General features: G+C 38.5%; 3 protein-coding genes across 3 annotated transcripts; 1 reads left to right on the forward strand and 2 right to left on the reverse strand.

Moving 5' to 3' along the window:
- Positions 1-7575: 7575 nt before the first annotated feature.
- On the reverse strand, positions 7576-14418 carry insig2 (insulin induced gene 2). Its single transcript, XM_053627196.1, has 6 exons — positions 14256-14418; positions 12406-12721; positions 11905-12029; positions 10423-10589; positions 10197-10296; positions 7576-10069 (listed from the first exon to the last, which is right to left on the reverse strand). Exons 2-6 carry the CDS (start codon positions 12644-12646, stop codon positions 10028-10030), a joined length of 675 nt encoding a protein of 224 aa, XP_053483171.1. The 5' UTR covers positions 12647-12721; positions 14256-14418; the 3' UTR covers positions 7576-10027.
- A 159-nt stretch (positions 14419-14577) lies between these two features.
- On the forward strand, positions 14578-31855 carry ccdc93 (coiled-coil domain containing 93). The gene is made up of 23 exons (XM_053627198.1): positions 14578-14813; positions 16930-17043; positions 17134-17228; positions 17766-17877; positions 19092-19190; positions 20249-20305; positions 24055-24155; positions 24851-24887; positions 25030-25128; positions 25602-25652; positions 25785-25871; positions 26873-26986; positions 27103-27165; positions 27384-27457; positions 27629-27710; positions 27814-27888; positions 28218-28289; positions 28367-28475; positions 28615-28697; positions 30055-30092; positions 30468-30552; positions 30655-30768; positions 31433-31855. The coding sequence occupies exons 1-23, from the start codon at positions 14730-14732 to the stop codon at positions 31487-31489; spliced, it is 1902 nt and encodes a 633-aa protein (XP_053483173.1). The 5' UTR covers positions 14578-14729; the 3' UTR covers positions 31490-31855.
- Positions 31856-31987: 132 nt separating this feature from the next.
- Positions 31988-42536, reverse strand: ddx18 (DEAD (Asp-Glu-Ala-Asp) box polypeptide 18). The gene is made up of 14 exons (XM_053627197.1): positions 42378-42536; positions 41724-41918; positions 41124-41300; positions 40883-41018; positions 40604-40704; positions 39477-39676; positions 38206-38320; positions 37921-38060; positions 35996-36157; positions 34226-34378; positions 34020-34133; positions 33854-33910; positions 33562-33739; positions 31988-32440 (listed from the first exon to the last, which is right to left on the reverse strand). The coding sequence occupies exons 1-14, from the start codon at positions 42481-42483 to the stop codon at positions 32295-32297; spliced, it is 1980 nt and encodes a 659-aa protein (XP_053483172.1). The 5' UTR covers positions 42484-42536; the 3' UTR covers positions 31988-32294.
- Between the last annotated feature and the right edge of the window lie 11166 nt (positions 42537-53702).

Genomic DNA, 53702 nt, shown 5'->3' on the forward strand with positions numbered 1-53702 from the left:
ATTAGTGAAGGGCACTGTAGCTCAGCATCTCTAAATACACTCACATTCCAGAGAGACTGAGATCTAACACTTACAGACCACCAAGCAGACCTAGAAGAGGTTTATTTCCCTATCAGGAATACACACACTGAATTACAGTTTATTTTAACATCCCATTCATGCAGATTGTAAGATCTATGTTCCCTGAATTGTCTGGGTTCATGTGGTTGGTGAGCTCCTGGTGTAACCTTTGACTCTGGACGGGTGGCTGTAGCACCGTTTAAAACCAGTTATTTGACCCCACTTATGCTCTTTGAACCCAAAGCCACAGACACCTGCACAGCAACAGCACTGACTTATGCACCAGCTCAATATGGAACCAGTATTGTAGAGTTTGAAAAATATCCATACAGAATGCAGTGAGCCTGTGAGAACAAATTTGCATGTAAATGTGTTTAGTTAATTATGTGTTCAATTTATGTAGTGCCTTTCTAACACCCAAGGTCACTTTACAAAGTATGTAACAAATGTATGTTGGATACTGCTAGCAATCTGTTGCCAGAGGATCCGAGGGTTTAGGATCGCATGTAGGGGTAGAGAAGCTCAAAAGAAAATGCCGGAACAAAACCGTCAACTTGCAAATTATTGTAAAGAAGCTTATATTGAACGTGGACCGGGACAGGTAACCAGTGTAACTGATACAACATTGGTGTGATATGAGCAGGTCACCTAGTGTGTGTTGAGATTTTATTGAAGTTTGTCCAGAGTTTTAGAGTGTGGACCAATACAGAGAAGCATTATAACATGAGAGCTAATGAAAGCACAAGTAAATGTTTTAGCATTGTTAATTTTTAGGAAACAGTGAAGAAAGGTGAGTAAATATCTGTTCCGAGCAGAAGCTCTGAACTCGGGGCTGGCCAAGGCTCTGTACATGGGAAAAACAAATGAAGTAGACCACTAATATCTGGCTAATCAGAACAAGGATTTGATAAATCTCCCATACTGAACTTGCACTAAAACTGCTGACTATAATTTATGGCATAGCTGGGATTAAAGCATGAATTTTAGTGGTAAGGCTTATGCTTCTGCACTACAGCAGTTTTTATCCTGTGTACATTTGGGAAATGATGGCAACGCAGTGGTGCACCAGGTAGCATTGCTGCCTCACTGCTTCAGGATTCCTGGTTAAATCCTGAGCTGTAGCTACTGTCTGTGCAGCTCTCTGTGCACTTTCTCCCAGTATCTGTGTGAGTTTCCTCTGGATTCTCTGGTTTCCCTTCCCACCCTGGATTATGGTTTACCCATGCATTGGCTAGTTTAAATTGCCGCTAGGTGTGAGTGTGTGTATGCATGGTGTCCAGTGATGGACTATTGTTTCACCTGGGATGTATTCCTGCTACAGGCCCACTGTTCCCAGAATAGGCTCTGGATTCACTGCAGACTGACTAGGATAATATGGTTAGTGAAGATGAATGATGACGTTCAGGAAATAATCTTTTAGTGCATTTCGAATAAAAATGACTACATGCACACATTATGCAAGAACATTCCTTACACTTTGAGTATATATACAACACACACACACACACACACACACACACACACACACACACACACACACACACACACACACATATGCATGTCACACTAATCATGCCCCTGCACAGGCACCAGTACACCTGCAACCCCACCCCTCTTCCGGGTGAAGGGAGAGATAGAGAGCCCTATGGGTTTGATGTGTGTGTGAGAGTGTGATGGGGCTGTAAGCTTTGACTGACAGAATCTAACCAGCCTCTAAAACTATACTTTAAATGCCTCCTACTGAGCGAGATTAATGATGATTGCTGCTATTTGAGCTTAGTAGCTGGAGTGTTCTGGCATGGGCTAGCTATTGGCATGAGTGTGTGCTTCAAAAGTGGATGAAGAGGACCAAGCCCTGAGGCAAGACTGAATAAACACAAGCAGAAAAATGGTGAGTCACAAAACACACACACACACACACACACACACACACACACACACACACACACACACAGAACAGAGCAGGGAGAGTGGGGGATGTTGAATCGGACACCACACAAGTTTAATCTATCTCACATCTTCCTCTCTCCTTTCCAAGAAATGTACCAACCTTTAACAAAGGTATGCTAAAGTAATTAGTAAAATATGATAAAAAACAACTGATACATACATACAAAAAAATATATATATATATAGGTTTATGGCTCTGTTTGATTATTTTAAAATTCATTTAAATAATTATTGTTTTCCTATTGCTTATAGTTTACCCTTTTATATAAAAATGATATTTAAATATTCTATTTAGAATTAAAGGTGCTATATAAATATATCAATTTCAGTGTGTATTTTTTCAATTTCAGTTGTTACATTAAAAATGAATATTGAATTGATGTTTGTTATAAAACCTTATTTAATGCTTAAGTACTAAGCAGCACATTCAGGATCACAATAGCAGAGTAATTGATTTTCAGAGCGCATACATGCTGCAAGTGACACTCCCAAGAGACAGCCCTATAAATTACTGCAGCTGTGTGTGTGGTGTGTTGGGTCTGAAATTGGCATCAGCACACCAAATACACCAATGCGCCCACACACACACACACACACACACACACACACACACACAAGCACACACACACACACAGAGAGAGAGAGAGAGAGAGAGAGAGAGAGAGAGAGAGAGAGATTCATAAAAATCATAAATATCCGAGGAATATCCGAATATAAAATAAAATCATCTAAAAGTCAGTAAAAAGCCAGCTTGATCTGTTTCCATCCAAAGACTGTGCTGAAAATAGATTCAGAATGCAAAGAGGACCTACAGGTTACATTCCCTTTTTTAAAAAAAAAAAAAAAAAAAAGAAGATTTTTTTTTTGTTATTGTTTACTGACTGATACAGTATATATGCAATTGTGTATGTATGTATGTATAGTATATTGAACTTGGCTTGAGGAAATAAAGGTAAGCATGATCTTGACTCTTGAGGTGGAGCAGCCTCTGTGATTTTATTCTTTCAAGGTTGAAAAACAAATGAGACCAGTCAAGTGCTCTCTGAAAAATCTACCTGAAAGTGTGTGTCTGAAGAGATATGAGCCGTTAGTTTACAGCTGCAAAAGCAGTGACCTCAACAGAGAAACACTTCATCATATTCTTTCACACACTGCAGTGTGTGTGTGTGTGTGTGTGTGTGTGTGTGTGTGTGTGTGTGTGTGTGTGTGTGTGTGTGTTCCCATGGGAGCTGTACTGCACTGGTGGTAAATGCTGTTTTTCACAGTTGTAAAGTGCATTCTTACTGACTCTTTAGTAAATCAGAAACAGAGCTTAGTGTTGAACTGCAGTCACCCCGTACGTGTAAAGAAAGAAAGAAAGAAAGAAAGAAAGAAAGAAAGAATAAACAAACAAACAAACACACAAACAAACAAACAAACGAATAAATAATAGTCATGAATGAAAGAAAGAATAAATAAACAAAGAAAGAAAGAAAGAATAAATACATTCAAGAAAGAAAGAAAGAAAGAAAGAAAGAAAGAAATGCATTCATAACGAAAGAAAGAAAGAAAGAAAGAAAGAAAGGAAAGAAAAGAAAAGAAAGAGTTCAGACAATTCTATAATTCTAGAATGTGTACAGAGAGAGAGAGAGAGAGAGAGAGAGAGAGAGAGAGAATGTTATAGTTTAGGGAGCAGCGCACTCTGCTGGCGTGATATAAATGTGCATTAAATAAACTGAAAATCAATCGTGTTGATTTTTCTTTTTTTTTTTTTTCTTGCTCCGCATTTCCTACATACATATTGCAGTCTGAGCACAGCTAGAAATATCCTTTAATATGCTTCTGGACATTATAAAAGCATTTTCTTTATAAATATATTTTAAAAAGGCAAAAAAAAAAAAAAAGCAAAAGCAAAACGTCCAACACACGCACAGTACAACTGTGCGACTGGCATTGCGTTCGAGATGTTTGCGTATTCCCATGGAAATCATACCACTGAGCCTGGAACTGGGGGACTGAATATGACAGCTACTACTCAAATGCTCATTTACTCAACTTGTGTCAACTTCTATCACTTTTATGATATAAGCAGTATTGTTGTATTCCAGGAGAAACCTGTTAGGGGATCAGTGGCCCTTCTTTATCTCCAGTCTAGCAGGTGTGTTAAACAGTGAAGATAGGAAGCGCTCTGCTGGCCCATGTGACTGCTTTTGGAGCGGAGCGCGCGCGTAACGGCCCGTCTGTGTGCTGTATCCATCACCGTAAACAAGCTCACACACTTCTGTCTCCAATCCAGCGCATGGTGCGGTGCCTTCTAGGGTTGTTCACTCTCACCATACGCTTTCTCTTGTAATGGATAGTGTCAGAGGAAGCGCAATAAGAGATACTATTGATTTGAACCTAGCCCGTGTTCAGCCACGTGGCGCGGAAAATGAGGCATCCTGTCAATCACGGCGTGCTCCTGGAGCGACTGCTGCCTCTGCGCATGCAGAGAAAGAAAACAGAAAAGAAAGCGGATTTGCAAGGGGTGGATGTGTTCTACACAGTGTTATGTGTATAGCTCCATTCTTCCATCGTTGCTACACAATTACGCAATTCATCTACACAACCAGGTCATAGAGATCTGCTCTACATCTGAAGTTTGTGTAGAACATTGCTGTTAGAATAGCAAATAGGATTCATGGGCATGATGTATGTCACATAGAAGCGTTTGAACAGTCCCAGGGAGGGGCTTTTTTATTAGACCATTGTTAGATGGTAATTGATTGCCCACTGGGGAATATTTAATTCACAACCTCTATTACTATTTTGTGTAAGATCAACAGATCTTTTAAGCTACTTTTAAACCAGTAAGTGCTTGAGTGCTGACTGCTAGAGAAAGATACATTCCTTTAAACCATTTTATTGTACCATAACAAAATATCCATCCATCCATCCATCCATCCGCAGCAGCTGTGGCTCAGGTGGTAGAGTGGGTTGTCCACTAATTGTAGGGTTGGTGGTTCGATTCCCGGCCCACATGACTCTGCATGGTGAAGTGTCCTTGGGCAAGACACTAACCCCCAAGTTGCTCCCGATGGCAAGCGCCTTACATGGCAGCTCTGCTACCACTGGTGTGTAAGTGTGTGTGTGAATGAGAACCAGTGTAAAGCGCTTTGTAGAACCGCTGACCATCGATATACCATAAATGCAGACCATTTACCATCCATCCATTTTCTGTACCATTTATCCTACACAGGGTTGTGGGGAGCCTGGAGCCTATCACAGGGGACTCAGGGTAAAAGGCGGGGGACATCCTGGACAGGGTGCCAACACATCACAGGGCACAATCATGCACATACTCACACAACCACTATTCACACATTCAAATTCACACACTAAGGACAGTTTACAGAGCATGTCTTTGGACTGTTGGACTGGGGGAGGAATTAAACCCCCAACCCCAGAGGTTCAAGGCAAACGTACTAACCAATAAGCCACCATGCCCTCCTATAACAAGATATAAATGTGGTTAGAACATTTTCAGTTTTACTAGAGGAAATAGCACTTGTAGTAAAAATGAAAAAATGTGCCATTTGATCCCAGTAAGTCGTAATTAACTCCATCAGATAGACCCTGTGTGTCTATGTTGTGTGTAGATTTAATGGATCTAGAAAGTAATGTACAGTCTGATGTAATAGGCTACAAGGCTAATTGTGGTGTAAATTTATGCTCATAATGATAAATGTGGAAGCTTGAGTGAATACTATTTTATTACCAAAATACAACATAGCCTACATGTGATAAAGAAAGAACAGTAAATACATCTCACAGAAGCAAACTGGATGTTAGACGTTTACCCCCAAATATTCTGGGCTCTAAGAACAAACATTTTACCCACTACAGAAATGACCTATTTGCGGACTTGTTCTTGAAATCAGTGAGCCAGATGCATTGTATGTCACTGACGTATCCCCCTGAATTACATGCACATGTTTAAAGCAACATGGGAAGGTTATTATCTGCAAGATCATGGGAACAGTGGGCACAAATACAGTGGGGAAGTGGGAAGATGTTTTTTAACCTTTGAACAGGAAAAAGTATGAGGTTGATGAATGATCACTGTTACACAGAATTCTGTTGAATACTAACCTTCCCACATTGAACCAGATCGCAGACAAAGATCCTCATAAAGTGGGATTTCATCATCCAGATCGATATAAATAATAGGACATACTGTACAGCAGTGCTTGAAAGTTTGTGAACTCTTTAGAATTTTCAATATATCTGCATAAATAGGACCTTAAAAAAAAAAAAAAAAACATCAGATTTTCACACAAGTCCTAAAAGTAGACAAAGGGAACCCAGTTAAACAAACAAGACAAAAATATTTTACTTAGTCATTTATATATTAAGGAAAATGATCCAATATTACATATCTGTGAGTGGCTAAAGTTTGTGAACCTCTAGAATTAGCAGTTAATTTGAAGATGAAATTAGAGTCAGGTGTTTTCAATCAATGGGATGACAATCAGGTGTGAGTGAGCGCTCTGTTTTATTTAAAGAACATGGATCTGACAAAGTCTGATCTTCACAACACATGTTTGTGGAAGTGCATCATGGCACAAACAAAGGAGCTTGCTGAGGATTTTGATATTGACGCGCATCAGGATAGAAAAGGTTACAAAATCATCTCTAAAGACTTTAGACTCCACTAATCCACAGTCAGGAAGATCGTGTACAAATTGAGGAAATTCAAGTCCACTGTTACCCTCTCCAGGAGTGGCCAACCAACAAAGATCACTACAAGTGCAAAATGTGTAATAGTCCACAAGGTCACAAAGTAACCTAGGGTAACTTCTAAGCAACTAAATACCTCTCTTGCATTGGCTAATGTTTTAGGTCATATTTATGCAGATACATAGAAAATTCACAAACTTTCAAGCACCACTGTACTAAACAGGAGACTTAATGAATTAATGAAATGGCGTCTTGCTTGCATATTAATTGGAGTACTGGCACTACATCTTTAGTGGTTTTCTAAAAGTAATACAGCTACATTATTACAAATAAGCAGGTTTCTCCAAGACCGAGCAGTTGATTATTCTTTTGGTGATTCTATGTTAATCTGACATTCATTTAAAGGTTTAGAGGACAACCTAACATTAGTCAGGTGACCTCACGTTCTCTGTTTTTGTGCAGGGTTCCTCACAGTGTGTGGGTCCTAGTTCTGAATAAAGCAGAATGCATGTAAGTGCATGAGTATGTTCGCACCCAGTCAGCTCCATAAATCGTCTCGGATAATTCTCCGTAACGACCTGCATTTGTTCAGATGCTGTGTAAGAATGCAGACCACACACAGACAGAAGGTTAACTAGATTACACACACACATGCTGTAATCAATTACACAGGCTTGCATTTAACATTATTAGCAGATAACTGTACATTTCAGGCAATTAACCCACTTTTTTGAAAATGGCAGATATGAGATTTAGTTAACAAAATGCACTCCCACGTTGTTTTTTTCGCATGTTGTTGACATATGCGCACACAGACATATGCAGGTATAACAAACATATGCAAACACAAAGATCCCAAACAGAGAATGCAGTTTAAAATATCTTTTATTTAATAATGGAATCTTTTACAATCAAATGTTGAAATGTGAAAGATTTCAAAACAATAATCTGACAATACACCTTTTTTATGCATGTTTTACATTTGCTCATTTTCTGGCACATGAGAGAAATGTAAAAGTTTTAACTGCCACCTATAAACTGAGTCAATACAGCTTTCTTTACTGTATTTTTCAGAGCACACTGGTTCACGTCTCGGTGTACTAAGTTTAGTCCTGAACAGTCACCGTTAACAGTCATTTAATTGTTAGTAAAAACTGTAATCTTCCCTGAAACGTCAATTGTATATATATAAAAAGTATTTAATATAATTACTCACTACAGGTCATACTCTATTTTCCTGTAAAACATTTATCTTAAAACAGGTAATGTGACAAGATATCATTCACAAATACATACTGAATTAAACAAACATTCATAAAAAAAAGAATTTTCCCCTTTTATTCTGCTCATACTTTCAACTCCATTTTGTACAATGCTAATGAAATACAGTGAAATCCAAACATGAAAGCTCCAACACTTTACTCTCTGCTCGGTTGTAGAGGTAAATAATGAGAGTGAACATAGCAGATGATCCTATGTTCCCTTTAAAAGCCTTGAATAGAAAAATTATATTAAGGCTGAGGCAAAAATTGGGGGTAATATCAGAATTTAACTGAAAACATTATTTCCCTTACCAATGCTTCGGTCTATATGACTATATGAGAAACAGGAAGATGGATGACGGCTGTGTGTGTGTGTGTGTGTGTGAGAGAGAGAGAGAGAGACTAAACAGGACACAGTTGAGGATCATGGGAGCGCTGAGGTAAAGCTTAATCATTAAATGACACCAATGTGTAGGTTAATACACACCTGGTTTAACACTGCTTATGGAACATTATGCTCCTGCTCTCTTGCACAACATGTTATCATGTCACCTGTGTGCTAGTAAGTGTGGAGAGCAGTAATCATAAACACACACAGTAAACCGTATTGCGATTGCACTGCTTGCCTCCACAGCACAGAAATTAATTCCTCCACAGCACAGAAATTAATTCCTAGTCTGATCATCACTGCTGCCATTTTTATTTATTTAATTCAAAATTAACTTTGGACACCATTGTAGCTACCATGTACCCTAGTTAACTTCAACACACAGTGCTGTACAAAAGTCTTAGGCACCCTATTTAGTAAAAAAAAAAACATCTTACATTTCCAAACATTACTTTTCCAACAAAAAAAGTAAATGTTACAGTAAAAGTCAGTAAAGAAAGCAAAAGCTCACATAACAGACCACTTTTCCAAAAAAAATTAAATAAAATGGCGGATTCCTCCTCAAGATTGTGGACCATTTCAAAATTGACATGGTAGAGAAATGTTAGAGAAATGGTAGAAATGGTAGAGAAATGACTTTAGGGGTTGCGATACCAATTTTCAGACATTGCGGACTTATGGGGCGGAGGAAAAATCACAGATTTTGGGCGTGGCCTGTAGCGCAACCTATAGGCTCATGTGTGTCAGTTGTGGTGTGGGAGTTACTCATGGCCTGTAGTATCAATGTGCCAAATTTCACAACCATTCAGATCTTGAGTTATTGGGCACTTTAGGGCGATAAGGAGGAGAAGAAGATGCAGAACACTAACACTAAACAATAGGTTTCCTCTTAATGGAGGAATCCTAAAAATATAATGAAGGCTGCTGGGTTTTGCATGCAAAAAAAAGCAAAAGAACTGTGGCAGACTTTCCAAGATGCTCAGTAAAACTTATAAGCCAATTTCCTTATAAATCTGCACAAACTGTACTTTTTTTTTTTTTAAGCAAAGAGGTGTCGTACCAAATCTTGACTTTGTTTAGTATCTTACCATTTACTGCTCTTTATAGTATTTTCTTTTTGTAGAAATGCTTTAATTCCCTTAAAGGCATCTTTGCTATACAGCATTTCTTTCAATATCCCTAAGACCTTTGCACAGTACTGTATATGTGTATGTTAAGGATTCTATTTCTGTACTTTGTCCTCTGTATACACTATATTTTCTATCTGTATTTCTTATTTATGCCTAGAAAAACACTGTCTGGCAGCACCCTCTGAGAGAATCGGTTTGTATGAGTAAGAGCCAAAAGCATAGCTCATGAGTTAATATTCCCGAAAGAACAGCCGCGTCTGAGTCACTTTGGCACGTCATATCCAACAGAGATGCATATGCAAGTTAAAGAAAACACTTTGCATTGTTTGAGATGTTTCAATCGACCAATCCCAGTTTCAGCTTTTTTTTAAGTTTCAGAGAGGCTGTACTGGCAGCCAATGAGAATGCACCAAGCTCCAAACTGTCCTGCCCTATAAACGCAGACAACGCTTGTCCTGTATCTGCTATAAGAGAGCACCTCTTTAACTGTAAAAGTGAATGCAGGTTCCCTCATTTTTGCATCCATGGTATAAGATGTTTTAGTCCTGATGAATCTTTTCTTGAACAACTTTACACTCATACTGGAAAGAAGACCTCAGTATTAGTGCAATTTCAGACTAAATTAATTTTGTTATAAACTGACAATAACTGTTATGAGAACTTTATTAAACACAAGTATAGAGCAGGTAATCGTGTGTGTGTACTTACAAGAGCAAGTTGTCGTCCTATATTTCCCATGGTTATCACACCAGCAAAGAAGATGCAAGGCAGCCAGGATCGTATGTACAGGAAGTCAGGAGATGTATACCTGCATGTATATACACACACAGAGAAAACAATGCAGGTATGCACCTTCCAAAAGTTCACTTTCTAACTGACAAACTTTGTTTTGTTTTTTTAATGTAATTACTGAATTTGAAAGAAAGAAACTCACTGAAACACTCCATTGTACACCAGTAGCTGTGTAGTGAGGGTCGCGAGAAATGCAATGGCAACTCCCAGGCCGAAGCCACTGCGTGACCTGTCAAATGTCCACCACAACCCCACTGAGAGTGCAGCCAGGGTCAGAGACAGCTGCACATTATTTGCAAAGTCCACTTTCTGACAGCCAGAAAATTAAAGAAGACACACCAGAAACACTGGTTATATATTTATATACATAAGCACTGGGTGAACCTCATGAGTCAATCAGATATCAATTCATAGTGCCAAGATGTAATCATAATTTAAAGTCCCCATGAACTCAAAATAGACATTTTGTGGCTTTTAGTATGAATATGTTAACCTTAAGGTTATCTATAAGCCTGATGTGCTCCAAAACAATGACAACATTGGCATTCAGAAGATATGTGCATTCAAAATGTACAGTCTCTCTCTACCACCGATACAGATCAACAAGCTTGATGACATCATTCTGCACTTCAGCTTCTCATCAGATTTTCTGCCCAATCAAATGCTCTCTAGAATCTGAAGTGTCTCGCCCCCAACATTATAAAAATCACCTTTCCAAAGTTGCCGTTGTTGAGTGAGAGAAATCGTATCAGCAAGCATCAGTCATAAATGGCTGTTTGAACACAGGCGTTTTCTAACTGTAATTTGGTTGAGAAGGAAATAGCTTGAATTACATCTTAGCCCAGGCTATGAGGTAAGCTGAACACTATTGGCTGTTTAAAAAGGGGGAGGAACCACTGGATATGTCCCAACACGACTTCCTGTTTCGGTGGAAATTACAGCAACACATCGAATTACACTTCAAGACACTTCACCGGGATGCAGTCATCATGCATCTTGATGCTTTTAAAACATAATATATTCATCCATCCTGCTGTGCTTATTGTATTTCCCCAGAGTAAATATTTTGCATTAAAAATCTTCAATTAAAAAAAATAAGCCATTGTAAATGTCCAGTAATGATGTTTGTGTAAGAATTATGCGACATATACAAATCGATTATTTTTTACCATCACTAACCGACACAAAATATGTGTATAGTATCGTGAACTGTATTCACTTAAGATCCCCATGACTCATGTCTCTGCTGGACAGTATTGGAATTATAGCCTATACACTAACAATTCTCTGGTGGGCTGAATACTATACTTACTCACAGAAAAAACAGACACTGTACATTTTAGAGTACAAATGGAATTTCTCACTGAAGTGGTATTCTCAAGAGAACGTTTCTTGCATTTAGAACGTACAATATCTTTCAAAGAAGAATGCAGTGTACCTTTAAGGCTAATTTAAGCCGCATTGCTGGACCTTTATGGTCACTACTGTGTCATTCAGGGGACATTTACGTTGTCTGTATGTTCAGAAACACAAATGAACCTGTAGCATGCATTTTATTTTTTATGAGTTTTGTATGTAAAGAACAAGCAATGTGAGGGAGTTCATTGTGGTGAGAGAAGGATACAGCACTGGCGTGATTAATGCCAACAAAGACTGCCACACAGCGCATCACACTGGACCACTCGCGCTTCAGCTTATGGGGCTCCCCAAAACGCTTGTCTATACAGGGATACAGCAGCCCTATCAGAGCTGACAGAGAAAGAGACAAATAAAGAGACAGAGACGCAGAGGGGGACAGTATGAGATACACACAGCGCGAGAGAGAGAGAGAGAGAGAGAGAGAGAGAGAGAGAGAGAGAGAAAGTGAGGGAGAGAGAGGGAGAGAGATTAATAAAATTGTTCAGTATATATGGGTTCCTTTTAACATTGCATTCCTTTCCAGTGTGGTGGTTTTAAAAAGCTTTACATTAAATGAACAACAGAAGGTGACACTGAATTTAGACATGTAATCTCCTAATAATAAATGTATCAGCAGGTGCCATTCGTGTCATTGTATCCACAAACAAGGTAACAGACAGCCTCACAATAGTAAGGTAAACCATCCCGTCTTGACAGCGTGTGTTACCTGATGCTGTTCCACAGCAGGGTGGTACCCACCACGCTGAAGAAAAGATGCTACTGATGACATCAGGAGGGAAGAGAGTGACATTACGCTGCACCTGCAGCAGGTTTAGCACCAGCGCTAGGAACACACCCACGCCGAACAGCATGGCCCCCCGGATCAGCAGATTAGTTGTGCGGTTTGTTATCATGCTTATGTAGGGACCCTGTCGGGATGTCATACTACCACCGGTGACCTCTGCCATGGCGGCAGTGACCGAGCAGACCCCAGACAATCCACCACTCCTGTACTACCAGCGTCAACTGTTTTCACACCACACCTGCAAGACACATATTAATGTTGGCATAGGAATAGGTAGTAATGAACAAATTGATTGTGTGGCCTTTTTTTTTTTTAAGAAACCAGTTACAACTGGACAATTAAAACAATTAAAGGGATAGTTCACCCAAAAATTTTATTGTGTCATCACTTACTCACCCTCACATATCATTCTAACCCCATAAGTTCATCTTTGGAACACAAATGAAGATATTTTAAAACCTGGAATATTTCTATCCCTCCATTTACAGTCCAAGTAACCAACACTTTCAAGCTTCAAAAAGTTCATAAAGGCATCGTAAAAGTAATCCATGTGTGAATGCTTTATGTGCTTCCAGATCTCGTTGTATCACAAAAGCGGATGTTCTCACGAGTGTCCTTTACTGTACACAAATTGAGTCACATAAAACAAGCTTTGTAACAAAGATGTCTGCAGATTCTGACATAGAGGAGGACGTGAATTTTTCCCTCGCATGCATCATGGTTCTCTTGTGAAGGTGCGTCAGGGATCTATGCGGAAGTGAAGATATTTTGTGAATAAAGACATCATTTTATTTTCTTAGGCACACAAATCATTTGTATCATTTCATAAAACTGGGATTCACCCACTGAAGTCATATGGATTACTTTTACGATGCCTTTATGAACTTTTTGGTTACTGGACTGTAAATGGAGGGAGAGAAATTTCTCAGGTTTCATTAAAAATATCTTCAATTGTGTTCTGAAGATAAACGACAGTCTTATGGGTTTTGAACGACATGAGGGTGAGTAACTGATGACAGAATTTTCATTTTTGTGTGAACTATCCCTTTAATGAGATTTATTTTACAGAAATAGCATGATATGAAACGTTGTTGTTTTCACTGCTCGCTCAATTATTTGGGTCAATGAACTGTGCCAAATATTAGGTTAAACATTTAATCAGGAATGATCAGCAACTCCCAAAGCGTTCAGGTGAAAATCAAAGCTCTACTTTATATGAACAAGACTACTGAGCTCTTATTAAACCCAGCCATCTGCGTCGTTGATCACTGCTTATTTAAATGCTTTAATAGATTTGACATTTTATTTAAATGGGCAAAAACTCCTACAGGTCTACAGCTGTTAGAATCAGCCAGTTTGCTTAAATCAGAGAGCAGGTAGAGGCGATTAGAGAAGTTTCTATACAGGTGTGTGAATATTAAAGCGACCAGCTCAGAAGTCCGACAGGTCATATCATCATCATCATCATCATCATCATCATCATGAGGCCCATCACCAAACTGCACATGCTAGCTATCTATATTAGCCACCTCACGTTATGTTTAGGATATTTATATTAAACTGAAGATATTTCAAGGTAACACACACAGATACAGATTTTAACGTAGCCGCAAATGACCTCAGACTATATAATAATAAAAATAAATGATAATAATGATACTAGAATATTATCGCAACTGTTTAACTTTAACTAGGCTACTCTGTAGTTACCATGTAGCTTAGTCCACAATAACACTAACTAACGACATGAAAAGAAAATCAAAATCACCCACCATTTTTTAACTGCTCTCTAATTAAAGAAGGCAATCCAGTATCCAAAAGATCCAGTATGTTGTAAACGGATAGCTTGCGAAGGTCAGTTTTTATTTACAATTTTCCACAGTGTCAAGGCTGCGTATATCGGTTTGTTCAGCTCACTTCCGCCCCCGCTGCTCTGCTATTGGCTGAAATTAGCGACCAATCATAGTCATTGTAGGTGACGTCATTGTTTGTTATTTCCTGTAGTTTAATATCAATGATAATTTGCACTTACAAATAATTTTGAGTCGTTGATTTTTGTTCTGTTTTGTAGAAATTAGCTTCAATATGTTTTATGGGACAAGAGAAGGAAATAAGAAATTAAATGGATCAGTAAAGATATGATCTCGCATAAGCAGACGTGTGAGTTAACATTTGGTTAAAATGTAATGAATAGAGCAAGCAGCAGGGCGAGCAGTGCAGGCGTCACGTGACATCGCGTACCCAATATGGCGGCCTCCTCTGTCTTCCAGAGAGTGAGAACAGGCTCTAAAATCGGCGCTCAGTATGACCAAGAGGGAAATATCATTCAGGTATGCGTAAATTAGAATGTGTTTTAAATAAAATAACGAGAAGATCTAATAAACGTTTCTGTGCGCGTGTTGGCCGTCACATCTAATGTTATTGCTAGCGGAGTAGCATAGCTAGCCTTCTGGTATTAGTTAACGGTGCAGTTAACTAGTTATCTAGCTAGGTAAAAAAAATCAAAATGCTATTAATCACCTACAAGTGCCAGTTGTCCGAAATTTTATTAGGAGTTTTATTTAACATAACAGTTTTGCAAACAATCCCTGCAGGTATCCAAAAAAAGGAGATTTGATTAACACGCCCTCATCATGTGACTCCTGAAACCAGCTGATCATTACAGGGCGTTTAAACGTCCAGTTCTTTTTAAATGATCCATACTCAGTCCTGTTACAATGTAAGTGTCAGGCTTTAGTTCTTTTTGTGTTCACAATACAAGTAGACTCTAAAAGGATCTCTTTCTGGAAATTTTAGCACTGATGAGATCTCAGATCACTTGTGCACACCACAACGCCTTTAGTCAAGTCAAGTGGGTTTTTATTGTTATTCCTCTGTATAGCTTGTATACCTTGGAACAAAATGTTTCTCCAGAACCATGGTGCAACAGAACATTATGCAAGACTACATAAAGTGCACATGCACAACAGTGTGAGATGATTGCAGGACAATAAATATACAGAACATGTCAATACACAGAACATGAGCTGTAAAGTGTAAACTACTGGAGTGGTAGCAGTTTAGTGTTCCATTAAGTGTCTGATGCATCTTTATGTGCAATGGTACTAAGTTATAGTGGGTTAAGTGATTGACTAGCCAGCTAGGAGGCAGCAGGGTGTTGAGTAATCTGACTGCCTCAGGGAAGAAACTGTTGTGGAGTCTGCTGGTGGTGGCACAGATCTTCCTGTACCTTCTGCCAGATAGCAGGAGGGTGAATAGTGTGTGAGAGGGATCATCTGCAGTGCTGGTGGTTGTATGAGGTGTCGATGGTGGGTAGAGAGACCCAGATCTTTTTTTCCCCAATTCCAAAAAAGTTGGGATGCTGTGTAAAATGTAAATAAAAACCGAACGGAATGATTTTTATAAATGTCATAAACCCATGTTATTCACAATAGAACATAGAAAACACATCAAATGTTGAGATGTTCTTTTTTGTAACACTTACTTTTCCAGCCTTTTGTTGAGACGTGTTGTGGCCATCAAATTCAAAATTAAAATATTTTTTTCTTAAAATGGTACATTTCCTCAGTTTAAACATTTGCTATGTTTCTATGTTCTATTGTGAATAACATATGGGGTTATGTGATTTGCAAATCATTGTATTCTGTTTCTATTTACATTTTATAGTGTTTCAACTTTTTTGGATTTGGGGTTATACCATAGTGTGTCATTGAAAATGGTTGCTTACATAATACTATCATGCTATTATTTGGATAACGATTTGCAAAATGGATTTGATGTGAAATATCAGATGCATTTTTAATGCTGCTGAACCATCAAAATCAACTCCTGCTTCATGCCGTAGAGCTACTGACCGTACTACTGGCTGATGAGTGGTTGAGGTAGACAAAATACATGCATACAGTACATATAATGCACACATACTGAATACTAATAGTATTATAAGGTAACTATTGTTTCTGTCACTGACATAATACTATTATTACTGTTGCCTAACGACTTAAGCTCTTTAGCATAATTGCTATTACCACAGTGGCTCTATTAGCTTATCTGTGATGCTGCTACCTAACACTGCTGACCTGCTTGTGGGACCACATGACCCCACAGAAAGCCTTTTGAGTTGTTTTTCTGTTTAGTGACAGGTAACTGGAGCTACGTATGTGGAGGAACTTTAAAGTTCTATATTTATAAAGCAAAATGTGAAGTGGACCACAAAATGAACCACAAACGAACCGCACTCAGACCACCTCTGAATATGGTCTGTGTATGTTTTGCTTGTGGGTCATTTTAGAGGGGTCTGATTTCATTTTTTGTGTTCACATATGCACAAAAAAAATGCTGAGTCATCAATCTGAGACCACTTGGAGCACTGAAATGGCCCAAGTGTGAAAACACCCAGAGGTAAAAATCAGAGGGTTCATTTGTATTGTTGTTGATGTGGTACAGGTGGAGACACGTGAAGATGAGGAGCAAAGCATCAAGCTGGCAGAAATCCTGGAGCTGTTACTGGCTGCTGGATATTTCAGAGCACGCATCAAGGGCCTCTCACCATTTGATAAGGTGCAGTCACATCTTTAAAGTAAACTGACTCGAACTCTCTCCACCTTAAACATGTACTGAGACATGAACCTCTTTTAATTATTCTCACAGGTGGTTGGAGGCATGACATGGTGTATCACAACATGCAGCTTTGACGTAGATGTCGATCTGCTCTTTCAGGAAAATTCCACCATAGGACAGAAGATGTAAGTTGCAAAGCGATACACTGACAATGTTCAAAATGTATGAGAAATAACATTTGAGGTCCAGACAGGAAGTCAGTGTGTGTGTGAGACCAACATGCTTGTGCAGTGCATAGCACCTTTTTGAAAATAGTCATCACACATCTTCTCAAAAAATTTCAACCTCTGATTGTGATCAACCCACTTCCATTTAACTGTAGAACATGCACACGTACCATTACTCATTGTATAAAAAAATTAGCACTGAATGTTTCTTTGGAAAACATTAACCCATTTAAATATTTATATTATCATACATCAACAAATATACCATACTGATATACAAAGAAGTTATTATTATTAGACACTATTTTAAATTTTTGTGCCAATATCCATTAACATGTCTAATTTACATGCAGTTTTTGATCAGAAGTATGTGCTCAAGGTCTTGAGTCAGTATTGTTGTCAGTATGACACTGAGCTCCAGCAGAACATTCTCCTGTGATGGTCACATAGGCCTAACTGTATGAGCCGCTTCATATTCTTGCTGTTTTCTTTCAGAGCTCTGACGGAGAAGATCGTTTCTGTGCTACCCAGGATGAAGTGTCCTCATAGGCTAGAGCCACATCAAATCCAAGGCCTTGATTTTATCCACATCTTTCCTGTCATACAGGTGAACTCGGAAGGCTTTTTATGAGCTGTAATGTTTAAGCTCCTTAAAGACCCAATGTTATATGGTTTGCATTAGAGATGCACCGATGTGTCGGCCAATAATCGGTATCGGCCGATAAAGGCAATTTTTCACGTTTAAAAACGTCCGATGATCAGGGCCGATTATATCCTGTCAATCAAAAGAGGGCGAGAAAAAACACATCGAATTCATGCTGTGTGTAAAGATGTCGTCTCTTGTGTGGAATTACTTTGAATTGGGTGACAATGACGACAAAACTGCAGTTTGTAAGCTCTGCACTGCTAAAATTTTACATCGCATTTTACTACAGCACAGTAGAGCAGAAGCAGTGCGTATTTTTTTTGCCGTGCATCTTAACGAATGAGTGCTTTTATACCGGACGCTGCAGCGGTGAAGCGGGAGTTTCAGCGTCGAGTTTAATTTTTTTTTTTTTGGTCGCGCTGAATTAAAGCTCCAGTACACCGTTGAAATATTTAAATGAAGATGACTTGACAAAAAAAGGTATATATTGTACAGAAAAATATATTTGCAGAGTAGTATGTTTCATATCCAGTCAATGTTAATGAGTTAATATCATCAAGAAAAAGTTTATATTATATATTACCAGTTTGATGTTCAGTGATTGAGTAGAAATGCTTTTGTTTGTGGTGAGTGAGTGTGAGACTATCAGGAGGTTTTTTAGATTTCAGTCACTTAATTCTGTTAATATGAATTAATAACATTCAATAAGTTAAGAAATCTTACTTTAATCTTCAGAATTTAGTTCATGTGTTAATGTTAATGTGAGTAATGTGTTTTCTGTTTATAAGACCAGTTACTGTGAAACAACTTGTTGAAATGGAGAGAAGAAAGTTTTTATTTGCATTTCCTTCAGAATTGTGGAATTAATTATTATAAATTTAAAAGAAGGCATAAAAGGCAGAACCACCAAACTATCAGTTATTGGTATCAGCTGATATCTCGTAATAATCACTATCTGTATCGGCTGAGAAATTTAGTATCGGTGCATCTCTAGTTTGCATGTTGTAGCCAGTTATTATGTGATGTTGCATAAGCAAAGATCTTCCCAGTACTCTATTATTAATAATTATTTTACTTTTTAATAATATTTTTTATGACCGTGGTGTATGAACACATCAGTAACACAGTATTGTTGATCATGCAAAAGACTGAGTGTTTCTACCTCTCTGCTGCAGTGGCTGGTGAAGAGAGCGATAGAGACTCGGGAGGAAATGGGAGACTATGTGCGTGCCTACTCCATCTCTCAGTTCCAGAAAACGCACACCTTTCCTGAGGTGAGAGTGCATTAAAATCCACAGCGCTGTTGAATTGTGGAATCTGTTTAGAAGTTGTTCAGTAATTTTCCAGAACATCATGCTCTACCAGTAGTGCCAGCTGAAGGTCCATTTCCAGAACCTTCACACTAACTGTTCCTCAGTGGTGGAATGAACTTGCGACCTCAATCCGGACCGCAGAATCTGTCACTATTTTCAAAAAACAGCTAAAGATCCACCTCTTCCGTGAACACCTAACTAACCCCTAAAACGCTAACCCTCACATTATTTTAAAAAATAATAATAATAATTCTCTGGCTCTTACACCTCTACTCTGTGCACTTTGCTTCTTCTAGAACTCAATTATAGATCTTGTATGGTAGCACTACTTGTATTGTTCTCTGCTTGATATATCGCTTTGCTTGTATTTCCTCATTTGTAAGTCGCTTTGGATAAAAGCGTCTGCTAAATGAATACATGTAAATGTAACTAATTAAAATCACAAGCTATTATTAATATGTTCATTCTAATATGTTGTTTCTGTAGTATCAGTTAATTTATAGGGACTTCTGTGGTGGATGCTCCACATAATCTAATAAACAGATATGTGATCATTATAAATTATAATTATTGATGTGATTTAGTTTCTCCCATGAAAGAGTTGTCAGGACAGAAGACTTTGCATTTTCTGGTTTCTCAGTGACATGAAAAGCTGCATTTTTTTTTTTTTTAACTTTAAGAAATTGAACAAAAGAGGCTTGAGAGGGAATCACTGTTAATAGTTGCTGTAATGTAAGTTTCAACGACGGCCCATAACATTAAATGTGATATAAACAGTTAAATAGTTCTTTAATAAATAAATAAATAAATAACACTTCAGGATATGCCTCCCCTTTTTGCACCATGCCACCTCTCTCTCTTTGATTATTTTTCTATAGCCTTGTCATGTTTTATTCCTTACATACTTAGTAAAAATCCGACTGCACAGAGCTTTACATTTAGCTATCAGAATGACTCGCTTTTGATGATCAGATCACTGATTTGAACTTTATTTGTATCCTGAATGAATATTTTTGCAGGATGAAGAGTTTGAGCAGAGGAAACAAAAAGCAGTAAGAACAGTACTGGATGTGTCTGTGAGTATCTCATTAATAATAATAATAATAATAATAATAATAAACTTTATTTTATAAAGCGCCTTTAAAGCAGCTTCTCAAAGCGCTGTACATAAAATCACAGTCCACAGAAAAATAAAACAAATAAAAGTTAATAAGAACAAAAACAACAACATTAATAATAAAAATAATTATAAAACAATCTAAAAAGACATCAGCAGTCGAATGCAAGTTTAAAAAAGTGTGTCTTGAGAAGAGCTTTAAAAATGCCAAAAGTCTGGGCTTCCCTGAGTTCAGGAGGAAGAGAGTTCCAAAGTGAAGGAGCATAGACAGAAAAAGCCCCGTCACCCATAGATTTTAGGTGTGTTTGTGGAACAGTTAACAGATTACACTGTGAGGAGCGCAGTCTGCGATTTGGGGTGTAAGGGATTAATAAACCAGATAAGTATTGCGGAGCCAATCCATGTAATGCCTTGTATGTCAACATCATGATCTTGAAATCGACAGGGGAGCCAGTGTAAGGACTTCAAAACTGGAGTAATATGGTCACATTTCCTGGTTCCCGTCAGGATCCGGGCGGCAGAGTTCTGAACATATTGCAGTTTGTTTATTGCGGTTTTAGAAACTCCGGCTAAAACGGCATTACAGTAATCCAGCCGTGTGACAACAAATGAATTAATCAACTTTTCAGCGACAGATAAGTTTAGCATTGGGCGTAGTCTGGCTATATTTCTGAGATGAAAAAAGGATGCCTTCACAGTGCCCTGAACAAAAAAATCAAAAGTGAGGCTGGGGTCAAAAATTACACCAAGGTTCCTCATCTTACTTTGGGTCTCTAAAACAGAGCCATCAACAAACAGAGACAGTGGAGCCGCTTTGCGAATTTGATGACTGGAACCTATAAGCATGACCTCAGTTTTCCCGCTGTTCAGGCACAGAAAGTTATTGTTCATCCATGTTTTTATCTCAGAAATACAGTCAGAAAGATAACAAGCATCAATGTTTTCACCAGATTTAGAGTGAATGTAGATTTGGGTATCGTCGGCATAAAAGTGATAATGGAGGCCAAGCGATTGCAGCAGATGCCCAAGTGGAGATAGATAAATATTGAAGAGTAGAGGGCCTAGAACTGAACCCTGAGGAACACCAGTGAGCACCGAGCAAGTGTCAGACCTAAAGCCACACATAGAAATAAACTGGGAACGGTCACTAAAATAGGATTTAAACCAGTTTAAAACTGTCCCGGACACACCAAAAACACTTTCAAGGCGGGTAAGTAAAAGACCATGATCCACAGTATCGAGGGCGGCTCTAAGGTCAAGAAGAATAAGAAGTGAGGTAGCTCCAGAATCAGAGGCCATCAACAAGTCATTGGTGACTTTGACCAACGCCATTTCAGTGCTGTGAAATTTACGAAAACCTGACTGAAGGGGTTCAAAGAGGTTATTGGTTGTAAGATGAGTACAGAGTTGAGAGGCAACAACACGCTCAAGTATTTTTGCCAAAAACGGAAGATTTGAGATGGGACGAAAATTGTTAAAATCATCCACAGAAACATTTTCTCTCTTTGGTACAGGTGTAACAGCAGCAGTCTTTAGTACTGCTGGAACGACCCCAGTCTCCAGTGATTCATTTATAATGCTGAGGATAGTAGGGCACCACACAGCGAAGCACAATTTGAATAAATTCGTAGGAATTGGATCCAGCAAGCAAGTGGTAGATTTCATGCTGGATACCTCCCTTGTGAGAGCCTCAGAATTAAGCAGTGAGAAATGAGTGAAAGAAGCACCAGTGAACCCAGATGGACGAAGGAGTGAAGTGGCACAGTCAGGGTTAACAGGAATTTCTTTGCGAACATTAACAATCTTAGAATTAAAAAACTGTAAAAAAAAAAAAAAAAAAAAAAAAAGAATCACAGAGCTGCTGAGAAACAGGCAAAGTGGTAGTAGCATTAACTTGAAGCAATCTGTTTATGGTTTGGAACAAGTGTCTGGGATTATTTTGATTATTTACAATAGCCTGAGAGAAGTAAGAGGATCTTTCAGTCTCCAGTAGTGCACGATAATCCCCCAGAAGATCCTTCCACGCTTGATAGTAGACATTCAGTCCAGTAAGGCGCCATTTTCGCTCCATTTTCCGACATACAGCCTTTCTAGAGCGCAGATTGTCATTATACCAGGGAGCAGAGCGGGTGAATGTGACCTTACGTGACCTTAGAGGAGCAAAAGTGTCAAGATTAGCAGCAAGAGTGAAATTTAGCTGCAGAACTTTCTCCTCCAGAGATGAGGGATGAAGATCGCTTAGGATGGAAACCACAGAATTGGAGAAAGCTGTGTGATCGATAGACTTCCACTTCCGGAAGGTTACTGTTCGGATGGTAGGCTCACTTGAATGATACAGTTCGAGGTTAAAAAAGACAGTTGAATGATCAGACAGTCCAACGTCAATAGATGAAAACTGCGATACAAATGAGCCATTAGCAATCACAAGATCCAGCGTATGACCCTTGTTATGAGTCGGGTCAGTTACAAACTGTGTGAAGTTAAAACAATCAGTTAGCGACAGAAATTCCTTAGCCGCCACAGAGTCACTACAGTCCACATGAATGTTAAAATCTCCCACAATTACAATTCTGTCAAACTTCATACTCAACATCGATAGGAAGTCCGCAAACTCTGACATAAAAGCTGCATGTGTCTTAGTCTTAGGTGGTTTATAGACTGTAGCGATGATGGTGGATATAGGAGCAGAAATACTCAAGACCAGGCATTCAAATGATGAAAACTGGGGAACAGACACAGCGCTTGTGTTGAACTTCAGGTTGTAAACCACAATAATGCCTCCGCCTCTGCCAGATAGCCTCGGGAGATCTAAAACTCCAAAGCCCGCTGGAGTGATCTGGTTAAACAGGAGCCCATCATTTTCTTTATGCCAGGTTTCAGTTAAGTCCAGCTTTTTATCTGTAAGAAAATCCGACAAAAGCAGCGCTTTGTTATTCATTATGTCTGTTCTGTATAGACAGTGGCATTCAGATAGATTCTTTAGTTGTAACTTTTGACACTGAGAATTTTATTGGATGACACATTTTCTGTAATATCACTGTGGTTACTGAAGGTTGGCCGATAGTGGATTTTACCGATAACTAAGTTGGGCGGTACCTGCCGATAACCGATTAATCAACCGAGAGTTTTTAAAATTGATACTGAATGAAAACATAACACTCATAGTAAAATATTGCTGAACTTAAAAATACAAAAATAAACAGTACTGACTGTACCGTGAAAATCCACTATACTTTTTAAATGAAATAAATCTCTAAATATTAATATATAAACTATTAATAATCCCTTTATAGTCCCTTCTCAGCTGCTCCTGCAACGGTCGCACCTGGGGAAAACTATCAGTATGGATTTTTGCTGATAACCGATAGTTCCAGCCAAGGTTAATGGTGCCGATTAATCTGCAAAACCAGTCAATCGGTCAACCTCTAATGGTTACATTATTTAATGACTATGATTTATGTAGTCTTAATTTTTTATGTCCTTAACTCTTGCATATAACCCAGGCTTTCTTGCTTGGATCCATGCATTGAAAAGCCACTTCCAGAGATTTTTATTTTTTCATGCTGCACATGCCTGTGACATTGTTCCTGTGACTGTGACAGTTCCTGTAACATTGTCTAATTTTTTTTGTACTTTAATCACTAACTCTGCTGAGACATTTCAAATGTCTGGTATAAGAGGCATAATCGTGTGTGTCTGCGTGTGCAGGGAGTGTATGCTCCCCAGAGGCGGTATAAGAGGCAGGCTGATGCAGGAGAACTGCTGGATGAAGAGTCCAGGGTTCATTCCACCCTGCTTGAGTATGGCAGGTAACAGACATGCACACACTACTGAAGTATTATAGGTATGTACAGACACACAAACGTAAATATGTTTATATTATATCTATATCTCCTGTAGTATATCAGGTGCCACACAGACAGTCTGTCGTGTCCTTCTCCTATTCCACTTATTTTACGTGTGGCTCATCTTTTTCTCATTATTCAATTCATCTCTCTGCACTTGTCAGTTATTCTTCCTTTATGTAATGATCAACTTTATGCCAGTCTTTTTAAAAGCATTATTTAAAAAGTAACACAAAGTAATTCTCAGTAATTAGCACCACTTTAAGTCTTTTTCTCTGTATTGCACCTGTGCTGTTTAAACCCTTCCATAGATCTGACCTTTTCACTTCACATCACCTTCTCTTCACCCTCTTCTTTCCTCTTCTTTATTCATCCCATCAGTTCATGCTTAACCATTTCCCTCTACATGCAGTAAGTACCTGTGTGTTTAGTCAGAAGATTTCCAGTCCTTAGAGAACCACAGTCCCTTTAGTTTTTGCCCTTTTTGGCATGCAGCTTTTTACTTGAATGAAATGTATTTTGGACAGAGCAGCATGAAATATGTGTTTTTACATGTAAAGTGTCTAAACTGCACTACAATGACTGTTTAAACGTTAACAGCTTTCATGTTAAATAAAATACTGATCTGAAATCCAGGGCTTTCTTCCTTTTCTTGACAGGCGTTATGGATTTAGCAAGCAGTCTAAACAGGACAAAGTGAGTATTATATTTCACACTTTGCTGCACAGTCTTGATTTTCTGTGCAGTGAAAGGTCTTTACACCAGTTAAATATAACTAAATTGGCTGTGCTGTGTTGAATGAAACAGTGGTGTTTAATGTGCTGCTGTGTTTTTGCAGGCTGAAGAGAAGAAGCTGCTATTGGCTCAGGGAGGTCAGAGTCTGCCCCCTGGCATGACTGAAGTTTCAGAGGAAGAGGATCTACAAGCAGCAGAAGAGGTCTGTTACATACCTAAACTGTGATGTGTTTATATTTCTACTTGTATCGGCCTTCATGAGCAAAAATTAACAACACTGATGCAGTATATTGAGCTTAAAAAATGACTTTTTCTGCAGAGCACTCCTGTCCAAAATTATTCACACCCCTACAGGGCTTGATAATTGACTCCAAATTGCTAAGAGCCTAAGTTTATTTGAAATACTTTATTAACTTATTACAGCATTTCCCACAGACAGGTAGCTAAGAAATAAAATGTTAGAGTGGAAATGGCTGCTATTTTATATGTGATTGAGTTAAATGAAATTATATTCAGCCTTTGAGACTGGTTAAATTCTGTAATTTGGGCACTCTCGAGGAGATAATGATTGCAGACATCTGTGTTCATCAACATGGTGAAGCATTGCAGCTGTAGAGCTCTATGACGTTTATTGTTAAGTTCCAGACCTCATATGTTTAACTTTTCTCTCTCCAGCTCAGAATCAAAGCTCTCATGACTGGTATGGCTGCCATGGCAACAGAGGAGGTACAGTAAGAGCCATACATCCTTAGATCCTTTCACCCTCATGTAAAAGCATGATCAGTGTAATTCTTATATTATACATGTGATGTGAGATGTGAGCTTGCTTTGTGTGTGTGTGTGTGTGTGTGTGTGTAGGGAAGGCTGACAGCTAACACAGTGGGGCAGATTGTGGGGCTGCAGTCTGAGGAAATAAAGCAGATTGCTTTTGAGTATGCTGAAAAGGTGAGTAGCCTGATCATTATACTCCCAAATAACTTTGTGATAATATTTTGGAAAATGATGTTGGAAAGTGTTGGTTAATACCAGTACCAAGTATTTTGTAGACATGAGTTGTATTTTTAAAGCTATTCTTTTTAAATGAATTCAGAATTCTGTATTTATAGTTATATTCTACTATCTAGACTACTCTTAATGACCCTACCACTGGTTATCTTTTGTGGCTTGTACAGTTGAGGTCGTAAGTTTACATACGTTTACACCTATCATCCTGTTCTAAAGTTTATATCCCTTTGGCTCTTATTGTAGTGTGGTGCCTTCTTGAGCATCAGTGAATGTTTGTACCTTATGTTGTAGTTGTGTACGAGTCCCTCAGTTGCCCTCAGTGTGAAAAGATGGATCTCAGCATCACATAGCCGCTGTTAGAAAGGGGTCACATATGTAGAAGATGCTGGAAAGGCAAATAATGTGCAGGACCTGGAGGATTTTTTTAACCACTCAGGACAAACAAGGGACTCACAAAACATGAAAACATTGATCGTTGATCATCCAGGTAACAACACAAAGTATTAAGAAGCAAGCGTGTGTAAACTTTTGAACTGGTTCATTTGTGTAAATTCAGCTATTATTGTGTCTTATGGACTATATGTAAACATCTGTTATGGGAAATAGCAGTTTTTAAATAGCATTAAAAAAAATAGCCTTTTTTAAAAAATTGTTAACATATTGCAGATTCTTCAACGCGTATGTAAACTTGTGACCTCAACTGTATCTGTACGTGCATGTTCTCTAGCCAAATGAGTCTCCAGGTAGTCAGACTGAAATCTGATCACTGTATCACATATGTATGTATATTAATATCCCTTTTGTGGTTCTGAGGTTTCCAGAGCGATGATTCATTTTGAATGGATGTTTGGTGCATTTAGAACTACATTTTATGTGGATAATCCTGTTTGATACTCAAGACGTGTAAAATGATCAGGGTCAATGAGCATGTGATTCTGCAGGCAGAACGCTCTGCCGAGGATCGTACAGAACGGTATGGCCCTGTGCAGCAGCATCGCCGCATGGTTACATCACTTAACAAACAGATCCAGCAGAAGACCAAAGAACTAGAGGAGGTAAGACTTGCACATACACTGAAGAATCTCTCTCTCTCTCTCTCTCTCATATGAACATGGATGTACAGCTTGAGGTTCTGTCTGTTCTTCAGTTAGTTTCATGCCTTTGGTTTTAGATGCAGGCCAAGCAGCAGGATATAAGAACAGCATGTGAAGAGGCCAAGAGCAAATTAACTGAGGTAACACACTTGCATAAGATAAACTCAGCACACATTATTTTTCCTAACATGTTTATTACTCTGAACAAATGCATACCACGACCTGCATTATTATATTTAGGAGAGAGGCAGAAGGTGAGAATGCATACTGCTTATTCTAAGTGTGTGTAAGGGGAATACTGATTATAATGGTAATTAATCGTGTGTGTGTGTGTGTGTGTGTGTGTGTGTGTGTGTAGGCCACTGAGCTGGGTGAGCAGTTGGAGAAAGAGCTCGGTTCTTTGGCAGATGTGGAGGCTCAAGCTGACTCTGGGTAGGATTTCTTTCTTTCTTTAATTGTTTATTTTTAATTTCACATTTTACAGAAGTACAGTAGTGTTCTTAGTTTTAAACAGCTGAGGAGGAATGATAGTCTTTAATTTTTGCCAGATTTTTACCTTCTGCTGTATCTGATCTAGTGAACTAATGCAGTTTTTCCCTGCAGCTTGCTCGAGAAGCTGCGCGCTCTTGTGGCCATGAACGAGAATCTTAAACAGCAGGAGCAGGGGTTCCGCACACATTGCCGCGTACGTTATATCAACTGGCTCATTTATGTTCTGTTTATTTCTCAATGACAGTCGGGGCGGTTTTGAGAGTCAGTACAATAATTGTGCTCCTCTGCATCTGCAGGAGGAGATGGCACGGCTGCAGCAGAGTATTGAGAACCTAAAGATAGAATTTGGAGATGAAGCTGATAATCAGAAGGTCATTTAAGCACGCTTTCATCGAAACACACACACACGCTGTTCTGGATGCATTTGAAGGCTGTACATTTTTTTGCAAAAAGTACATGTTATATAAAGTAATTAAACTCCTGCTCCTCTGTAGTTACATAATGGTGTCTAGAGAAAGAAAATCAATAGAGTAAGGGAAAGAAGTTAATAATTATGTTGACATAGCATACAAATTATTCTCAGGCTGTATAAAAATGTACTGTATAGTGATCCATGTATACGTTCACATTTTTCTCAAAATGTTTGTCACGCACACTTGCATCCTTCTTTTGCACCGTCCCTGTCTCTCGTGGGTTTTAGGAAAGAAGTCGATTGATAGATCAGCAGTACAGCACAGACCGGGAGAAGCTGCAGAAGATCCGTCTTCTGATGGTGAGATTGGAGAATTAGCATTTACTCTGCAGACTGAAGGAGAGTTTCCTTTCATTTATTGGTGTTGTCCCCTGCAGGCCCGGAGAAACCGGGAGATCGCCATTCTGCAGCGGAAGATTGATGAGGTTCCCAGCAGAGCTGAGCTTACACAGTACCAGAAACGCTTCATTGAACTCTACAGCCAAGGTGTGTGGGTGTGCTCGTGTTAGTGTTCCTTGACGATTATTTGCTACACTCATTAGCTACACCATGAGAATCACATGCAGTTATTGACCCTCTTTGGTGAACTACATTCAGATATTAAGGACGTTTTCTCTCCATACAGTTTCTGCGACACACAAAGAAACCAAACAGTTCTTCACTCTCTATAATACTCTGGATGATAAGAAGGTCTACCTGGAGAAGGAGGTACAATAGACTTGTTTTATGAGTTTTTGAAATCTTATTGTTTTAATAGCAATACCTTTTGATAGCAATACCTAATCACAGTCCCAGGAAACCTAACAACCTCACATCAGTGTGATCAGCAAATTCAATCATTTTATCACATTTACAGTTGAGGTCATAAGTTTACGTACACCTTGCAGAATCTGCGAAATGTTAATAATTTAAAAATGAAATAAGAGGGATCATAAAAACTGCCCTGAATGAGCTATTTCACATAACAGATGTTTACATATAGTCCACAAGACACAATAATAAGTGAATTTACACACGCTTGATTATTAATACTGTGTGTCGTTACCTGGATGATTCACGTCTGTTATGTTTTGTGATAGTTGTTCATGAGTCCCTTGTTTGTCCTGAGCAGTTAAACTGCCCACTGTTCTTCAGAAAAATCCTCCAGGTCCTGCACATTCTTTGCTTTTCCATCATCTTCTGCATATTTGATCCCTTTTCAACAGTGGCTATGTGATGCTGAGATCCATCTTTTCACACTGAGGACAACTGAGGGACTTGTACAAATAATAATTTACACTGCTCACCCTGTTAAAAAGTTTACACTCCCCTGGCAAATTATGTGCAGGAAATGGAGGATTTTATTTGAAGAACAGTGGACAGTTTAACTGCTCAGGACAAACAAGGGACTCATGAACAACTATCACAAAACATAACAACAGACGTGAATCATCCAGGTAACGACGCAGTATTAATAATAAAGCGTATGTAAACTTTTGAACTGGTTCATTTGTGTAATTTCGGTTATTATTGTGCTGATGGGTTGCCAAAGTGGTCAAGTTTCCAGTGCAAAACACTTAAAGGTGCATTACGTAAGATTAATTGTTTGGGGCAGTGATGGCTCAGTGGTTGAAGGTGCTGGGTTACTGATAGGAAGGTCAGGAGTTCAAGCCCCAGCACTGCCAAGCTACCACTGTTGGGCCCTTGGGCAAGGCCCTTAACCCTCAATTGCTCAGTTGTATAAATAAGATACATGTAAGTCACTCATAAGGGCGTCTGCAAAAAATGCCATAAATAAATGTCTTGTGGACTATATGCAAACATCTGAATAAGCTATTTCAAATAACAGAGCAGTACTAAATAAAAAATAACAAAATGTAATTTTTATGATTCCTCATTTCTTTTTTTTTTTATCCAAATTATTCTGATTTTTCAGATTCTGCATGGTGTGTGCAAACATGACATCAACTGTATGTCTTGTTTTTATCATTCAAACTTTGCTGAATGACCAAAATTGTGTTTCCTGGGATGTTTTTAGTGGAATTTCTTTGACCTTAGCTGTGCCTGACCCTGCATTTCTTCTCAGGTGAATTTGCTCAATTCCATCCATGATAACTTCCAACAGTGAGTGTCATGTCCATATTACTAATCATTATGGAGTAGGGCAGCAGTCTCAACTATATGATTCTGACACATGCCATCATGCCAGCACTTTGAGAAGCTGCTTTTAAAGGCGTTTTATAAAATAAAGTTTATTGTTGTTGTTGTTGTTGTTATTATTATTACTACTCAAACAGTCGTTAGACATTAGTATATAACAAAGTTATCAAATGAAAAGACTGATAGATGACCATTTTACTTGCTGCTGATAATGTGAGAAGAACATTGTGCATAGATGTTTGATTTCAGTTCATTTATAATACAATAAAAAGTTATGTTAGTATCTCTGGGTCCCCCTGTAGATTTCTGATCAGTGTATCTGTGTGTGTGTGTTTTCAGGGCTATGGCATCTTCAGGGACTAAAGAGCAGTTCCTCAGGCAGATGGAGCAGATAGTGGAAGGAATTAAACAGAGTCGAATAAAGGTTGATGAGAAAAAAGTTTAATACTTCTGTAGATATGTATGTATTAAAATCTGGTTAACTTGACTTATTGTTTAATAATACGTTTCCTTTACCCTTGTGTAGATGGAGAAGAAGAAACAAGAAAATAAGATGAGGAGAGACCAGCTGAATGATGAGTATCTGGAACTGCTGGACAAACAGAGACTCTACTTTAAGACTGTGAAAGACTTTAAAGAGGTAAGAACACTACACTGTTTGGCAGTGAAATTCACTCTACACCAGGCCCCTCATTTATCAACACTGCATAAAGTTAGAAACCTGTTCTTGTGCATAAAACTGAGAATTGTCATGTACACACAACTATAAATCATGAAATGTCCTTGGGCAGCTAATACGCACAAGTGTAAAGTAATGAAGCTTAATACAAATTGCATGTAACCACCATGTTATAGATTTAAATCGAGACATGCTCATAAAAACTACATAGTATGTAAACACAGGTGTTGATAATGTCATGCAAAAACAGGCAAAGAAAAAAAGTTTTCTGAAGCAGATAGTTTTGCAGAATGTACAAATCGGGAATTGAACAGTAATTGTGTTTAAAACCAAATTGCGGTGATGTTTAAGATATTTTTTTTTAAAAATAGCCGACACACAACTATGACTCAATGTTGTACCTCAAAGGCATCATTAAACTTTTTACTTTGTGTCATTTTTCACTGCTAGGCATTCATTCCTTTTGATCAACACCACGCCTTTCAGTGAATAGTTTGTACAAAGAATTTATGCAGATTTTTTTTTCAGCGCATTTATTAAAAGGAACTCCATTAGTATGCAGTAATAGAGAATAATTAAACTTAAATGCTTTTGTGAGAACATCTGCTTTGCTTCTGTTCTGTAGGAGTGCCGTAAGAATGAGATGCTGCTGTCCAAGCTGAGAGCAAAGGGAGCATCCTGAAAGTTTTACACATTTATTTTTCTCTATGTTCAAACTGTGGATGTGTAAGTTCACTGTTCCATACACAAACTAATATTCCAGTGGGAGCGAAGATAACAGCATGCAATTGACTGGGCCCAAAACTAGATTTGTAGTATATAACATGCATACATGTTGATATGTAGCCCATTTGTGGAGTTTTGCCTTCTTTTTTTGTGTCAAAATACTATTGAACCAATCCCTAACAGAGGTCTATTACAATGCCAAGCATACTTGCACATGTGCACTTCCCCAATGTAAACTGTGTTTAAATCAACAACTCTAGTGGACTCTTTCTACCCCATTTTTTGTAATATTTACACAATTAAATAAACCATCATGCCTTTATCATTTTCTTAAACTGTCAGTCTATTGCAGACATTCATATAGACTGAACAGCTGCTACAGTTACTGAAGCATAACTTGTATAAAATTACTTTATAAAAAGAAACATGTAGGCTTTTATAACAAAGGATCTTGGGGGTTCTTGAGTATTTCTTTAATTAAGCCATCAGTTCAACAGTAAAAAGAGGACAGTCAGGAATATAGTCATATACAGATTAAAGGAGGTTCATACAAATCTAGCATTACAGATTCTCCACACAGTTACGTGGAAAGGAAATAGACCTAAATTCAGTTTTCCAATACCTTCTTGGAATACACATACAAAATACGCAGACAAGTATGTGCATAAATAACCACAAGCAACAACATCTGTTCCCATGTATCTTGAGGCATTAAGAACTTTAGGAAATTAAAAAGGCATTTAAGGGGAAAAACGTCAAACTCAGCGGGAGAACTGTCTGCGGTCTCCCCTGCCCTTGTTAACATGTTTGAAGATCTTTGACTTATGCACATGCTTTGATTTTTGGTATCCAAAGCCTCCACCTCCTCCCCTCCTCTGCAGCTTTACACCTTTACTGCTGTGAACATCTGAGAGGGAGCACATTAAGGAATTGCAGACCATTCCAACAACAAAAATACTTAAAGCAAAATAACTGTCATCAGTTACTCACCCTCATGTCGTTCCACACCCATAAGACTTTCGTTTGTCTTTGGAACACAAAGGAAGACATTTTTTATGAAACCTGGGAGATTTCTGTCCCTCCATTTACAGCCCATGTTACTAAAAAGTTGATAAAGGCATCGTAAAAGTAATCCATGTGACTCCAGTGGTTTAATCCCAATTTTATGAAAACAATACAAATGCTTTGTGTGTCCAAAAAAACCTAAAATTAAGTCTTTATTCACAAAATATGTTCTGGAGAGAACCACGACACATGTGAGCACTGCACTGTTTACAACAGAGGAAGAGGGTCGCTTTACACAAACCGAGTCACATAGAACAATGTTTAGTACAAAGATGTCTGCAGATTAACATAGAGAAGGATGTGCATTTCTGGTCCGCTCTCAAACAAAACCATTGGAGCCAGATGGATTACTTTTTCAATGTCTTTATGAACTTCTCTGAGCTTGAAAGTTTTGGGTACGTGGACTGTGAATTGAGGGACAGAAATGTCCCAGGTTTCATTAAAAATGTCTTCAGTGTTCTGAAGATGAACGAAAGTCTCATGGCTTTGACCTACATGATTGTGAGTAATTGATGACAATTTCATTTTAGGGTGAACTACTGCTTTAATTCTAAGAAACATTAAAATATTCACTTGCCATTTAGAAAACTGAACAGTGTCAAATCGATTGTGTAACTATTATAGGATTGTTACCGCACATAACTTTGTAAAGTGCTCACGCTGAGAACACACACATGCAGCACTGTAAAAAGATGACAGCCAAATGATGGATGAAGAGGAACATGACTCTTTCTGCATTGACTTGTCCCATCATGCACCAACATGGTTACTGAAACTATATCAGCTCACTAGTGACCCATAATCTCTTTCTCCTTGTAAAACTGTTAATAAAATACACAGCATCTTTATGACTTTCATCATTTCACATTGGTGCAAGTCTAGAGTCATTCAAGTTCTGTGTTTTATGAAAAACATAGTTTGTGATGAGAAAACGCACATAAGAGCAAAATATTGAAAGGATACTGAGGTCAACATAAGGTGGTACTTTGAAGCCAAAGGACAGCGCCACCTGTGGGAGGTTTAGTGTCTGTACATCGTAGATCTGTTTGAGGGAATGGGAATCGTATGCCCTCACGTACGACTTGTATGCCTCCTGAGCTGATTTATGCAGGTAGTAATTCTTCTCAATCAGCTTCTCCAACTGACACACACACAGGAACATTAGCAATCTGCTGTTAGTAATCTTGATACTAGATGGGATCCGTTTAATAGATGCTTTAAATGCTTTACTTGGAGTGAAACTATACAGACTCACCTGTGCTTGAATATCTGAGATCTTACTCCAAGAGAAATCAAACTCACTCAATGGGACCTTGAAGGAAAATAAATAAATAAATAAATAACCCATGCATCTGAAGTAGCTGCTGTCCTCACCATTCACAGATCTCTAAATAAATTACATCTAAAGGTTATTACACTACCTTGGCCTGTTTAAGGAACCGCAGGAAGCCGAGCTCTTCGGGTCGGAGGATAAGGAGGGCGTGGCCTCTGCCATTAATACCTCGAGCAGTTCGACCCACACGGTGGATGTATTCCTGACCAAATGAATTAACAATGGCAAATTAGCTTATTATGCATGTACAAAATATCCGAACAAAAACATAACTGATTGCCTTTAGCGTTATACCTTAGGGTCATCTGGCGGGTCGTACTGGACGATCCAGTCCACCTCGGGTATATCGAGTCCTCTTGCAGCAACATCAGTGCAGAGCAAGATGCCAGAGTCTGCATTACAGAACTGGAAAAATGTGGTGGTTCTCTTCGTTTGCTTCTGCTTGCCCTGTAAATCCACAAAAGAACATTTATACACTCATTTTGTTGACACTTTTATCCAATACAACTGAGCAGTTGAGGTAAAGGGTCTCGCATAGCCTAGGAAGGTAAGATTTCTGATTATATATATTTATATATACACACACACAGTCAAGTACATATGTATTTGGACAGTGACAATTTTCGGAATTTTGCCTCTATACACCACCCCAATGGATCTGAAATGAAGCAATCAAGATGTGATACAAATGCCGACTTTAAGCTTTAATTTAAGGTGTTTAACAAAAATACTGCATTACCCATTTAGGAATTACAGCCATTTAATTCTCAAGAGCTCTAAAGTAATTGGACACTTGACTGATAAGCAGTTTCGTGGCCAGGTGTGGCCTGCTTCCTCATTATTGCATAACAAATTAAAGAAATAAAAGATCTGGAGTTGATTCCAAGTGTTGCATTTGCATTTAATAGCTGTTCCTAGGAACTCTCGTGATCCAAAGCATACCACATCATTTGTCAAACATGGTGGAGGGAGTGTTACGGCATGGGCATGTGTGGCTACCAACAGAACTGGGTCACTGGTGTTTATTGATGATGTGACTGCGGACAGAAGTAGCAGGATGAATTCGGAAGTGTATAGAGCTATACTTTCTCGCTCAGACTCGGTCAAATGCTACAAAAGAGATAGGATGGTGCTCCACGGTACAGATGGATAATGACCTAAAACATACTGTGAAAGCAACCAAAGAGTTCCTTAAGGCAAAGTAATGGAATGTTTTTAAATGGTCAAGTCAGTCACCTGACCTCAATCCCACTTGAGAATGCTTTTCACTTATTGAAGGCAAAACTGAAGGCAGAAAGACCCACAAACAGGCAGCCTCTGAGCATCTCAAAGGAGGAAACTCAGCATTTGGTGATGTCCATGGGTTCAAGACTTCAGGCAATCACTGACTGCAAATGAGTTGCATCAGAGTATCTCTGCATTTAAAATTATTAGTTTGTCCAATTACTTTATGCAAAAAATGGATGCAATTCTGTTTCCTCTAATTGCTCACCGATTGCAAACACACCTTTACATAGAGGTATACAGGGTAATATCTGGTAATAAGTGTTTAAATCCATACTCTAGTATTTAGATAAATATATGTATTTATTTATACATTTAATGTAACTAAAACACCACCCATGTTGGCTGACAAGTCACCAAACTTATTTAAATAAATGCTACTACTAATACACATTTATGTAGCGCCTCTCTCACATGACAGGTTGCTTCACAATTTAAAATGTAAATTGTTCCCAACACTGCATGACCCAGTCATAAACTACAAGCTTAACACATGCACACAATGCCACAAGTAAAATGAAAATATCTACAACAGAGAGGCCCTCGAGGCAAGTACAACTCCAGCAGAGGATGTAGAAAGAGGGCCGTGTTTAGAGCAGTGGCAGCTCAGTGGTTAAGGTTTTGAGATACTGATCAGAGGGATGCTGAGTTGTCACTGCTGGGTCCTTAAGCAAGGCCCTTAACCCTGGTTAAGGTTGTATCCCGTGGCTTTTGATAAAAGCGTAAAGTAATGCTTTATGTGCAGCTTTTTAGGTGTATGTGATCTGCAAAACAACTCACATGGATGGCCATAACAGGCAGGTCGATATAGTTGAGCAATTCATAGTGATACTTCACAGACATGCAGGAGGAGAAGAACACCATCAGCTTCTTCTTGCGGTTCTTCTTCAGGAATGTAAAAAGCAGCAGGAAGCGCTTCTCTGATGGGCATACAACATAGCCCTGAGGCAAAATACACAGTTTACCACACAGTCCAAAAAACAAACAATCCAAATACATGGCGTTATAAACACACAAAAAAGGCAACATGCAGACTTTTACCAAAACCTCCATGAAAACAGCAAGAAACTTAAACATGCTTAAACATGTATTGATTGGTATCAGAATGGCAGAAATATTTGGATTTATAAGCAGCCAGATGACTGTATAAAGTTCTTTCATAGTCCAGTCCATATTATGTTACACCAGGGCCGTCGCTTTACCCCAGGAAATTTTCCTGATAAATCACTGTACGATGAAGTAGAGCTTTCCTATTCATTGAATGTTATCCTTTGAATTATTTCAAACATGAAGACTGATTGTAACGTCAGCTGAAGCGAAAATATCCTGCGCATCGTCTTCAATCATATACCCCGCCCCCTTCCTGTGCTCCTCCTCCCTTCACTTTTCCCCCATGAAGACAGTAGGCGTGTTCGATTTTGGCTGAGGCTGGACATAACCGATTGGCAAGTTGCTGCTCGCGGTCGGGAGAGGAGTTGAAAACTAGGTTCGTTTTCATTTTAAAACGAAAACACACTAATGTAAACGGGGCCTAAAAAAACGCGTGCTTATCTCTTCTAATGCCCCTGGACGCCCCTAGAGATTTTGAAGTACTTTTTGTTAAGTCAGGAGACGTATTGTGTGTGCTCTCTCTCTCTCACACAGGTCGCGCCGCCCTAATTAAACGTGCTGACGTGGTGCATGGGGATTGGAGAGGAGAAGATTGTGCGTCTTTTGAAAAGGAGGAAGAACGTTATGTCGGCAGGAATGCGGCTGTGTGGTGTGTCTGTGATTGCTTTGGTACGATTGAGTAGCAAATGTTTCCTTGGTGTTTGAGTGAAATCGCTGGCTTGTTGTATGGTGTACGAGTGAAAGAAGCGAGTGGTAGGATATAGTGTTGTCCCATTCCCCTGTCTTGTCTTATGTTGTGGCCGAGTGTACGCCCTATTTGTAAATATACCTTCTATTGTACATATTTCTTTTCTAACTAACACGAAAGCTGTAGGGGTTGGGTGCCATTTATTTTTGGATCCATCTTTTGTTCACTGTTTTTGACTCAGTTAAGGGAGTCAGATTAGACTCTGTATTTTCTTTTGAAATACCTTTTTTTTTTGTTAGGTTATGGAAATTGATACGGGGCAAGATAGTTACTGTTCTGTTTATTATTTTGGCCTTGCCCAGCCCTGAAGACATCTGCTTTCAGAGTGGATGTGTTTGTTTTGGATTGTTTTTCTTTCTTGCAATCATTAAATTTGTAAGATATCGAAGACTTGAAAGACACGTGTGTCAACCTCATTATTTCGGATTATGATTTTTGTTTATACTTTTTATGTTACACATCGACCCTAGACCGGGGTCGTAACATTTTGTACAGTAATGATCAAACTCTAGCAACGCCCGTGTTACACATTATAACAAACTGTCTTCTATACTTGTGCGATACATTATTGATGTCATTGTCCTTAAATGATATTGCACCGCCATGATATCCAGTGACATATACTCCAATTATATTATATCACCAGTCCCACCAACCTGTATGGAGCTCTGCAACTTTACTTGTACTGGTGTACGCAATGATATCACTCAAAAATATGCCACAAGTGCAGCCTCAGTAAAAAGGCAGATAAGCCACATATGAATCTGGAATGATCTGCACTCTCTAGTCGTCTGTATGCTCTGGATGGTCTGGATGGATCATCGTTTATCATGATAAGCTAGTTTACCTGTTCCAGTCCTTCCACAGTGGCTGTATCCTTGTTATCGTCCACTCCCACATACAGAGGCTCTTTCTTCAGAGAGATTCGTGCCAGATCCTCCACTTTCCTCGTCTGTGTAGCTGAGAACAGCATGGTCTGTCTCTTCTCTAAGCAATGGAAGTTACAGAATCAGAAATTAACTCGATGGTAATGTCAAGTTCAATCAATGGTCAAGTTTAGTGACACCAATTACAGGCTACCTTTTTTTAACTGAAATGCCAAAATCTATTATCTAAAGCAAGAGGCTCTTACTTGGCAGCAGTTTGATGATCTGTTTAAGTTCTTCCTCAAATCCAACCTCAAGAATTCTATCCGCTTCATCAATAATCAGACACTGCAGGTTTTTATACATGAAGCTGGGAGTGTTCTACAGCGAGAAACAGAGAGGAAGACACAGGCTTTGGAATTTATACAAGACCAGACCATGTATTCTCTGGACCTCTGGGTTTCCATTCTTTATATTTATTATAAGGCAGCAGTTCTCAACCCAGGGGGCGTGGAGAGATCGGAAGGGGAGCACAAATTGTTTTTTAAAAACAAAAACAAAACACAGACAGGGTATCATTTGGGTACTCTGTGTATTTCATTGCTTTTCAAATAGAATGTGCATTAATGAAAAACCCCACATTCCCTCTCCCTCTGCATTTTCTTTTTTCTGGGGAGAGGCGGAGCTTAACTTGCCTTTTATCTGGCTGTCAGTGCAGATCAGTGTTGCCAACTTAGCGACTTTTCAGACCTCTTTAGTGACTTTTGCCAAAAAAAAAAAAAAAAAAAAAAAAGGGTGCCTAGTGACTTTTTGGACAAACCTTAGCAACTTTCCAAATGTCGCCAGTACTGTCCTGCAAGCACGAGGTCTTGCTTTCCCACTGCACTCACACCTCTCTCTGCATCTGCTCTGTTCAGTGAGAGGCTGAGAGCTGGATATTTAACAATGTGATGGATAACGAGACGCGCCCTTCATCCCAATTTACATTAGTCGCATGCGAATGTTTTTAGACGCAAGACGAACGGAACGCAACATGTTTTACATGTAAAATGGACCACGTTGTTACAGCCTAGTTCTCTCATTCAAAGTAGTTATAGTGTTCAGAAACATTTCTGATCATTCATGTTCCATACCTGTCCGTTATATAGTTTTATAAAAGGCATAGAAGTTATTTTAAAAATTCATAAACGTTATGAAAAAAAAAAAAGTACAAAAACACAAAAGCAAAAAAAATCTATCCATCTATGAAAAACTAATCTAATTATAGATTAGATAATATATAGATAGATTTTATATAGAATAGATAATCATTATACCTGGTCTCCTCAAATATTGGGTGGGAGGGTGGGGGGCATGCCACATGATAGTGGAGGCTTGGGGGGGGCTTCAGTTACAAAAGGTTGAGAACCTCTGCTATAAGGTATTCACGTGAAGTGCAAAATTTCTGATGACGTTGAGATGTTATAAATACTGGTGCAACATCTAAAGTGGTAAATTTGGAAACATGTTAAGAACGAGGTTAAAACACTGCTCTAACCTGTAGATGGTCGAGCAGTCTCCCAGGGGTGGCTACCAGGATGTTGACTCCATTGGCCAGCTTCTGGGCTTCAGCTGAGCGGTTACTGCCCCCCATAATAAGGCCATATGTGTGCACATGATGAGTGATCAACTCCTTCAGTACACCGTATGTCTGCATGGCCAACTCACGTGTTGGGGACAAAATCACCACTCCAGTACCTACGGGGGGGGGAGTGAGAGAGAGAGAGGAACATTACAAGACACTTTCACTTGGGGCCAATTTCAGAGCCAGCGACAGTTCGTACAAGATTTCAGGGAGGTTTTTGTGATTGTTGCGGCCAAAAACGCTTGATTTTGCTGTGGCTTTTTTTCTTCTAAATTTACGACACAATTTGTAGAGTTTCTTGTGCTTTTTTCTCTGCAGAAAACTACTTGAATTGGCAAAATTGTAATGGCACGTCTTTCACAGTGATGTTTGCTGGTAAATGAGACCTTTTAGTTGTACTCCTATTCGACACATATAAATCAAAGTGGGCTTTGGCTGAATGTGTGTTGTGATGACGTCACACGATGTGTCTTGGCCCAAATCTGCAATAGAAAAATTCAAGCTCCTCCGAATATTGTGGAGTTTACATGATTTTGCATTAATTTCTGCAAGCACAAAATCCTGGAGAGACCTCAGTAAAGAAAACTCTAAAGCATCTGGAAAGCTATCTGGAAGGGCACCAACCCCTTGCGATGCAGCAGCGCTTTAGTCCTTTAGTCTGTCCAGATGTCTCACCTCCTCATCAACACTGCTGAATGCTAACTAAAAGGAGTTGACTGCTGGCCATGTCCCCCAATTCAGAGCATCCTGTAACTGCACTGCAACTTTCTGATTCCAGTGGGGGTTTTTTTCCACTAATTGTACACTGCATCACGTATTCTTCTGTATTTAGGTGGCAACAGGAAAATCTGGCCTTTATTCCCTGTGTTTGATTATACTATTAAATGCCACTGTAACTGTTCTAGTGATGTCCCTTGTGATGTCAATCGCTACCTTGTGACAGGAATACAGCTCCAACCATCTAATTAGCACCAGAATCACTAAGCACATACAATGAGTTTTAGAGTGAACTTTTCCTTGAAGTGTTTGTGTGTACTCACCATTTCTGGGCATGAACTTGAGTTTATAGATGAGTTCAATGGCAGGAATGAGGAAGGCCAGAGTTTTCCCACTGCCAGTTTTAGCAGCTGCAAGAACGTCTCTGTAGAGAAACAAACTGTTTAATGAGATACCTGTGCTTTCCCACATCACCTCATAAGATTGGGGGGGGATACTTCTGTAATTACAGCACAGCTTGTCAATTAGTTATCAGGAGAACCATGAGGAAAATTAGTCTAATCTTTTTGTAATTAAGATTTGATGCAGTGGTGTAAGCTCACCTTCCCTCCAGTAGGGGGCGTATGGTTTTGTGCTGAATCTCAGTCATGTTCTCGAAGCCCATCTCTTTAACACCTTTGAGTGTGTTCTCACTCACAAGCTCTACCAGTGATGCAAACGACTGATCCTCAAACGCTCCTGAGGAAAAGAAAAAAGCATAAACACATACACACCAGACTGCAAAACACTGACAGACAAACAAACAAACATCTTCCACACTAACTAAAGGTGGTTCTTCCTCACCTGTCAGTCCAGATGGAAGCTCTGGTCCATCACACTCCTCATCGTCCTCCTCATCTCCTTTCTCACCAACAACTTCTTCATCCTTAAATACCTCTCTTGCACTCTCCTGTTCCTCTTCTCCCTCAGAGAGCCCAGCCCCATCACCCTCACTGTTCTCGTGTTTGGCCTTTTTCACAGCTAGAAAATAAATTATTCATCACTTACCAATGAACATATTCCACTAATACCTGAACCGCATTTTATTTTCAACGTAGGAGCTTAAGGCACGGCATCTACTCCGTTTTCTGTTTGACTGATTGTTTTTGAGTTACAGTAGTAACACAGACATGAGTGTGTGTGGATTATTTCCGCAAAACAAGAGGGTCCAATAACAGGTGTTATTTTGCTTGTACTACTGGGATTATGGGGGTGGGGGACACTGCAATTTAAATTATGAGCACATTAAAGTGTTTTTTGACCTTGGATGCATATAAATCTATTACACGAGACCTTTAAAACAAAATTAGGCACTTTTCAAAACCACAATAGGAGCACTTTAATGCGCTCCTAGCCGTGTATCATCATTACAGGCTCTATTCTGTGATCTTAAGGAAAACTGACACATGTTGGTGGGCTCTCCTGCTTCATTTAGTTTCCGCTTCTTCTTTTTCTTCTTCTTGGTGCTGTTTTGTGTGCCGCTGTCCTCCTGAGTGGATTCTCTCTTCTGATTTCCATCTGCCATCTCCTGCTCTGTGTCTGCAGCTGGAGTCTCTTCAGTCGCATCTGGATCCACATCCTCAATGATTACTTTAGACGCTATTCGAGAACCAGAAAACACAGCAGTTCAACTGACAGTAAAGTTCGATCACATGACATTTTACAGGATTATCTCTCATTCCGCTGCATTCAGGTGAAAAACCCCCTCAGAAAACAAATACCAACAGAAACTAACAAGGTTAGAATATTTAACACGTCTGGTCACACTACTAGCTTAACTAAGAACTAGCTAGATTCCACTTAAACGGTGGAGTAGCTTGGCTGGGTTAGTTAGCAACCCACACTAATTAACTTGTCACGTTAAGCAAATTTGGGGTCAAAAACGGTTTAAAACGCGATAGCTCGATGACCTATGGTCACCAAATCTCCAACTCCGCAAAAATAACGAAACTCTTCGCTTATGTATCCAGGCTAACAAGCTTTCTATGCTAGCTTAGCTAACCATACATACAAACTCAACATAAACCTCAAGCTCAAATAAATCAACGCAAACATTACCATTTTCTTCTTCTTCCCTTTGCTTCTGTCTAAGCTTGCGTTCTTTATTCTTTTCATTTCTTTTCTGAATTTTCTTCCGAAGAAGCTTCATCTGAAGATCGGCCATGTCTGCACAGAGACACACACGTGTGTGAGTGACTGGGGTCCTTCAGTAAACACTCCTACTGTTCTGTTTTTCCCCCACCCGTATTCCAACGACATATGTGACCTCGTAATGCCTGAGTGAAAAGAAATCAGGACCCCCCCCCCGCGCCTGAATGAAATGTGTGGGGCACCACGTCTACTTTTTTTTTTTTTTTTTTACCCCCAAAGTTATTTCTTATGCGATGTTTTATATCCACTTTTGTAAAATGCTTCTAAAGTAATATGTAAGACCCAAACAGCATTACAGAACAAATACAGGTCTCATTATCTGAAAATAAGACAAAACAGTTCAGGGATTTATTTCATAGTCGTTAATAGTCGTTTGTCTATAACTAGTACTTGTCTATAACTATAACTAGACATACAATTTAGTTCTTTTAACTATCCAGTAACTAGTAACCTTGCTGGGGGGAAAGCAATAGAAACCATCACAGAAATTCTAGTGGTTTCCACTACAAATATCATTACAAACCATCAGATAACCATTAAAACCATTACCACAGTACCATTATAGGTCCTTTAAAGGTATTCACTAGACATAACATGCCACCAATACGCTAGAGATCCACAGAGTCCATTACAGTTTCCATTAAAAGCAATAATTCCCATTATAACCATTAAAACCATTACAAATTCTATGATGGTTTCTATTGTTTTTGTTTGCTTGTTTGTTTGTTTTCAGCAGGGAGGAGAGTGTTCAGTGATGCTCCCTCTAGCGTTTAACAGTGATGTTTGTGCTGCACATGGTTGCCAGGGTTGCCAGGGTTGCATTTTTATTGGGTTAGTTTTGGAATAAGGTTGTAGACTAGACTGGGGGACTGGTTTAAAAATCAGGTAAGTACAGACAATGTATCTATAATGTACAGCTATTTCTGTTTTAGTATATATTGTAAAGAGTGCACAAGGGGAGCGGGGATTTTGGAATGGATAATGTCCATACTGAGCAATGATAAAAGGCATTGCAGATACTGCTAATAAGAAATGTGAGTGCACCACTGTGAACTTGTTCCCCATACAAAGAGTGAAAAAAAGAAGAAAAAACAAATGCGCCTGCCAAACCTTTGGGATAGGTTGTTATGTAAGTTTTTAAGATGTAATGTTGCTGAGACCTGGCAACCCACTTGTGTCTGCGGTGCAAATACAGCGCTGTCCGTTTAGATACATGCTTTGGTGTAGAGCAATATTATTGAAATGCATCAGCCACATAAAGCACATACATACAGTATACTGTCTGTCTGTCTGTTTTAGAATTACCTTGAATTTTTATGTTTCATTTCCAAATAAAACATTCTTGGGGTTGAGACAGGTGCCTTATAAATAACATTATTATTATTATTATTGTTATTATTATTATTATTATTATTATTATTATTATTATTATTATTGTTGTTGTTGTTGTTGTTATAATTATTATTATTACAAAACCACTTATGGCTCATGGCACTTATGTCTGCCTCATGCATAGATTAGCTTCCATTCCAAAGTAAGTAATTTAGTGAGTTTATCCAAAATTAGTTTTGTTGTTGTTGTTGTTGTTTGTTTGTTGTTGTATTTTACGGGAATAACAACCACATGGTGGCAACATTTCACAATTCACCCATGTGGTGGCCTGGGAAAACACTTCAAGTAGTAAAATTAGGATATTTTCTACTATACATAGTTCTGAAATCTACATGTTTACCTGAATTCGATGTATGTTTCTCTTTTTCATATATCTCAATCACAGTTAAAAAAAAAATCTTGCACTGCAAAATTGAAAGCAAAAACGGAGAAAATCACATTTTATGTACATGTGATCAAAAACAAATAAAAAAATGTATAATTGATCTGTTTTTATTATGTTTTTACAGGTTAAAAATACAAGGCATTTAGTCATATGTGATATATTAAGATTTTTTATGTTTCAGTTAGTGAATTGCATGGATTATATTCCCCCATCCCCCCCCCCTTCTCTCTCTTTCTCTCTCTCTCTCTCACTCTCTCTTACTCTCAAGAGCCCTCTCACATAAAGGAGGACCCCTCCAAGGACAGAGATATTTGTTTAAGTAAAAGGAGGAGGTGGACTGGAAAATGTGTTACCTAAGCAGATGGGAAAAACAGCTATCTAAAAGTGGTGGCTTTCAGGCTGCTTATTCAGGCAGGTAGAAGCACTGTGCTGTGATATGGACCCCATTAAAGTTATTTATACTTTGAGCTCTGCCTTTAATCCTGTGCTCTGAGAGCCTCTGAAGGTCCATAGGTTTTATGCTCGCCATATGCTTAGACAGCTTTGAGAAAGCTTTGAGTTTTGTCCTTGCAGGAGAAGGTGTAGTATAGGTCTTATTCATAATCATTTCAGTCATGTTTAATGAGTGATTCATATCATATCAAATGTTTAAACTGAGAAGATGTATCATTTTAAGAAAAAAATAAGGTAATTTTGAATTTGATGGCCATGTCTCAAACATGTCTCAAAAAAGTTGGATTGGGGCAAAAAAGGCTGGAAAAGTAAGTGTTACTAAAATGAAACAGCTGAAAGTCTTCTACAGCGTCTACAATTTGTGGAACAATTTCATCTACATTTCCTGATATCATCAAAAGATTCCAAGAATCTGGAGAAATCTCTGTGCACAAGGGACAAGGGTGAAAATGAATATTGCATGATCTTTGGGTTCTCAGGTGGCACTGCATTAAAAACAAATGTTTCTGTAATGGAAATCAATGCATGGGCTCAGAAACACCTCCAGAACTCATTGTCTGTGAACACAGTTCACCGTGCCACCCACAAGTTAAAGCTCTGTCATGCAAAGAAGAAGCCATATGTGAACATGATCGCAGAAAACAGATGGCAGATGAACAGAAACGTAGCCGTCTTCTCTGGGCCAAAGTTCATTTAAAATGGACTGAGGCAAAGTGAAAAACTGTTCTGTGGTCAGATGAATCCATCCATCCATCCATGTTCTATACCACTTATACTGCTGGGTTGTGGGGAACCTGGAGCCTATCCCAAGGAGCATGGGGCACAAGAGAGGTGACACCCTGGACGGGGTGCCAATCCATCACAGGGCACAATCACATACACATTCACATACACTACGGAAACTTTGGACATGCCAATCAGCCTACCATGCATGTCTTTGGATTGGGGGAGGAAACCAGAGTACCCAGAGGAAACTCCCACAGCATGGGGAGAACATGCAAACGCAGGGCCGTGGTGGGAATCAAACCCCCCAACTCTGGAGGTGTGAGGTGAACATGCTAACCACTATGCCACCATGCGCCCAGTCTGACGAATCGAAATTTTAAATTCTTTTTGTAAACCATGGACGCCACGTCCTCTGAACTAAAGAGTACTAAAGAGGAGAGGGACCATCTGGCTTTTTATCAGTGCTCAGTTCAAAAGCCTGTATCTCTGATGGTATGGAGGTGCATTAGTGCCTATGGAATTGGCAGCTTGCACATCTGGAAAGGCACCATGAATGCTGAAACGTTTTAGACAGGTTTTAGAGCAACATACATATACTTCCATCCAGATTCCATCCCATCTTTACTTTTGAGAGACTCTGCCTCTCTAAGATACTGTTTTTTTATACCCAATCATGTTACTGACCTGTTGCCAATTAACCTAATTAGTTGCAAAATGTTCCTCCAGCGGTTTCTTTTTAGTAACGCTTACTTTTCCAGCCTTTTGTTGCCCCCATCCCAACTTTTTTAAGACATGTTGTGCCATCAAATTAAAAAATACCTTATTTTTTCCCTCAGTTTAAACATTTGATATGTTTTCTATGTTCTATTGTGAATAGTATATGGGTTTATGAGATTTGCAAATCATTGCATTCTTTTTTTTATTTACATTTTACACAGTGTCCCAACTTTTTTTGGAATTGTGGTTGTAATATACAGTTGTCAGAGAAAATTAAATAGAAAATTAAAGAATGGTGTTTTTAAAAACAGATTATCTACATCACCAATATAGTGTACAAAACATAAGGCTGGTAAGACAAACTGTGGTAAGCTAATGCAGATTTAAATGTGAATCTAAATGGTTTTAAAATTGCATATATAAGTATATATTAAAAGTATATGTTCATGTATAATTTATTGTCAACTTTAAAATGTGAAACATTTGTAAATTATGTTCTCCTTCCTTTTTTGGGGGAGTATATATTGTCTATTATAGTTGTTTCATCCTTGACAACATCCTTGAGAACATCCTTGAGACATACAACCAATACAGTGCAGATATTTTCCTCCAGCAAGATATGCACTTAAAAGCATTGTGGCAGTTTTCAGCATCGTTTTGGCTGCCAGAGTACATAGTGACTGCATTTTCAATCAAAAAAGACCCTTTAAGACAGTTATGTTTATATAAAATTCTTCTGATATCATTTGTGAGGTTTAGTAATTGCAACATGTTCAAGCCCCAAGTTTAGAGCCAAGTGCTGAACAAGCCACAGCAAGACCATTTCTTTTTATATAAAGAGGTGATTGAAGGGTCATCTTTCAGGATGATCACTAAAAACATGGCTAAAATATGCTGGAATCTGTCATGTGGGCCCAATAGTATTGATATCTTTCCTGAACCTCTTGCTGATGTTAATTTAAGAGATGCTATTTATAGTCTTGAAACACAATTCTGTTTCCTTACTCATGTATCTTTGAATTGCCGGAAGAGTTCGACCAAGGTAGCAAAGATCGTTTACCTCTTTGCATAAAATAAAGACCAAAGTTTTCCTTGTGGTGAACTCTCAGAAAATACCAACCATGATGTGAAGATCTCTTGAAGTAGAAATTGATATTCTGTAGCTGGAAAGAGAAACTGATCATGGAAAATCAATCACAGAAGAACCTCTATATCACCAGATGAAAGACATAGGTGCAAATTAAAACCTTGAAAAGATCGGCTCAAGCAGGAAAGACAGATTAAAATGACAAATTTCAGAAACCTGATTAAACAAACCAAGCACTGCATATATAACACAAATAAAGAATGCTTTCAGAAATGCTTTGTCAACCTTTGACAACATTAAAAGAGTCTTCTTTCTTACAGACAGGGGTCACAAAAACTTGTCAGAGCTTCAACACAAATGCACCCAGTGTGAACAAAAGAAAAACTGGGACAGCATAGACCAAGAGCTTGCTGACCGCTCTCATGACATAAAGCATTATACAACAGAAATGGGACAGACTTATGAGGTTGCCTCATTTGTTCCTTCAAGATCTGAAAAAAGTAATAATTTTCTTAGTTTAATAGCTAAGCTGCTATTTCCTGGGTTTCCCATTCAATTATATCATTGCAACATATAAGATATCCCAGAGAATTGTCTGAGTGATGTTTTCTAAGTCCATAAGATGGATGTATGTCAAGTCTATACTAATGATTAAAAAAAAACATTGTCCAATGTCAAGTGGGTCATACAAAAAACTGTGTACTGACTAATAACACATCAACATTTATGTGAAAAGTACTTTCAGCTACCAAAAAAGGTGGATTCAACTACAAAATAGATGACCAGACTGCAATTCTGCAACTTCAAATTGTGGTTTTACCACAAAGTGCCTTGCATAAGTATTCACCCCCTTGTAACATGTTTATAGTGTTACAATCCAGAACTGAAATTAAGTAAATTGGGATTATAAGGCAAATGGTTAGCTTGTTAATGAAGAATGACATTCAGTCCCCTCTGAAGCTATTGGAAAGGCAACCAATTCAATTGTTTTTGCTGTAGACCGAATACATTTGGGTTTGAGCTCAAGAGTTTAGAATTTCAGCTTTTATTTCCTTCCATTTATATGTAAATGTGTTAAATGACATAGAACTCATTTTGTATTAGACCACCCAACTTGTAGGCTAGCAAAAACATTGGAACATATGACGGATAGGTGTTTCTTGTTACCCAGGTGCATCCTGTTAGATCGATTGTTTAAACAATAAATAGCTCTGAACTCTTGGTTTTATCCTTCAGTTTCACCTGTGAAGACTGCATCTGTTGTTAAAAAGGATAAGCCAACATGAAGATCAGAGAAAAAAAGCAAGCCATTTTCAAGCTGAGAAAAGAGGGAAAATCAATCAGAGGCATGGCACAAGCATTGGGAATACTCGATACAACAATTTGGAATGGAAAGAAAGAAAGCACTGGTTTACTGAGCAACAGACACCGAATGGATCGGCCAAGGAAAACAACAACAGCTGATGACAGAAACATTGTGAGAGCTGTGAAGATAACACACAAAAAAAAAAAAAAACAGTCAGTGACATTACCAACAACCTCTACAGGGCAGGGGTGAAGGTAACACAATGCACTGTTCAAAGAAGACTTTGAGAGCAGAAATATAGAGGCCATACAAGATGCAAAACACTCATCAATATTAAGAATCAGAAGCCAGGTTGGAATTCACAAAGAAATACAGAGATGAGCCACAAAAGTTCTGGAACCAAGATTAACCTCTACCAAAGTGATGGAAAGACCAAAGTGTGTTGAAAGAAAGGATCTGCTCATCATCCAAAAACATATAAGCTCAGCTGTGAAACATGGTGGAGGTAGTGTTATGGCTTGGCCTTCATGGCTGCTTCTGGACCAGGCTCACGAATCTTTATTGATGATGTAACTCATGATGGTAGCAGCAGAATGAATTCAGAAGTTTCAGGAACATTTTGTCTGCCAATTTACAGACAAATAAATCCAAATTAATCAGGAGGAACTTTATCATGCAGCAGTACAATGACCCAAAACACACTGCCAACTCGGCAAAGGACTTTATCAGGGGGTAAGTGGAAGGTTCTAGACTGGCCATGTCAGTCACCAGACCTTAACCTAATTGAGCATGTAATCTACCTCCTATAGAGGAAACTGAAGGGAGAGACATCCAAAACAAACAACTGAAAGAGGCTGTGGTAAAAGCATTACAAAAGAAGAATGTCAATGAGTCGCAGGCTTGATACAGTTATTACAAGCAAGGAATATGCAACCAAGTATCAAGTCATTTACTTTAAGACCTATCTCTTCCTATCCTTAAAGAATGTCTTTAGTGTATGGCACAACAAATGAATTGGCCTTGCCATTCCAATAGTTTCAGAGGGGACTGTATCAATAGTACATTTTGTAATTAGCCTAGTTTATGGCCCTGAGTTTATTACTCTATTTTGCTCCTTCATGGAATAACAGATACTAGTTGTTTTTTTCCAATATTTCAATTCAATTACAGTCCACAAGACGGTAAGTCTTACATTCTTACATTCTAAATGTATTTGGTGGACCAATTTAAAACCTTTTTATTCGGCTAGTGGACCTTGTATTTGACACCCCTGCTTTTACCATTCCCTCAGAAGGACAAACCAAAGAATTCTTTGTGTGCTAGATGTACCTTTTTTCTCTAAAGGTATCAACAGTATAGCAATGCAGAACTCCACAAAGATTAAGGGTGTATAGCATGTAGCAGCTCGAGTTATTTATTTATTCATTTATTGATAAAGGTAGCACACTTGGGCAATTTTTTGCCTGGGGCCCCATAGATTTTTTTTTATGCAGTACACTCACATCATTGAATGCTTCTGCAAAGATGTATTTGTAAAAAATTATAAGATATACATCTTCATTGAAAGATCAAGAAAGCGTGGTGAAAATGCACTTCTTTTGTCATCCTTTGCCCAGAAATGCACATGGTCGAGTCATTTCATTTCAATATGCATGAACACTTTGGAGGGGGCCCTCTATCAGCACACACGCTATTGCAGTCTATTCATCAAAAGGCTCTGCGTATGTTTGGATGGCTCGAAAAGATTTGCAACTACACCACAATTATTTCCCAGTCATAAATATTGTAGATGGCCCAGCACGGGAGCAAAGTAAATAGACTGAGCACAATCATGTGGTCTGAGACAGAAACAAGCTGCACATTAATCACATTCATGAAGATTGGTATTTTATATTTGTGTCTCTGCAGAGGCATATTGCATTGTAAGAAACATGAGACAAGTCTGTAAAATAAATGGGAATGTGGCACATGAGACACAAATAAAGGGACCCAGGTCAGTTTCGGTGCTAATGTGTCTGTATGTGCTGATGTGGGGAGGGATGTTCAAGTCACACCCCTTGAACCACACATCTCAGCTTTTTAGACTGGCTGCTGGCAGGTGAAACCAACAACATGCAGAAAATTTGATGCACTCTCATAAAACTGTCGATCAGTTTAACGTTGGCCGAAGGGCTGCAATCACTCCTGGTTCCACACTCGCTGTGTAGAATCCTAACTGTACATATAAGTTAAATGAATATATGACAAAATCTCTCTCTCTCTCTCTCTCTCTCTCTCTCTCTCTCTCTCTCTCTCTCAATCACTTTTACTTTATTTAATGACCTCATACCAGTAGCAGCATCAGTACGAATTTCTGTTTGCCTCAGTGCTTGTACACTGTAAAAAAAAAAAAACTGCTGTAAAAATACAGGCAATGTCATACAGTACAATACTGTTATATCAATAAATAGTTTAATTATGTAAATTTACAGCTAATGATCCATAAATTAAGCACTTACAGTAAATATACAGTATTTAAAAATAAACCTGTTTGTTCATGAAAATACGGTCTGGCACTGTAAAAAGAAGCACATAAGGGAGTGGTAGTCTTCAATGCGAATCCTAATTTCTCTACAGAAAGTGAAATTACTTCAACTCTCCTCTTACAGTCGACATATACTTTGAGTGCTAAAAAAGGACACTGTTCAAGGTCAGATAATTTCTTTTTATGTTATTTTATTATGTTGCACTCAACTTGTAAAACCGCTTTTCTCGCAAGATTTTTTTGACTGTGCAATTTGACGTGAATCACGTGTTGCAGACACAGTTCTCAACAGTTGAGGCATTTCACTAATCAGTGTTCTCCAAACTCTGATTATAACGATGAATTCTTCACTTGGTTAAAGAAGTAATATTTTGAAATTAGTTTGGTTTTCTTTTATAGGAACCCTAAACTTGATTTACATGTATTTCTGAATCAACACGTCATGAAACTCGTAGTGATGTTAACGTCATGTATTCTTGCAAACTTTGTGCACACACATGCAGTATCATCCGTGCATTTGTTAGGCACGTGCGAATTCATATGCATGTTTTTCTTGACTTACTGATTGTATTTATGCTGATATTCAGTTTGAGTCAGCGTCAGCCAATTTGACAATGCCTAATGTCAATTAGGCATTGTGAAATGCCTAATTGACACACAAAAAACCCTCAAATGTCTAATTAACACACAAAAAAACCTGTGTTTTAATAAATGGTAAATGATGTACCATAATCTATTTCTCCTTTATTTTCTCTCAATCTAGTGAAAAATCTGTTGGATTTGATATGTTTGTTTATAATATATACAACCCCAATACCGAAAAAGTTGTGACAGTTTGGAAAATGCAAAAAAAAAAAAAAAAAAAAAAATTGAAAATTCAGCTCACCCTGTACTATATTGAAAACAGATTATTAAGACTTTATTTGATGTTTTGTGAATTTAATTTATATTTAAAATATGCACTCATTTCAAATCTGATGACTGCAACACACTCCAAACAAGTTGTGACAGTTGACAGTTTACCACTGTGTAACATTACCTTTTCTTTTAATAACAGTTATTAAGAGTTTGGGCGCTGTGTGAAGACACCAGTTGGTTTAAGTTTAGCAAGCAGAATTTTCCCCCATTCATCCATTATGCATTTCTTTAGCTGTGCAACTGTACAGGGCCTTCGTTGCCTTGTGCACTTCATAACGCACCACACATTCTCAATGGGAGACAGGTCAGGACTGCAGGCAGGCCATGCTTGCACCCGCACTCTCTGCTTATGCAACCGACAAACGCTGGCTATTGGACCTGATGCTGATAACAGCTTGGATGTTCCTTTTTGTCTTTCGCCCGGAGAACACGACGGCTCTTTTGTCCAAAAACTATTTGAAATGTTGAATCGTCGGATCACAAAACATGATTCCACTGTGTTACCGTCCATCTCAGATGAGACCGAGCCCAGAAAAGTCGGCGGTGCTTCTGGACAGTGCTGAGGGATCTGAGATCATGTGCATTCAGAATTGGTTTTTGGTCTTGCCCTTTACAAATCGAGATTTGACTGGATTCCTTGAGTCTTTTCATTATATTGTGCACTGTAGAAGGTGAAATGCCTAAAATCCTACCGATTTGTCTTTGGGGAATGTTGTTCTCAAAATGTTGATTAGTCGCTGATGCATCTGTTGGCAGATTGGTGAGCCTCGACCCATCCTTGAAGGACTAGACCTTTTTTGAAGGCTCCTTATATAATATGATTAGACGATTGCTTCACCTGTTTCACATCACCTTCTTATTTCAACTTGTCACATCGCTATTAGTTCTAAATTGCCCCTGTCCCAACTTTTTTGGAACATGTTGCATACATCAATTTAAAAATAAACATTTATCTTCAAAAATCTATGCAGTTGATTATGTCAAACATCAAATACCTTGTCTTTATACGTTTTTTAGTTTAAATCCAAGTCAAAGTACATTTCTAATTCACTCCTCTTTGGTTTTTATGACATTTTCCATACTGTCCCAACTTTTTTAGAATTGGGGTTGTACTACATATACTAGAGATGTAAATAAATAAAGTGTATTTGTATTATAACAGTTGTTATATTGTTGAATTATAGCTGGAACCATTGTTGCAAGTACTTTACCGTGAAGTTACAGTACAACTGTAAAATTGAAAACAGTATTTAAATGTAGAATTACAGTAAATGGCTGGAACCATTGCTGCCAGTACTCCAACCAATTTCTCAGGCTGTTAAAATGTTACATAATAATATAGACAAACTCTGACCATCTGTTTGCTTTTTGAGATAATAGGGAGCAGTGTAATTTGTGTACACTTGTTTCACAATCATATTTGATTGTGCTTTATATTTTAATATGTGCTGTCATATTTGATCAACTTTAATGAATAAGGATGAATTTTACTTGTTTTGTGAAGCATTTTAAAAATCACATAATTATGCTGTTATTTTAACGATGTCATTATCTAATGACAACCTGGGATGGACTGGCATTTAATCTAGGTCGTGTTGCTGCCTTGCACACAGGGTTAGACTCTGTATCCACCATGACCCTGACCAGAATAAAGCACTTACTGAAGCTGAATGAATGAATGAATGAATATCAGTCAGCATGAATGCAGCAGATGTGCAAATACC

The sequence above is a fragment of the Ictalurus furcatus genome, chromosome 6, assembly GCF_023375685.1.
Source record: "Ictalurus furcatus strain D&B chromosome 6, Billie_1.0, whole genome shotgun sequence".
Taxonomy (NCBI): domain Eukaryota; kingdom Metazoa; phylum Chordata; class Actinopteri; order Siluriformes; family Ictaluridae; genus Ictalurus; species Ictalurus furcatus.

Excerpts from the sequence above, each read along its gene's own strand:
- ccdc93 (XM_053627198.1), top strand. The coding sequence starts at position 14,730 with ATGGCGGCCTCCTCTGTCTTCCAGAGAGTGAGAACAGGCTCTAAAATC. Across the intron at positions 24,888-25,029 it reads AGCAGTCTAAACAGGACAAA|GCTGAAGAGAAGAAGCTGCT; the intron begins GTGAGTATTATA and ends GTGTTTTTGCAG. Across the intron at positions 27,889-28,217 it reads ATGAAGCTGATAATCAGAAG|GAAAGAAGTCGATTGATAGA; the intron begins GTCATTTAAGCA and ends CGTGGGTTTTAG.
- ddx18 (XM_053627197.1), bottom strand. The coding sequence starts at position 42,483 with ATGGCCGATCTTCAGATGAAGCTTCTTCGGAAGAAAATTCAGAAAAGA. Across the intron at positions 41,019-41,123 it reads GCTTCCATCTGGACTGACAG|GAGCGTTTGAGGATCAGTCG; the intron begins GTGAGGAAGAAC and ends TCTTTTCCTCAG. Across the intron at positions 40,705-40,882 it reads CGCCCCCTACTGGAGGGAAG|AGACGTTCTTGCAGCTGCTA; the intron begins GTGAGCTTACAC and ends GTTTCTCTACAG.
- insig2 (XM_053627196.1), bottom strand. The coding sequence starts at position 12,646 with ATGGCAGAGGTCACCGGTGGTAGTATGACATCCCGACAGGGTCCCTAC. Across the intron at positions 10,297-10,422 it reads GTGTACAATGGAGTGTTTCA|GTATACATCTCCTGACTTCC; the intron begins GTGAGTTTCTTT and ends ATATACATGCAG. Across the intron at positions 10,070-10,196 it reads TAGGACGACAACTTGCTCTT|TATGAGTGTAAAGTTGTTCA; the intron begins GTAAGTACACAC and ends TCTTCTTTCCAG.